The 72,089-nt window shown below is 44.1% G+C and overlaps 1 protein-coding gene across 1 annotated transcript; it reads left to right on the top strand.

The window, feature by feature from the left end:
* Positions 1-27,369: 27,369 nt before the first annotated feature.
* LOC137360155 (deleted in malignant brain tumors 1 protein-like) lies at positions 27,370-67,030 on the top strand. The gene is made up of 11 exons (XM_068025704.1): positions 27,370-27,503; positions 34,945-34,977; positions 35,829-36,143; positions 43,819-44,133; positions 48,522-48,836; positions 54,525-54,839; positions 55,979-56,296; positions 56,380-56,439; positions 57,019-57,060; positions 66,566-66,688; positions 66,993-67,030. The coding sequence occupies exons 1-11, from the start codon at positions 27,458-27,460 to the stop codon at positions 67,028-67,030; spliced, it is 1,920 nt and encodes a 639-aa protein (XP_067881805.1). The 5' UTR covers positions 27,370-27,457.
* The last annotated feature ends 5,059 nt before the right edge of the window (positions 67,031-72,089 follow it).

Raw genomic sequence — 72,089 nt, 5'->3', positions numbered from 1 at the left:
ATCCCCCTTCGCAACCCCTTCCCAGCTCCTCTCTCGCAACATCTTCCCACTGCACCCCGATCGGCTGTACCCACCCCAGCCCTCTACTGCCCCCTGTCCAGCTCCGCCTCACACACCATTCACATCACACCTCCCCCTCTCATCCCCTCCTCCTACCGGCATCCACCTATCCCTGAGCAGGGGCCCTCATAGCCCCACTGCCTTGTGGGCATCTCGGGAGAGTCCAAGGCTAAAGGAGTAAACCCAAACAGAAGATCCGGAGCGGAACCCCGCAGGCGGTCATGTGTCACCTTTGGCATGTTTCTGGCAGTCCCTGCAGCCATACTGGTGCCAAACGTCGTGGCCTGCACTCCTTTGTTCCCCACCAGAAAGGCTGAGAGGGGGTTTTCACGCTTGGGCAACTCACAACGTCCATCCATTCGCCCAGGCATGCGCTATGGAGAGGTCATTCCATAGTCGCCTCACAGCGACCGAAACAACACAGAAGGCAACAGTTACGGGTTGTAAATCCAGCTCAGCTGGCATAGAGATTGGGCGTCACGGGTTGCCTTTGTCGGTGCGAGAGGTCATCGCACCTCATACCGGGCAGCCCCCGGTCAATGAGTGGAATCAGTGAGTGGGCATCCGTGAGTGGAGTATGTGAGTGGGGTTTGTGAGTGGGGCCAGTGAGTTTATCCAGTGGGTGGGCGTCGGTCAGTGTAGTCTGTGAGTGGGGTCAGTGAGTGGGGTATTTAATTGGCGTCAGTGAGTGGGGTCAGTGGGTTGGTCCAGTGATGTTCGTCAATGAGTGGGGTCTGTGAGTGGCGTCAGTGGGTGGGGCCAGTGAGTTTAGGCTGTGAGTGGGATCAGTAAGTGGAGTCATTGACGTGGTCAGTGAATGTGGTCAGTGAGTTTCGTCAGTGAGTGGTGTCAGTGAGTCGAGTCAGTGAGTCTGGTCAGTAAGTTGTGTCAGTGAGTGGGGCCAGTGAGTTTAGTCAGTGAGTGAGCGTATGTGAGTGGGGTCAGTGAGTGGAGTCAATGAGTGGGGTCAGTGAGTTTTGTCAGTGCGTGTGAGGTCAGTGTGTTTAGTCAGTGAGTGGTGTCAGTCAGTGGGGCCAGTGAGTTTAGATTAGATTAGAGATACAGCACTGAAACAGGCCCTTCGGCCCACCGAGTCTGTGCCGAACATCAACCACCCATTTATACTAATCCGACACAAATCCCATATTCCTACCAAACATCCCCACCTGTCCCTATATTTCCCTACCACCAACCAACACTAGTGACAATTTATAATGGCCAATTTACCTATCAAAATGCAAGTCTTTTGGCTTGTGGGAGGAAACCGGAGCACCCGGAGAAAACCCACGCAGACACAGGGAGAACTTGCAAACTCCACACAGGCAGTACGTGGAATCGAACCCAGGGCCCTGGAGCTGTGAGGCTGCGGTGCTAACCACTGCGCCACTGTGCCGCCCTAGTTTAGTCATTGTTTGGGGTCAGTGAGTGGGCGTCGGTGAGTGGTGACGTTGAGAGGGGTCAGTGAGTTTTGTCAGTGAGTGGGGTCAGTGCGTGGGGTCAATGAGTGGGGTCAGTGAGTGGGCTCGGTGAGTGGGGGTTAGTGAGTGGTGTCGGCGAGCGGGGTCGGTGAGTGAACGTCTGTGAGTGGAGTCGGTGAGCTTGGACGGTGAGCGGAATCGGTGTGCAGAGTCACTGAGTGGGGTCAGTGAGTGGGATCAGTGAGTAAGATTATTGATTACGACTTTGAGTCCTTTCTCTCTCACCTTCCCCTCTCTGTTGCTCAATCGTCTTTCAATTTAACTGGACCCGGCCCTGCTCCCCTCATCACATATCATCAGAGGATAATAGACCGGGGCCGTTGTCGCAGCTCCAGACCTTCCCGTGTACCAGCTGTCATTCTCCACTTCAGTTGCAGCCTACCCGAGGCAAGGCGGGTGAGGCTGATCCCTGTGCCTGGGAGCAGTCACAAGCTCTCCCAGCTGCCTGAACAAGTCTGACATTAAATACACTTACTGTGAGACAATTGCAGCCAAGACATTTTCATTTAGTGCAGCAGCATTTGACTCGGGGATCCAGAACAGCACCAACATGAACAGGCAGAGAGTCTGCATTGTGGGATCTGCCAGCACACTCCAAATCCTGAAAGAGTGAGCAAAGGGATGACGTCAGCAAAGGGACAGGGTGTCCAATTGAAAACCCAGTCAGTGTGAGAGTGAGACAGAGAAAGAGAGAGGGTGACAAAGATACAGAGAGAAAGATAGAAGGCTGGCGGCTGCTGATCTCTGCTTGTTCCAGGTCCTGTTTACCGGGTGGTGGTGGCACCCCTCCACCGCGGTTGTTCAGCGGAGAGTTTCACGTGATGACTTTTGTTTATTAAACTAAAACCGCCAAATTTGCATATGAAGGCACGTGATGGAAACTGAGAGAGAGACAGAGAGAGATGGAGAGAGAGCGAGAGAGCGACAGAGAGAGAGGGCGATAGAGATAGAGAGAGAGAGGGAGAGAGAGAGGGAGAGTGAGAGGGAGATAGAGAAAGTGAGAGGTAGAGTGAGAGAGGGACAGACAAAAGTGACAGATGGGGAGACAGAGATAGACTCTTTCTAGAGCTGCCTTTTTAAGGTAAATGTTTGTTACCTCTCACCACTGCTGGGAAAGAGGGATTTCCTACCCTGTAGTGACTGGCAATGACTACTTCACCACTTCTTTATTTCTGAAGAACCCATTCTATTCTGGAATGTTTTAGGAGTGTGTAGGATGGGTGTAATTGACATGGCTCGGTTTGAAGTGATTCCTCATTCTAAACAGACAGTGTGGCCATGTTTGAATACACAAGCAGCGATGTTTTGCACACTGTCCATTTTTTTAAACAATAGCAACGTCCGGTTTTTATAACTCCTCAATTTTAGCCCATAATGTTTAATCAGTGCAATTCTTGTAAGTGTGACAGCGATAAGGAGGGTTGTATTGGGCTGGAGGAGGTTACAGCGACAGGAAGGGGAACAGCAACAGAGATAGGGAGGATTGTAGGCGTTGGAGCAGGTTACAGAGATAGGGAGCATTGTAGGGCCTGGAAGAGGTCACCAAGGTAGGGAGTGCTGTCGATGCTGGAGGAGTTTACAGACAGAGGGAATGTCATAAGGGCTGTAGGAGGTTACAGAGAGAGTGAAGGTTGTAGGGACTGGAAAAGGTTACAGAGATAGAAATGGTTGTAGGGGCTGGAGGAGGTTACAGAGACAGGAAGGGTTGTAGGGGCTGGAGGAGATTACAGAGGCAGGAAGAGTTGCAAGGGCTGGAGGAAGTTACAGAGAACGGGAGGATAGAAGGGGCAGGAGGAGTTTGCTACACAGTTGGTACAGCGGCAGTGATTCTCTGTCAAAGCGTCTGTACTGAGGGAGTGCTACACTGTCAGAAGGTCAGTACTGGGGGAGTGCTGCACTGTCGGAGGGTCAGTACTGAGGGAGTGCTGCATTGTCAGAGGGTCAGTACTGAAGGAGTGCTGTACCATCAGAGGGTCAGTACTGGGGGAGTTCCACACTGTCAGAGGGTCAGTACTGAGGGAACACTGTGCTGTCGGAGCGTCAGAACTGAGGGAACGCCACACTATCGGAGGGTCAATACTGAGGGAGCACCGCAGTGTCAGAGGGTTAGTATTGAGGGAGGGCCGCTCTATTGCGGTGGCAGTAATGAGAGACCACCGCACTGTCGGAAGTTTAGTATTGAGGGAGTGCTGCACTGTCGGAGGGTCAGTACTGCGGGAGTGCTGCACTGTTGGAGTGTCAGTACTGAGGGAGCGCTGCACTGTTGGAGGGTTAGTACTGAGGGAGTGCCGCACAGTCGGAGGGTTAGTACTGAGCGAGTGATGCCCCCATGCCAACGATGCCCACATCCCAAAAATACATTTTTACAATTCTCTACATGTCTTTAAACAACGTCATCTACGATCAGCTGGCACCATGAAATATTTCACCGATTCGCACTGTGATTATAATTTATACTTTACCTCCGATCAGTCTCTTCTGCTTAAACCACCAACAGTTGGCAGTCCAATGTTCTCACTGTCCGTCTGACAGGGTGACAAACACGCAACGATTTCAGTTCAACTCCTGTTGACTTAACCGCTGCCACAATAAACCTGTGCAGATCCACCCCCCCCCCCCCACTCTCTAAATCACAAGTGGGCTGTGATGTAAAGGGGTCAAGGATACAATACAATTCTGGGAAACTCTGACTGAACCCCATGTGGAGTAACTACATTCAGTTCTGTACACCAGAGCTCAGAAAGCATCGTCCTTGGAGGGGGTGCAGACCAGGTTCACTACAATGATACCTGAGCAGAAGGAGTTCAATGATCAGGACATTTTGGTGAAAGTAGACTGGCATTCCCTTCAATATAAAACAATAAAGTGTCATCTAATTGAGGTGTTTTGGATGAGTGGTGGATTTATTTGAGCAGATATGGAGAAACTCTTTGCTCTCATGGTTTCCAGACCAAACGTGATTAAGCTCAACATTTGAGCTCAGGAGTGGTTCCGTCACTGAACCCGCTCACTGTCCACACACAGAGCAGAGGGAGGAGTGAGAGAAGGAGGGGGAATGGAAAAGTGGAGGGCAGTAGAGAAATAGAGAGCATGATGGGCAGGGGAGCATATAACTCATTAAAGAGCTGCAGGAGCAGGCCATTCAGCCCCTCGAGCCTGCTTCACCATTCAATAGGATCACAGCTAATCCTCAACCTCGACTTCACCTTCTCACCCAATCCCCATATCCCTGGATTCTCTACGAATCTAAAAATCTATCAATCTAGCTCTTAACTGTACTCAACGACTGAACATCCACAGTTCTCAGGGGTAGAGAATTCCAAAGATTGACAACCTTCTGAGTGAGGAATTGTTTTCTTCTCATCTCATTCCCAAATGGCCGACGCCTTATCCTGAAATTGTGACTCCCTGGATCTGGAGTCTCTATCCCCAGGGGAAAGGTACTCTTCGCATCCACCATACCCTAACAATTGTCTTTGTTTCAATGAGAAATCCTCTCATTTTTTTTAAACTATGGGGAACATAAACCTAGACCTCTCAACCTCAGCTCATAAAATAATCCCGAATTCCCAGGAATCACCCTTGTGAACCTTCACTCAAATGCTAGCATAGCATTCCCAAATAAGGAGACCAATACTATACACAGTACTCCAGGACGCCGTACAACTGCTGTGTGGGAAGAGTGATGCTCCGATAGTAACGCTCTCCCTCAGAACTGCTTCCCAAGAGTACATCACCGTCTCCTTACTGCACCTCCGATGGTGCTGTAATCTCCCAGTAGGGCCCAGATCCACTTGAGTATAGCGCCCCTTCTTTCTTCTTTCGCTGAGGTTCGTTGCAGCAACCAGCAGTCAGCACATCCAATCAAGCAACAGCCAACCCCGCTTTCTCTTTCTTTTTTATCGGCACAGCGTAGAGTGAGCTTTATTCTGTATCTAACCCCGTTTGTTTTTAAAGGAAGCCTTCATACCCCAGGCCCCTTTTATATATTATTTGTCGAGGGGGCCTTAATTCCCCAGGCCCCCTTACAGCGCTCCTCTCAACATAACTCATTCAGTATTATCCCTCCGAGAGTGTTGTGCTCTCTAAGTATGGCCCCTGAACAGTTAACAAGGCCTGAGTTAATTGGTGACAGCAAACAAGAAGGGGTAAAAGGGCCAATTGTGTTTTGCTGATATCACTGAGGTTTTATTGATCTGGTGACTGATTGGTTCAATGAGAGGCGTTTACAAGTGGGCAAATAAACTTTGGAAAATCGTTGGAAAAGTGCCAACATATTAAAGTGCAGCGCTCCCTCAGTACAGACACACAAAAACACACAAACATGCACATATGCACACATAGACACACCAACAAACATGCAGACACGATCTCGGAGGGGTGTTTGGTTGGAGGTGGTTCACAGCTAGTGAATGCCGAAGCCAATGAGGCATTTGAGTCTGAGGATGAGAAATATATACGCGGGCCATCAGTGGACTGGGAGCTGCAGGGCGACCGTTTTTGTGACAATACAAGACGGTTAGGATAAAACTCAGAAACTAAATGCAGATACACTGGCGAAGATGCAAGGAATGCCCTCCTTCTGTATTGTAAGTTTTCTATCTTTCTATTAATGATTAACAAGGATGATGCTAGAACTGAGAGGTTTTAACTATCAGGGGAGGATATCAGTAAAAAGATTTGGATGCTATCCATTGGCACAGTTTCTTCTTTCCCTGGGATGAGGAAAGTGATTATCAGGAACACAGTAAACAGGAGGAGGCCATTCAGCCCCTCTGGATCCAGCACACCCACACATTTCTCCTATCCTCCATACAAATGTTCCCTGCATCCTCCCATCGAGGTAAAGCTGAAACGAGCTATCCGTTTTCTAATGTGGGGCGGGGAGGGGGGGGGGAGGGGGGGGTGCGGGGGAGGTCTGGTTTTCACATTTTGTGAGGGGGAACGGATGCAGGAGGTAACTACAGGACGTCATGCCTTAAAAAAAAGACAGGTTAGAGTGGCACTGAGAGATTAGAGATGCAGGCAGTGGAGAAAGGGGCAAAGACCGATTCATCAGGATGCCACTAGAACTGAGATTGTAACTATCATGAATCAATGACAATAAGATGGGTTTTTGTGCACTGACCCTGTGTTTTCCTTCCCCACACGGACAGCAGAGTGGGGCTTCAGGACCTGGGAACGAACAATGGCTTCGAGAAGGATTTAGTGAGAAAACTGAAAGAGCAGGAGTTCATGCAGATCCAGCTTGATACACATCAACAGGACAAGGACACCCACTTTGTCAGAGACAGAAAGAGAGTGTGTGTGTGAGAGAGAGAGAGATCTAGAGAGGGAGAGGACAGTAAAAGGAAAAATGACAGACAGAGTTAAAGAGACTGAGACAGAGAGGGAGACAGAGATACAGGGAACGAAAGCGAGACAGCAAGAGACACACAATGAGAGAGAGAGAGTAGGACACTGAGAGAGAGAAGGAGAGAAAGAGAGACTGAGATAAAGAGCCTGAGACAGATAGGGAGACAGAGCTAGAGAGAGGCAGGGACAGAGAAAGAACTGAAGAGTTAACAAGAGTAAGAGAGAGGGAGAGTCAGAGAGAAGGAAAGAGTGGGAGATATAACCCTAAATACACGAGAGAGGGAGAGTCAGAGAGAGAAAGAGAGGGAACATGGACCGAGATAGAGAGAGAGAAAGAGAGTCAGAGAGAGGGCGAGAGTGGGCGGCATAACTCCAGATACATGAGGAGAGCTAAAGTGACAGAGAGAGTGCAAGAGAGCAAGAGAGTGGAAGGTAAGCTGAGAGAGAGAGAAGGAGATTGGCAACCAATTCAATTCTGGTTTGTTGACCTCGAGGAATGGGAGTCTCCAACATTATATCACTTCCTAATAATCTTCATGTTCCTTCCAATGATTTGTAAAGAGTGAATTTGGACCCTCACAAGACTCTAAGCTCCTGCTCTCACTCCTGTGTCGATTAAGAGATCAAGTTGAAGTGAACGATGTATCTGTTACTGGGTCTGATCATCCTGTTTCATTGTAAGTGAGTGTGACGTACAATAATATTGTTAATAACTTTCCTTTCCTCTCCCAGTCTTCCTTTCACTCCCACAAGTTCGCGATCAGAAACAACGAGAAAGAAGGAGACAAAGAGAGGCATTGACAATCTTCTGCATTCTGATTTGTTGACGTGGAAAATGAACGTCACCATCTCTGCCTCACTTCCTAATGCTCTTCCTGTTCCTCCCAATTACTTGTACGAGTGGGTTGGTTATTGACAACACTCATCGTTCCTGCTCTCTCCCCTTTGCTGATTCAGAGGGCAGCTTAAAATAAAAGATATATTTGTTACTGGCTCTGATCACCCAGTTTCATCATAAGGGGTTTGTTTCAACAATAGCTCTACTTAATTCTTCACTTATTCCCACTTTCTCTCATTCTTTCACTAACTCTCTCCACTGGACTGATTGTCCCTGTTTACTGATCTCCTCCTCTCACTGTCTCTTTCCCAGATGTGAACTCATAGACTATCCACCAGACTCCCACCGCTGTCTCCAAATTTCCTGGAGAGCAGGTGAAGCTGAAATGCACCGTGGATGGGACCAGTATCCCTCAGATGTACTGGTACAGACAATACCCAGGGATAGATAGTTAGATAGATGGATGGATGGATAGATAGATACGGTGTGGTTTTATGTCACTGTGCAGTGAGACAGGGACACCAGCAGGTTGAGATAGAGAGAGGGGGACAGTAACTTCAGTGATACAGGACCACCAGCAGTTGGAAATGGTAAGAGGGGACAGTAACTGCAGTGAGACAGGGACACCAGAAATGGAAATGGTGAGAGGGGCCAGTAACTGCAGGGAGACAGGGACACCAGCAGATGGAGTAGGTGGGAGCGGAAAGTAACTGCAGTGAGATAGGGACACCAGCAGATGGAGATAGTGAGTGGGGAGACAGTAACTGCAGTGAGACAGGGACACCAGCAGATGGAGATGGTGAGAGGATACAGCAACTGCAGTGAGACAGGGACACCAGCAGATGGAGATGGTGAGAGGGGACAGTAACTGCAGTGAGACGGGGACACCAGAAATGGAAATTGTGAGAGGGGCCAGTAACTGCAGGGAGACAGGGACACCAGCAGATGGGCATGGTGGGAGCGGAAAGTAACTGCAGTGAGATAGGGACATCAGCAGATGGAGATAGTGAGCGGGGAGACAGTGACTGCAGTGAGACAGGGCCACCAGCAGATGGAGATGGTGAGAGGGGGACAGTAACTGCAGTGAGACAGGGACATCACATTGGGGGATGACAAAAGCACTTCTCCTCTTTGACAGATATTTTATATTTCCCTCCCACTGCCCTGTCTCAGCAGCCAGACCTGGAGCCCACACTGAGAGATGGCTCTGTCGTGCCAGTCACTGCACTGTCATCGTGCAGGCAGAATTGGAGACCACACCGAGAGCTGACCATGCGTTGCCTGGCATTGCATGGTGAAGCAGCGAGTAACATGAGAAGTCTGAGAACAAGTTATTAAACATTGATTGCATTGAAATGCTACCCATCCCCCTTCCTCCCACCCCTGCACCCCGTGATCCACGAACATCATTCTTCTCTTCCATTTAGCTCAGATCTCCACTGCACCTGGACAGAGAACATCCCTGCATGAGGCATTCACATGCCCACACACTGTGAAGGAACTAAAGTTATTAACAAAACAATCTGCACAAATTGACATGGATAAACGTTTGACTAATATTACGTTCACAAATTGCACTCAAATTAATATTCATTCATGGGCCACCTAATTGTGTTTTCCTGAAGGCTGCGTGTTTTCTAATTCTAGAGCTGCCCCTTTGACCTCAGCGTGGTGGACGCTGACTGCAGTAGTAAAAATGGCACTGCAGATATTTACAACCGGAATTTTCGGCAGTGCGACCGAGAGCAGTGAATGACTTCTGGTTGATGCATCTCGACTAACTTGATGGGCATCGAACGAGGGCCTGTCAAGGGTGCAGATGCACTTCCTTCTTGAAAGAGGACACCGCCTGCAGCTCCCATTGCGCCAGTCTGCTCCCATGGGGCTGTACATTATCTCTCAGTGATCTGCATGAGAGAAAACTCAAGGACATCAGTGATCCGACCAAATCTCCTCTCCATTCGAATCACTAAATCTGTCAATGCTGCCTCTATACTTTTCGAGGCTGGAAGGGATTGTGGAAACCAATGCCCCAACAGCAGCAGGTTGGGCGTTAATCAAAGCTGACCTGTGTGAGTTGGTGCATGTTTGTGTGTGGCGTGTGTCTGTGTTTGTATCTCTGTCTGGCTCAGTGCCTCGGGTCTGATCGGTGTGTGTGTGAGTTTGTGTTTGCGTCTGTGTGCACGTGTGTGTGTTTGTCTTTGTAGATCTGTCTGGCTTGCTGCCTGGGTTCAGATCGGTGTGTGTGTGTGTGTGTTTGTGTGTGAGCCTGTCTCGCTCTGTTTGTGTCTATGTGTTTGTATATCTGTCTGATTCAGTGCCTGGGGTCTGATCGGTGTGTGTCTGTGTGTGTTTGTGTGTGAATGTGTGTGTGCGTCTTTGTATCTCTGGCTGGCTCACAGCTGGGTTCTGATTTGTGTGATTGTGTGTGTGTGTGTGTGTGTGTCTCTCTCTCTGTCTGTCTGTGTGTATGTGGTTGATTATCTGTCTGGATTAGTGCCTGGGCTCTGATAAGTGTGTGTGCGCGATTGTGTATATGTGTGTCTGTGTTTATGTGTATGTGTTTCCATATCTGTCTGGCTCAGAGCCTGTGGTCTGATTGGTGTATCTTTGGTGAATATTTGTCTGTCTGTCTATGTTTGTGCCTGCGTCTGTGTGTCTGAATATCGGTCTGGCTCAGTACCTGAGGTCTGATCGGTGTGAATTAGAATTATGAATTAGAGATACAGCACTGAAACAGGCCCTTCGGCCCACCGATTCTGTGCCGACCATTAACCACCCATTTACACTAATCCTACACTAATCCCATATTCCTACCACATCCTCACATGTCCCTATATTCCCCTACCACCTACCTATACTAGGGGCAATTTATAATGGCCAATTTACCTATCAACCTGCAAGTCTTTGGCTGTGGGAGGAAACAGGAGCACCCGGAGGAAACCCACGCAGACACAGGGAGAACTTGCAAGCTCCACACAGGCAGTACCCAGAATTGAACCCAGGTCGCTGGAGCTGTGAGGCTGCGGTGCTAACCACTGCGCCACTGTGCCGCACACTGTTTGTGTGTGGGTGTGTGGGTGTGTGGGTGTGTGTATGTGTGTTTGTATATTGGACTGGCTCAGTGCCCGGTATCTGATCTGTGTGTGTGTGCGTGTGCCTGTTTCTGTGTGTTTGCATATCTGTCTGGTTCAGTGCCTGAGATCTGATCGGTGTGCATTTCTGGGTGTGTGGTGTGTGTCTGTGTTTGACTTTATGTGCTTGTATATCGGTCTGGCTCAGTGCCTGGGGTCTGATCAGTGTTTGTGTGTATGTGTTTGTGTGTATATGTATATCTGTCTGGCTCAGTGCTTGTCCTCTAATCTGTGTTTGTGTGCGTGTGTGTTTATATGCAAACCTGTCTGGCTCAGTGCCTGTGGTCTGATCGGTGTGTGCCTGTGCGTGTGTGTGTGTGTTAATGTATGTGTGTGTGCTGTGTATTTGTGTCTGTCTGTCTCTTTGTGAGTGTGTGTTTGCATATGGCTCCAGCTCAGTACCTGGAGTCTGATCAGTGCATGTGTGTGTGCGTCTAATTTGTCTGACTCAGTGCTTGTGGTGTGATCGGTGTGTGTATGTCTGTAGGAGCAGGAGTAGGCCCTTCGGCCATTCGGCCCTGCTCCGTCATTCATTATGATCATGGCTGATCACCTAACTCTGTAACCTGTTCCCGTTTTCGCCCCATATCCTTTGGTCCCCTTAAACCCAAGAGCTATATCGAACTCCTTCTTGAAAACATACAATGTTTTGGCCACAACTGCTTTCTGTGGGCGAGAATTCCACAAGCTCACCACTCTCTGGGTGAAGTAATTTCTCCTCATCTCAGTACTGAAAGGTTAACCCCGTATCCTTAGACTATGACCCCTGGTTCTGGGCTCCCCCACCATCGTTAACATCATTCCTACCTCTACCCTGTGATGCCCTGTTCGAATTTTATAGGTTTCTATGAGATCCCCCCTCACTCTACTGAACTCCAGCGAATATAATCTGAACCCACTCAATATCTCCTCATACGTCAGTCCCGCCATCCCAGGAATCAATCTGGTAAACCTCCGCTGCACTCCCTCGATAGCAAGAACATTCTTCCTCAGAGACCAAAACTGCACACAATATTCCAGGTGTGGCCTCACCAAGGCCCTGTATAATTGCAGCAAGACATCCCTGCTCCTGTACTCGAATCCTCTCACTATGAAGGCCAACATACCCTTTGCAGTTTTTACCACCTGTTGGACCTGCATGCTTGCCTTCAGCGACTGATGTATGAGAACACACAGCACTCATTTCATATTCCCCTCTCTCAGTTCGTAGCCATTCAGATAATAATCTGCCTTCCTGCGTTTGCTGACAAATTGGATAACCTCACATTTATCCACATTATACTGCATCCGCCAAGCATTTGCCCACTCAGTCAACTTGTCCAAATCACCCTGAAGCCTCTCTGCATCCTCCTCACAACTCATCCTCTCACCCAGTTTTGTGTCATCTGCAAATTTGGAGATATTACATTTAGTTCCCTCAACTAAATCATAAATATATATTGTGAATAGCTGGGGCCCAAGCACCGATCCCTGTGGTACCCGACTAGTCACTGCCTGCCATTCAGAATAAGGCCCATTTATCCCTACTCCTTTTTTCCTGTCTGCCAACCAATTTTCTATCCATCGCAGTACAGTACTCCCAGTCCCATGCCTTTTAATTTTACATGCTAATCTCTTATGTGGGACTTTTTCAAATGCCTTCTGAAAGTCCAAATAAACCACATCCACTGGCTCCCCCTCATCATCTCTCCTAATTACATCCTCGAAGGATTCCAGTTGATTTTCCAAGCATGATTTCCCTTTCTTAAATCCATGTTGACTCTGGCCGATTCTCCCACTGTTCTCCAAGTGCTCTGCTATAAAATCTTTGATAATGGATTCTCGAATTTTCCCCACTACCGACGTCAGGCTGACTGGTCTATAATACCCTGCTTTCTCTCTACCTCCCTTTTTAAATAGTGGGGCTCCATTAGATACCCTCCAATCTGTAGGAACTGTTCCAGAGTCGATATAATCTTGGAAGATGACCACCAATGCATCCACCATTTCTAGGGCACTTCCTTAAGTACTCTGGGATTCAGACCATCAGGCCCTGGGAATTTATCAGCCTTCAATCCCACGAATTTCCCAACACCATTTCTCTGCTAATACTGATTTCCTTCATTTCCCATCTCTCTCTGAGCCCTGTGTTCCCCAACATTTCTGGTGTGATATTTGTGTCCTCCTTTGTGAAGACAGAACCAAAGTATACAATTAGTTGGTCAGCCATTTCTTTGTTCCCCATAATAAATTCCCCGTTTCTGACTGTAAGGGACTTACATTTGTCTTCACTAAACTTTTTATCTTCACATATCTATATAAACCTTTACAGTCAGTTTTTATGTTCCCCACAAGCTTGCTCTCATTCTCCATGTTCCCCTTCTTAATCAATCCCTTGGTTCTCTATTGCTGAATTCGAAACTGCTCCCAATCCTAAGGTTTGTTGCTTTTTTCCTAGCGAATTTATATGTATCTCCCTTGGATCTAATGCTTTCTCTAATTTCCCTTGTAAGTCATGAATTGGCTACCTTTCCTGCTTTACTTTTGCGCCAGACAGAAATAAACAATTGTTTCAGTCCGTCCATGCAAACTTTGAATGTTTGACATTGCATTTCCACCGTCGTCCCTTTAAGTAACGTGTCCCAGTCTATCATAGACAATTCGCGCCTTATACCTTCATAGTTTCCTTTACTAAGATTCAGGGCCCTCGTCTCAGAATCAACTATGTCACTCCCCATCTTGATGAAGAATTCTATCATATTATGGTCGTTCTTCCCCATGGGGTCTCGCACAACCAGAGTGTCAATTATTCCTCTGTCATTACACAATACCCAGTCTAGGAAGGCCTCTTGCCTAGTTGGTTCCTCAACGTATTGGTCCAGAAAAACATCCCGTTTATACTCCAGAATTCCTCCTCTATGGTATTGTGACTAAGTTGATTTGCCCACTCTATAGTTTGATTAAAGATACCCGAAAATACAAATGTTCCCGTAATACATGCGTCTCCAATTTCCTGTTTTATGCCATTCCGAACATCACTACTACAGTTTGGGGATCAATATCGAACCCCCACTAACCATTTCTGCCCATTAGAGTTTCTCAGCGCTACCCATACATATTCCACATCGTCAGAGCTAATATCCTTCCTGATTATTGCATTAAAAAGCTCTTTAACCAGCAATGCAACTCCAACGCCTTTTGCCTTTTGTCTGTCCTTCCAAAATACTGAATAGCCCTGGATGTTCATTTCCCATCCCTGATCACCTTGCAGCCATGTCTCCATAATCCCGTCTGCATCATACTCGTTTATATCTATTTGCGCGATTAATTCATCCACTTTATTGTGAATGCTCCACGTGTTAAGGCACACAGCCTTAAGGCTTGTTTTAAAACATTAGTTGGCCCCTTCCCACTATTTTTCACTGTGGCCATGTTTGATTCTGGCCCTTGATTTCTCTGGCTTTCACTTTTCCTATTCCTCTTACTGTGTTTTGTCCTTGTCTTTGATCGTCCCTCCTCTGACTCTTTGCAAAGGTTCCCATCCCTCCGTGTGTTTGTGTGTGTGTGTGTTTGTGTGTGTCTCTGTTTGTGTATGCGTGTTTGTATATCTGTCTGGCTCAGAACGTGGGGTCTGGTCGGTGTGTGTGTGTGTGTGTGTGTGATTCTCTTTGTCAGTCTGTGTATGTGGTTATATAGCTGTCTCGCTCAGCGCCTGGGGTCTGATCGGTGTGTGTGTGCCTGTGTGTGTGTTTTATCAACCTCTTTGCTGGTAGATTTGCTAGTGCTGTTGGGGTTGGGGGGTGGAGTTGCTGTTGGGGGTGAAATAATTTGGCAGCGCAATGATATAAGACTGGAGGTACAGTCGGGATGATGCACTGTCAAATGAAGAAGAACATCTAAATCAGTTTGGAAGGCAGAGCAAATACAGACCTGTTAAGGCACGAGCGAATAATGCAAGGATGGATTGCATCTATTTTTTTAATGCGAGGAGTCTTACTAGCAAGGCAAATGATTTGATGGCATTAATTATTACATGGGATTTTGATATTAATGCTATCACAGAAACATATTTTTGGGAATGGCAGGACTGGCAGCTCAGTATTCAAGGGTATAGAATCTTCAGGTGAGACAGACGAGGGGGTAAAAGAGGAGGTGGCATTGCACTGTTGATCAAGGAGTCAATTACTGCAGTAAGGAGGGATGATATCTTAGAGGGATCCTCAAATGAGGGTATATGGGTAGAACTTCAAAACAAAAAAACTGGCAAACACTTGGCTGGGAGTGTACTACAGGCCTCCAAACAGTCAGGGAGAGATAGAGGAACAGATACGTAGGCAAATCTCAGGCAGGTGTAACACTGATAGGGCTATAGTAGGGGAGTTCATGTTCCAGCAATATTAACTGGGATATTCTTTGTGGAAATGGCTGAATGGGGGCGGAGTTCTTAAAATGCATATAGGAGAGTTTTTTGAGCCAGTACGTAGAACGTCCGACAAGACAAAGGGCAGTACTGGACCTAATCCGAGGGAATGAAGCTGGACAAGTAATAGAAGTATCAGTGGGGGAGCATTTCGGGCTTAGTGGTCATAAATCTGTAGGATTCAAGGCAGCTATGGAAAAGGACCAGGAGGGACCGGAAATAAAAGTACTGAATTGGGGGAAGGCCAATATCAATATGAAAAACAGGATCTGGCTAAAGTGGACTGGGAGCACCTAATAGAAGGAATGTCTACATCAGGCCATTGGGAGTCATTCAAGGAGGAAATAGTGAGAGTTCAGAGCCAGCACGTACCCGTAAAGATGAAAGGGAGGTCTAACAAACCCAGAGAACTCTGCACGTCAAAGGATCTCGAGGATTGGATCAGGAAAGAAGGGGGCTTGTGGCATATTTCGAGCGCTGAAAACAGTGGCGGCCATGGAGGAGAATAGAAACATAGAAAATAGGAGCAGGAGTAGGCTATTCTGCCCCTCAAGCCTGTAGAATGTGTAGGCAAAGGAAAGGCCCAAGGCGTTTTATAAGTATATTAAGGGCGAGAGGATAACGAGGGAAAGAGTCGGGCCCATTAGGGACCAAAGTGTCAATCTGTGTGTAGAGCCGGAGGATATAGGTACGGTTTTAAGTGATTAGTTTTCATCTGCTTTGACGATGGAGAAGGAGGATGTAGGCATAGATATCAGGCAGGGGGATTGCGATACACTTGTACAAATTAGCATTGAAACGGAGGAAGTATTAGCTGTTTTAGTGGGATTTAACGTGGATAAATCCCCAGGCCCAGACGAGATGCATCCCAGGCTGTTATATGAGGCAAGAGAGGAGATAGCAGGGGCCCTGACTCAAATTTTAAAATCCTCTCTGGAAACAGGAGAGTTACCAGAGGACTGGAGGCCACTGAATGTGGTACCATTATTCAAGAAGGGGAGCAGGGATCTAACAGATAATTACATCAGTGGTATGGAAACTATTGGGAAAAACATTCTGAGGGTCAGGATTAATCTTCACTTGGAGAGGCAGTGATTAATCAGCGGTAATCGGCATTGCTTTGTCAGGGGAAGATCCTGTCTAACAAACTTGATTGCAATTTTTCGAGGAGGTGACTAGATGTGTAGATGAGGGTAAAGTGGATTCTGTAGTCTACATGAACTTCAGTAAGGCTTTTGCTGAGGCCCCGCATGGGAGATTGGTTAAGAAGGTAAGAGCCCATGGGATCCAGGGTAATTTGGCAAATTGGATCCAAATTTGGCTTAGTGGCAGGAGGTAAAGGCTGATGGCCGAGGGTTGTTTTTGGGAGAGCAGACGTGTGACCAGTGTTGTACCACAGGGATCGGTGCTGGGACTCTTGCTGTTTGTAGTGTCCATTAATGATTCAGACGTGAATATAGGAAGTATGATTAGTAAGCTTGCAGATGGCATTAAAATTGATGATATTGTAAATAGTGAAGGAGGAAAGCCTTTGATTACAGGACGATATAGATGTGCTGGTGAGATGGGCGGAGCAGTGGCAAATGGAGTTTAACCCTGCAAAGGTGATGCATAGGAGGGATAACAAGGCAAGTAAATACAAAATGGATGGTAGGACCCTAGGAAATAAAGGGTCAGAGGGACCTTGGTGTACTTGTCCATAGATCATTGAAGGCAGCAGCAAAGTTAGATAAGGTGGTTAGGAAGGCGCATGGGATACTTGCCTTTTTTAGCCGAAGCATATAATATAAGAGCAGGGAGGTTATGATGGAGCTGTATAAAATATAAGTTAGGCCACAGTTAGGGTGCTGTGTAGAGTTCTAGCCTTCACCTTATATGAAGGATGTAATAGTACTTGAGCGATTGCAGAGGGGATTCACCAGGATGTTGCCTGTGCTGGAGTATTTCAGATTTGAAGAGAGACTGAAAAGGCTCGGGTTGTTTTCCATCGAGCAGAGAAGGCTGAGGGGGGACGTGATTGAGGGAAACAATATTCTGAGGGCATTTATAGGTCAGATAGGAAGAAACGTATTCCTTCAGCTGAGGGATCAATAACCAGGGGGCATAGATTTAAAGTAAGGGGCAGGGAGTTTAGAGGGGATTTGAGGAAAAGAATTTGAACCCAGAGGGTCGTTGGTGTCTGGAACGAACTGCCTGAAGATGTGGTAGAGGCAGGAACCCTCACGACATTTAGGAATTATGTAGATGAGTATTTGAAACGCCCGAGCATACAATGGTCCGAGCCAAGTACTGGAAAATGGAATTCGAATAGTTAGGTGCTTGATGGCCAGCACAGACACGTTGGGCCAAAGGGCCTGTTTCTGTGCTGTATTACTCTATGGCTCTCTGATTGACCACCGCACAGTCCCTCTGGAGCCAAGGTCCTGTCTTTATATTGAGGTATACTCACCATTGTAGTGTGTGGCACTGTCACGACGCTAAATGGCATAGATTGCAAACAGATCTAGCAACTCTAAACTGGGTAACCACGAGACGCTTTGTTCCATAGGCAACAGAAGCAACAGCAGAATTATATTCAGCCATAATGTTTAACTTCATGGCACGGCATATCCCCACTCGACCATTAACATCAAGCCGTGGGATCAACCCTGGTACAATAAGAGTGTTGGAAGGCTTCCCAGGAGCAGCAACAAGCATACCTAAAAATGAGGTGTCAGCCTGGTGAAGTTACAACACAGGACTACTTGCATACCCAACAGTGGAAGCAACATGTGATAGACAGAGTTAAACAATTCCACAACACACAGATCAGCTCCCAACTCGATGTCTTCCCCACCAGTATTGCCAGCCGTCCTGACTCCCAGACCATCTCCAAAATGCTTGAAAATTTCAGCCTGTTGAATCAGGCAAGGCTTCCAGCCACATGACACACCAGATAAAATAACTTGTAGAAAAAACAAGTAAGTCTTTTGGTCGATGAACTCAATTTTCCCACAATTCATATAAAACTCCTCCTCTCCCATCCCACAAGCTTTGTGTGCTCTCTTAAACCCAGAAGCTCACAGTTGAAAAATCTTTCTTCATACTGTCCCCACTCACTTTCCTGGATGAGTGCAGGTCTAATAACACTGAAACAGATCTGCAGTCCTGCCGCATCCAGTCACGAATGGTGGTGGACAAATGATCAACCAACAGGAGGAAGAAGTTCCACAAATATCCACATCCTGACTAATAGTGGAGCCCAGCACATCAGTGCAAAAGACAAGGCTGCAATATTTACATTCATCTTCAGCCAGAAGTGCAGAGTGGATGATCCATCTCGATCTCCTGCTGAGGTCCCCAGCATCACAGATGTCAGTCTTCAGCCAATCTTATTCATTCCACGAAATATTAAGAAATAGTGAAGGCACCGGACACTACAAATGCTCTGTGCCCTGACAGTATTCCGGCAATAGTACTGATAACTTGTGTTCCAGAGCTAACCATACGCTGAGCCAGGCTGCTCCAGTACGGCTACAACACTGACATCTACATGGAAATGTGGGAAATTGCACAGGTATGGCCTGTCCACAAAAAACAGGACAAATCTAACCTGGCCAATTATCGCCTTATCAGTCTACTGTCGATCATCTGCAACGTAATGGGAGGGGTGATCAACCATGCTTTCAAGCAGCTCTTGTTCAGCAATAACCTGCTCACTGGCACTCAGCTCTTGACCTCATTACAGCCTTGGTCCAAACATGGGCAAAAGAGCACAACGCTAGAGGTGAGGGGAGCGTGACTGCTCTTGACATCATGGCAACATTTGACTGAGCATGGCATTAAGAGGCCCGAGAAAAACTGGAATCAAAGGACATCAGAGGGAAAGCTCTCCACTTGTTGGAGTAGTACCTCGCACAAAGGAAGTTGGTTGTTGTTGTTGGATCTCAATTATCTCAGCCATAGAACATCAAGGCAGTGTGCTCGGCACAGCCATATTCAGCTGCTTCATCAATAACCTTCCCTCCATTATCTGGTCAGAAGTGGGGATGTTCGCTGCTGATTGCACAATGTTCAACATCATTTGTGAATCAGAATATACTAAAGCAGCCTGTGCTCATATGCAGAAAGACATGGAGAACATCAAGCCTTGTGCTAATAAGTTGCAAGTAACATTCACACCAGACAAGTGCTAGTCAGTGACCATCTCAAACAAGAGGTAATCTAAGCATCTCCCCTTGATGTTCACTGGTATTAGAATTGTTGAATCCCCCACTATCAATATCCAGTGGGTGACCGTTGACCAGAAACTGAACTGGACCAGCCAGGTAAACACTGTGGCTACAGGCGCAGGTCAGATGTTAGGAATTCTGCCTCGAGTAACTCATACCCTGTCTCCCCATTGCCTGTCCACCATCTACAAGGCACATGTCAGGAGTATGATGGAATACTCTAGACTTGCCTGGATGGGTGCTGTTCCAACAACACACAAGAAGCTCGACACCATCCAGGAAAGCAACTCGTTTGATTGGCACCCTATTCACAACCTCCAGCATTCACTCCCTCCACCACCGACACACAGTGGAAGCAATGTGTATCAAGAACAAGGTACACTGTGGCAACACACCAAGCACATACCAAAGCCGCTACCCCTACTACCTAGAAGAACAAGGGCAGCAGATGGATATGAACACCACCACCTTAATATTCCCCTCCAAGCCACTCACCATCCAGAAAAATAACAAGACAGTCGTTCCTTCACTGTCGCTGGATTAAAATTCTAGCACTCCCTTCCTATAGCACTGTAGGTGTACCTACACCCCAAGGAGTGCAGCAATTATGGATGGTCAATAAATGCTGGTCTAGACAGGGACGCTCACTCCCCATGAATGAATAATAATAAAAACAACAACAATCTCTCCTGCCCTCCGTCCTATCACACATCTTAATTTTATTTCTTCTTGCCACCTTCTTTTCAGTTTCTAATAAAAACTATTTCATTTCTAACCTTTTCCAGTTCTGATGAAAGGTCTCAGACCTGAAATGCTAACTCCGTCTCCACAGATGCTATCAGATCTGCTGTGTATTTCCAGCACTTTCTGATTTAAGGTCAGTGTTTATTAGGTTGCCTGAGTGTCACATTATTAACAGTGACCCCAGAAAATGACAGTGTTGGCAGAGAGATCCTCAGATCTTTACTTTCATACTGCGTTCTCTTAAGTATTTGAGAAAGTCTGAGGAGATCTTGCATGTATAACATAATTTATATAGGTTCTTTGCTGAGTATCAGTGCTTACTGCAAGTTCCTTGGTTAGCGCTACCATTTCTCAGTATGTTCATGTGTAAGTGCCACTGTTTACAGGATCGATCAGCTCCTCACAGATACAAGATATTGACCCAAATATCTTCAATCCCCACCATTCTGTGCATGTGTTTCAAGTTTCTCTGACAACCAGTTGCTGTCAACACCCATGGCTCATACTGAAATTGTCAGTCTGTGATATCTGCAAAACACACCTCAGGGGGACAAGTCTATCAGATTGGGAAAGTACCTGACACATCCTCAGAAACCAAAGAGTGTGTGGCAATGTTATGGGGGATTTACCTCGTTTCAAATCATTTTTGTCCAGATTGACAATGCAGTTTGTGGAATTATTTTATTAAATGTCCATTTCTGGGGAGTTTTTGTTTCATTCTATGTGAGATCCGGAGGAATTAATCATTTGAACATTTTCTACCTGTGATAACTTTACAGTGGCTGCTCAGCTGTGTTCATTTATTGATCTGTTTTAGTTCTTCAGACTCTTTTCATTACCCAGATTTACTTTCATTCCCAGAGAAATCAGGCTGACATTAAATGTTATTTATTGAGGTACAGTGGACAATTTATTGAAGCAACTGTCTACCTTCAGATCCCCTCTTTGAATTGAATCACAGCAAGTTAACTACTGACATTGACACAGGCTGCATTTCCAGTGATCGGATCGCAGCGAGTTAACACTTTACATTAACACAGGCTCAATCCTCCTGACTGTATTTGATTCTTAACAGTATTCCTGCTTCATGAACCTGGACAGGCAACATCACATGGGTTCTTCTATTTTAAATTAAAACCTCAGCGAGAATTGATGCTTTGGTGTATCTGACTTTGCTGATTGAATTGGACTCAGAGTGATTTATCATGGCCTGTTGATATTGTGTGTTATACATTTGGAAATTGTACACAGATTACAGATATTCTGTGCTGTGATTCAGTTTTTGTGATAAGAGGTACGTTTACTTGCAGACACTAAGCTGTCAAATATTTCCAATGAATTAATGATATTGCCCAGAAATTCTTCCCCCGATACTTTGTCCTTTTGGATTTTAAACAACGTAATTTCAGATTCCGAGTGTTAATATGCTGCTGCAGTATCTTGACATTACAGAGCAGCAGGCAAGAAAAACGGAAGCAGAGAAATCACCACAACGCCAGGTGCTTCCTCTCATTTCAACAGAACAGAAAAACACACAGTGGCTGTTCTGAGGTTCTGCAGACTGTGAGCTGCTTTTCACATATTTCGGCAATGGAAAGCCGTTCCTGACTCCAAGTGATCACCTTCCAGAAAACAGATTCCTTTGTTTTAGAGGAAACACATCACATCCCTCCCTGTATAGTTCAACGATGGTGAACATTCACAACTTATGATGACCACTCAGTGTCTCAGTGTGTTCTGCGTCTCTCGACAGTCTCAATTAGAGATCACATTTCCTCAAATATTTGGCAGTTTTCCCAATAAAGCTGCACAGTCCTTATATGGAGTGCAGCAGTTTTGAGAGGAATGTCTCAGATACACTCTGCTGTTCTACAGTGGGCAAATACAGCAAAACTGAGCAGAAAAGCAGTGATTGCTGTTTTGCTGGTAATGGTGGTAATGGTAATCGAGGTGGCTGCCCTGGGCAACAAGTCAACATTTGACCAAGTGTCTGCCGAAGAAGATTACTTTCCTGATCCCATCATATTCCCATTTGCCACTCTCTCCGAAGTTATTTATCTATTGTGTGTATGTATTTATATTCAATTGCAACCTAACCACATTTCTCTATGACATCAACTTCTTTAAAAAGTCAAAATATTGCAGATGCTGGAAATCTAAATCATGAACTGAAAATGTTAGAACTACTTAGTAGGCGAGGTAGCATTTTGAGAAAGAGAATTTTCTTCAGAACAGGAAAGGTTTGTGCTGTAACAGTGTTTCAGTAAGGACAGAGGCTGGGAAAATGGGAACAGAGGAAGGAGATAAAGAGAGAAACTGTGATGGGGTGGAAGGCAGTCGTGATTAAATGAAGAACAGAATCATTACCAGAACCTGCTGTCAAAAACAAATGGGGGCAGTAGTTCCCACGTGTTTATTTTTGAAGTTGATGCTGAGTCAGAAAAATTGAAACAATGTGGGCGGCTGAACACAGAGGGGTCAGCTCTGAGTGGGACAGGGAATTGTAATGGCAAGTGCATGGAAGCTACTGGGCATAATGGAAGAACTCAGCAAAGCAATTGCAGAATGTATGCTTCATCTCCATGGTGTTGAGGACAATTGTTAAGAAGTAATGCATTGATTAAACAAAAACAAAAATACAAATAAATCACTGTTTGTGGTCCTGACAGTTGAAGAAGAGAAGGTGAAAGGGCAGGTCATGCATCACCAACACTTGCCTGGGGAGGTGACATTGGAAGAGTAGTGGGTGTTTTGAGTGAAGGAAGAGTGGGTCAAGCTGTACCTTCAGAATGCTGAAAATAGAGCAGAGGATGTCTGGTGGGAGCATTGTGGTGAAGTTGGCAGAAGTGATGGAGGATATTTCATTGAATGTAGAGTCTGGTGGAGTGAAAGTTGAGGGTAAGCGCAACTTCATTATGGTTAAGGAAGGATGGAAGGAATGATAGTGGAACTGGAATGGAGAGGTTCAAAGGCCCTTTCAGCCACGGTGGCATAGAGCTAAATACACTTCATTCTAAAGCACACTTCTAACTGGAGAAGAGTAAAGGAGAAGGTGGAAAACAAGATCAACAACTTCTTATTTATGAGGTGTCCTTACATAGTTAAAATTTCCAAGTCATATTATCAAACACAATTTGATAGCGAGCAGCGTTAACAGATATTAAGTCAGATGACCAAATGCTTCGTCAAGGTGGTAAGTTTTAAGCAGCATCTTAAAGGAGGAAAAATATGTAGAGAGGCAGAGGTTTATGGTGGGAATTCCAGAATTTCGGATCTTGGCAGCGGTGGAGCGATTAAATTTGGGAATGCTCAGGTATCCGGAATTGAAGGAGGACAAATATCTTATAGGGCTAAAAGAGATTACAGAGATAGGGAGAGAAGAGCTCATGGGGAGATTATAAAATAAACGTGGGAATTTCAATATTGTTTAGGTGTGTGACCAGAAGCTAATGTGAGTGTAGAGGTGATGGATGAACGTCTCCTTGCGAGAGTTGTATGTAGGCAGCAGAGGTTTGGATGTCCTCAGGATGACTGAGGATGCAAACAGGGAGTTTGGCCACGAATGCATTGGAGTACTCAAATCTGGAGGTGAAGATGGGGAATTAAATGCTGCACTCTCTGGATGAAAAATGAATTGTCAGTTAAAGGAAAAGAGAAAGAAGAGATTCATTACAAATTCCAAATCAAGAATATAATCTCAAAACAAATAGAAAGCAGAGTGCACAGGGAGAATTGGAAAAGAATACAAGAAGGACAAAGGGAAAGCATGGAAAAGATTAGCAGCTAAGAGTAAAGGGGTTCAGAAATCTTGTCAAACATATACAAGTAAAAATAAAGGAACGGTGCAGCCGATTATGGAGAAGCAAATAAATATTCCTGTCGAGGCAGAGGGCGTGACTGAGGTACAGAATGAGTAATTTGCAACTGCCTTCAAAAAAGAAGAGGCTGAAATTAATGTCCCAATCGAGGAGAGGGATGCAGATATCCTGCATAGGATAAAATAGATGGGAACGCGTTGCTAAACAGTTTGTCACTAAATGTCGACAACATCCCTGGTCCAGATGGGAAGCATTCTGGGAGATAAAGGAATCTGGGTTGGAGATAAGATCAGGTCTGACCACAATGTTTCAATACTCCTTGTACATCGCACTGGGGCCAAAGAACTGGAATTTGGCAAACGTTAGACTCCTTTTCAAAACGAGAGGAGAGGGTAAACCATGTGACTACACGCTAATCTGTCTAACCACAGTGAAAGTTGAGAGATCTACTAGAGGCCTTCATCAAGGACAAAATTAATTCTCACTTGCAGAAGCATGAGGTAAGATGAGAAAAACATCTCGGATTTATAAAAGGCCAATCGCGTGTAACTTAACTGATTGAGTTCTTTAATCAAGTCAGAGACTGAAGTAGGCCTTGTGTATTTGGGCATCCAATGCTGACGAAGTACCTCATAACAGACTTATTCAGAAAATGGGAATGCATATTATTAAAGGGAAGATGTCAGCTCGAGTAGTCGATTGGGTAAGAGATAGGAGGGAGGGAACAATGGTGAATGGATGCTCTTCTGACAGGCGAGAGTGACTGTTGCCCGGGGGTTCGTCTTAAGATTATTGTTCTTACTTTCTTCATGCAAGTTACATAGACTTGGGTTTAGAATGTATAATTTTTACATTTGTGGATGGTGAAAAACATGGCTCTGCATTAAATCGTGAATATTATAATCGCAGACTTCAGGGTAGACAGTCTGCTGAAATGGGCAGATCAACGGTAGATGCAATTTATTGTGGTCAAGTCAGAAGTGATGTTCATTGTGACAGCATCATGTCAATATAACATAAATAGTACCATTTGCAGGAGGTGCAAGAACAGAGGGACAGGGGAATGCATGTTCATAAATCTTTAAGGATTGCAGGGCAAGTAGAGAAGCTGATTGAGAAAGTGTACGAGATATTTGATTTGAAAATGGGGTTATTGAATTCAAACATAAAGGGCATCAAGCTGCTACTTAATAGATCAATTGTTATGACTCAGCTGTCGTCCTGTGTGCAATTCCGGGCACGAATACCTTGGAAGAATTTCAAGGCCCTGCAAAACGTACAAAGGAGGATTATCAAGAAGGCACCACGGGTGAGGGAATTCATTTACAGGGAGAGAACAGTGGCGCAGTGGTTAGCACCGCAGCCTCACAGCTCCAGCGACCCGGGTTCAATTCCGGGTACTGCCTGTGTGGAGTTTGCAAGTTCTCCCTGTGTCTGCGTGGGTTTTCGCCGGGTGCTCCGGTTTCCTCCCACATGCCAAAGACTTGCAGGTTGATAGGTAAATTGGCCATTAGAAATTGCCCCTAGTATAGGTAGGTGGTAGGGAAATATATAGGGATAGGTGGGGATGTGATGGGATTAGTGTAGGATTAGTGTAAACGGGTGGTTGATGGTCGGCACAGACTCGGTGGGCCGAAGGGCCTGTTTCAGTGCTGTATCTCTAAACTAAAAAAAACTAAACAGAATTCAGGAGCTTGGATTTTTCGAATTGGAGCAGGGAAAGTTCAGTGGGATAGAAACATAGAAAATAGGAGCAGGAGTAGGCCATTCGGCCCTTCGAACCTGCTCCGCCATTCATTATGATCATGGATGATCATCCAACTCAGTAACCTGTTCCCGCTTTCGCCCCATACCCTTTGAACCCTTTGGACCCAAGAGCTGTATCTCACTCCTTCCTGAAAACATATAATGTTTTGGCCTCAACTGCTTTCAGTGGTAGCGAATTCCACAGGCTCACCACTCTGGGTGAAGCAATTTCTCCTTCACTCTGTCCTGAAAGGTTTACCTGCATCCTTAGACTGTGACCCCTGGTTCTGGACTCCCCCAACATCGGGAACATCCTTGCTGCATCTACCCTGTCAAGTCCTGTTAGAATTTTGTAGGCTTCAATGAGATTCCCCCTCACTCTTCTGAACTCCAACAAATATAATTCTAACCGACTCAATCTCTCCTCATACGCCAGTCCCGCCATCCCAGATCTAACAGAGTTCAAAATAATGAGGGGTTATGGTAGAGTAAGAATGCGAACTTATTTCCTCTCATGAATACGTTTGTCATCAGAGATCATGGCCAGGATTTTACTGGCCCCCAGAGGCGTGATTGGAAGCCGGGAGGGGTGGGGAGGGGGCACGGAGAAAAGCGGTGTGTGACAAGGGACTTGGCAGGATGGGGATCCCAGCGCCTCCCCATCGTCCAGTGATCCTGGAGGCAGCATAGACCGACAAGAGCCTTCTCGCCCAATGGCAGATTGAGGATCTTCAGTGGCCAATTAAGGGACAATTATGGGATCATTCCACCGCCGCTGGGATCTTACCAGCAGCGATGTCCTCCACCATATAGAGAGGACACCTTGTAAAACGAAGCATTCTCCCTGTGGCCTTGTGGGTGCGGTGGGGCGTTGCCTCCTTCATGGCCAATTTGTGACGCACAGAGCACCCCCACCAGGAACCAGTTCATTCCCTGGGACCTCCCTCCACCTGCAGCACAAGAAAACCGCCCAGGCCCTCTCGCCGGGGCCTTGCGTACTGGCTCTGGTGACACCGCCTCACCTACCTCTTCTCTGCGGTTCCAGAGATGGGCCTGGGTCCGAGACCTTCTGTCGAACCGGAAGAATAACTAGAAAGGTAGTGAAGAGACATTTCTTCACACTAAGGCTTGTTTAGATCTGGAAAGCACGACCCGAAAGAGTGATGAAATCAGATTCCAGAGGAATTTATAAAGACAATTAAACAAGTGCTTGCAATGGAATAATTTCCAGGTTACGTGAAAAAGCTACATATGTGACAATAAATTAGACAGCTCTTTCAAAGGGACGACTCTGACTAAAGTAGCCGAATGGCCTTTCCTGTGCATCTATGAATCTATGATCTGGACGCCAGATCAGTGATTCATTTACTTTTCAAACTGTCACACGTCATTATCCTCGCAGGATAGGCTGGTAGTTGGAACCTGGGTTCATTTTATCCATTTATGGTCACATTTCGTCTCATTGGTGTATTTTACCAGCTTGTAATTCACGGTTCACACAAGTCAAAATCTATTGGTTATTTGGAAGAAAACATTTTTTCTGCAGAAACTTCTGTCAAAGAATTAATTTCCACAACAGCCAGAGTTTCAGAAGCTGCTGCAAGGAGCTCTTAGTGTCTGAGAACTGCGTTCGGGTAATGTTCTGTTCTCATCGCTGTACCCAGCGCCAGAACCATGATGCAAACCTTCCTGACCCTGTCTCTACTGCAGCTTTTGAACTGTAAGTTACAGATTTTTGAATGCATTATGTTATTTACTGATACACTGATTATTATTACAAGATGTATATTATTAATCTAATTATCATCTTTAATACAGAACCCATTCAGGAGATGTAGAAAGTAAATAATGCTTTATACATTTTAATTTTCTTGTGTAGAGTTTAATGAAATATTGGCACTTGTTTATTGCCTTCTACCAGCCGCTCGTACAGAGCAGACTGGCGTTGAAAATCTCATGGGTCGATTTAAGCAGGGTCTGTTAGAAAAAGAGACACTTCGCTGTTAGAATAGAATATGTCAGTGTCTGAGATCAATTTACGTAAAACGGATCTATTTTATTTTCAGTTGTCATTCATTGGGATGGTATGAAATGGATACTGTGTAATATAATTTGTAGTAGTTTCATTTACTACAAATTTTGGATTGAATGTTTCAATTTTAAGTTCTTTCAACTACAAATAGGAATAAACCCCCATTTATATAAAAATGCCTTGCGCTTACATAGCGCATTTTACGCCGTCAGGACGTCCCAAAGGGCTTTGCTGTCAATTCGATATTGTTTTGTAGTGTTGTCCATACTGTAATATAGGAAACGTGGCTGCTAATTTACACACAGCAAGCGCCGACAAACAGCAATGTGATAATGACCAGAATACTTTTTTTGTGTGTGACATGTTGATTGAGGGATCAACATTCGCCAGAGCACTGGGGATAATACCCCTACCCTTCCTCCAAATAGTGTACCTGAAAGGGCCGACGGAGCTTCGCTTTAACGTCTCCTCCGATGGAAAGAATTTGGGCAGTGCAGCACACCCTCAGCACTGCATTGGAGTGGCAGCCTAGATTCTGTGCTCAAGTCTCTGGAATTAGACTTGAACCCACCATCTCCTGACTCAGAGGCGAGAGTGCTAGCAATTGAGCTATTGCTGACAGTAATATTGTTTTGGTTACAGTAAACGAGTTTGGAATATTCTACATCTAATTAACAGGTATTTTAAATTCCCAGTTGAATTTGTATCGAACACAAAGACTGCGGGAGTTTGTTTTATATTTCCCCCTGTGTTTCTTATACTGACACAGCCAGCTGGAATTGAAATTCTAATCTGAGTATTTAAAGCGAGTCTGATAGAAGTAGAGCGCCGTCTTTGTTTGAATAGAGTGTATCAGAGTCAGGTGTAAGTTATCTCACTGAGTGCAGATCACCAGTCAAAACTACATCTACTGCCACCATGAACCGCCACACACATTTCTGAAACAGATGTTTCTCAACACAAGTGTTGTCTGCTCTCCTAGTGATACAGTTCATGAAACTAAATATTTTAAAATAATTTGTTCAATGTTGAAGTGTTACCTTCAATCTATAATAACCACTCAACTGGAGGTGGAACCAATATTTTTCAATTCGTTTTCATGATTAGTATAATTATCAAGAGCACTCTGCAAAAAATGATGTCACTGTAAGTTCCTAAATCATTGGGGAATTTGCTCTGTATTATTGATCAGTTAGTGATGATCTTCAAAATTAGTATCTTTTATATTAAATTAATTATTCTATTGCCTCCATTTTTTTGTACAGTGCCTGAAGATAGTTAAGTTTTCCCAATCACATATTTTCACACAGTGACATGTTGTGTGTAAAGAGTTAGCGATATTGTTCTTTATGATTGTTCCAACGGCTCGATATTTGTTGTTTTATTCCATTGATGATTCCATTCTGTTTCTCACTATTTCCCGTGTGTGTTTGGTTACATTTATCAATCTCTGTCTGTTACAAACTTTATTGGTTTACTGACAGGCCAGCTTAGTCCCAGTGTTATCAGATACTTGATGTGTTTAACGAATTGTATTTCCGTGAATATTAACTAATTGGATTGTAAAAGCCTGTTCTGTGGATTATTTAAAGAAAATTGTATTCAAGCCACAGAAAAGATAAACAATGAATTGCACATGACTCCCTGTATCCGTTTCTCCAATCGCTAGTTGCTCAGAATCATTTTTAAAAAGCAGGCATGCTTTATGACAAAAAACACTGTGATTCATTGCGATCATATGAAGCGAATATTGAAATAGTTTATCTCATTTGTAGAATTCACGTTGAATACGAATCTTGGGCTGTTGGTTTGATTTTACATTCCATCAATATTAAATAGGGAACAATTATCCATTCTTTTGCGATCAAAAAACATTGTTTTTATAATATCTTGCATCTTATTAACACGTCTTCTAAATTCCCAAGTGGGACATGTGCAGAATTTTGATTTAAATGCAAAATTGAAAACAAATATCGTGGCAATTTGTGTTATTTGGTCCTCTGCGGCACTCGTACCGACACAACTGACTGAAGTTGAAATTCTAAGCAGATTATTTAACAACAGCAATCTAGCAGTAGAAAGTGATCACAGTGAGAATAGAAGGTCTCGGGGTGTGGGGTCGATGGTAATGCAGGGATTATAGAACAGCAGTCAAAGCTAAATCTACTGCTGACCGAAGCCACGCGGGCATTTCTGTCCCAGTTATTTCACAGTAGAAGTGCTGTCTGACCCTGTGTGATATACTGAGTGGAACTGAAATGATTTAAATAGTTTGTTCCACGTTCGAGTGTTGTACATGATCTATAAATATTGTATAATGTATTAACTGTAGCAGAACCAATATTATTTCAATTAGCATTAGTTATTACTGTCATTGTGAAGTGCCGTTCCCAAAGATAATGTTAATGAATATTCCAAAATCTCCGGACGATTTTCCATTTGTTATTGTTTACTTAATGATGACCTTGAACTTTAGAACTTTGTATTATAAATTCTCAACTTATTTCACATATTCATATGAACAGCGTCAAGTAATAATTAATATGACAGTTTCTCACTGTTTCCAGTGCGGGTTTGGTGACATTTGTTAATGCCTATCGACAGCAAATGCAGGTTCACGACAGGGAAACGCTCCCTTAATGTTATTACAGACTTCCATGATTAATTTTCTTTTGGTTTTGTGAAAGGGATTGCATTCTAAAATTCTGATTTTTAAGGTAATTTAAGAATATTTTCTGCAAGCCATAGGACAGAGAGAAAGTATGAAATCTATCTGACTCCCTGAAACTTTTTTTTAGCTATTAGCCCCAGATCAAAATCAATTTATGGGGCATGTGCATATTTATTTTGATTTGTCATTTATTGAAATCGTACAAGTGAATATTGAAACAGTTTCCTTAATTTATAAATTTGTCATTGAACACATTCTGTCCTGTTTGATTTTAAGTTCATCAAATTCAAATAAGGAACTGTTATTCATTTTTGTCGCAAAAAGCAAAAACGGATCTAATATTTGTCATCTGATGAATATTTAATTGCATTTCCAGAGATAATTTGAGTTAAATTTTGTTTTATTACCAAAATCAAACAGAAGTGCGGCAAGAGTTGGTTTTATATTGTTTCCTATGGCTCTCGTACGGACGCAGCAGACTGAAGTTAAAATTCTAATCAGACGTTTAAAACGGAGACTCCTGGAAGTAGAAAGTAGTCAGTGTTACAATCGAGTGTATGGGAGTCAGAACTGTAGAATACCGGGATCTGCATCCAGTTGACTCATCGCACATTGAGATTTCTGTCCCCGGAATGTCTCAGTGAAGTGCCATGTGCTGGAGAGAATTAGATTAAATAGTTTGTACAGCATTTGGAATATTCAGAAAGGACAATAAATATTGTACAATATATTAGCTGGAGGTGGAATACATATTGCTTCATTTTTACTGATTATCGATTATACCCTCCAGAAAGTATGCTGCTGTTTTCAGGCGATTTGGCGGATGAACAATTTTATTTCGTCACTGACAATCTTCAAAACTATGTCTTTTGACATTAAATCATGATTTCTATTTCATACATTTATATGCACGGTGTTGTGTAATAATTAGTGTTTCTCAGTCTCTTTCTACATGATTCATACATTTGATGTAGTATTTAATATCCAGACGTATTTTGGAATCTCTTTCCACATATCCCAAACTTTATATATGGTGCGATGCAGTGTTTAATGAAAGATCCAGAGTTGTTTCCCAATCTCTGGGAAAAGGTGGAAAGTTGATCTGGGGCAATAGATCAGCCATGATCTTACTGAATGGCGGAGTAGTCTGGGTAGGCAGTATGGCCTAATCCTACTCCTATTAAATTCTTTTATCTCCTTCTACATGTGCCATACTCTGGTCACCTTGTGGAACAAATCCTGAATTTGTTTGCATATAGAAATTCAACAGACAGTGCACAGAACATTTTTTCTCGGTACTGTAAAGGTTCGATGCGTGTTTGGTTATTTCGAACCGTGGTAACGTTTCTTCAGACACTCGTTGATGTGTTATGGAGATAGATGCTAAACGTTACTGATAATAGTATTGACACACAGAATCCGGATTGTTTGATATGACTTCCTTCTGTCCAGTGCTTTGCTTGTGAGTGTAAGCTACAATAACTGTAATTCTATCAATTAATTTGCTTCTGAAATCCAAAATACCTCATTTATTTGTGGAAGTAGCTCAAATTTCAAGTAAAATAGTTTGATATAATATAATTATTTTGATTATTGACCCATCTAATAATCTGCCATTCGAAGCATGTACTCATAAACTCTCTGCATTGACTGTATTTTGTATCCCCTAAACCACCGCTGTCCCTGGTTTTGTAACACATTCAAGAGTTTAAATTTTGGGATTTGAATATCCAACGTTTGTCCCATTTCTGTTCACCTCCTTTGAGTTTATTGTTATTAATAATTAATATTTCTATATTACTGTTTGCAGTAATACGGTACCATAGTAATTTAACATATGTATAAAATGTTAAAATAACCTAACAGTTTTGCACTAAACCCATTAGTCTAAACATCAGGAAGGTAACGGTGTGAACACTGAAATCTAAGGCGTTGGGATCCGGGAGTCAGTGACAGCGGGACTGTCCATGCCAGGAGAACAGCAGCAGAGTTTTAGATCAGCTGAAGTTTACCTAGGGTAGGAGGCCGACCAGAAGAGTGTTGGAATAGTGAGTATATCCTCTGCATATATCGGAGATTTGAAAAACGGTACACAGAAATGCATTCAAACTTTTTCAAGAACAATAATGAGAGCAGTTAGAAACTGCGAGGAAGGATCTGAGAGCAAAATGGAGGAATCAGCAGAAATGAGGAGTAGTGCAGATAAATGGAAAAATAGTATTGATTGAGAAAGGGGATTGACTGAACATTTCTCTGAGACAGCAAGAGATAAACAGGCCGAATAGACAAGTATGGGTATCTCGGTTATAATTGTTTAAAATCATTTTCGGGATATGAGTTCGCTGGCCAGGCAGAATTTACTGAACAACCCTAGTTATCCAGACAGGATGACGGGGTGTTTTCTTGAACCACTGTCGTCATGTTGGCGACGTTGTCCTCCACCCATGTATTGTCTATCCCTAGTTTCCCTAAGAGGGTGTTCGTGGGCTTTCTCCTTGAACCACTGGATTATTTGGAGAAAAAATCCCACGTGACATGGATGGTTACAGGCTGAAATGATAAATGCATGAAGAGTAGGGGAAATGAATGAGTGGATTGAAGACGATTCACGGACTCTACAGAAACACTGAGACTGGAACCGTTTTTCAGTAAATACTGAAAGATTATTCCCCCCCTCCCCCACGTCTGTCATTGGGTGACTGGAAAAGGGGAATTTGTGGGAACTGACTATTATCAGGGAAAGTTAGTAGGAATGCTCAGGCTCCAGGACTGGGAGGAAATCACACACTCTTTACATTCCAGAATTAGGATCATTAAGAGACCAGTGAGATATAGTTGGGAAACAGTAACACATTCAAAATTACTCGGGAAGCACAGCTGAGGACAGGAATCGGTGTCCCGTTGTCTATAATATATCACCAGAGTATACAAAGAGACAATAATACATGGGAGATATAATTTCACCAGGGAGTTGGGGAACAGGTCAACACACCGCCAGTAGTATATAATTTTAGTTTAGTTTAGAGATACAGCACTGAAACAGGCCCTTCGGCCCACCGAGTCTGTGCCGACCATCAACCACCCATTTATACGAATCCGACTCTAATCCCATATTCCTACCACATCCTCACCTATCCCTACATTCCCCTACCACCTACCTATACTAGGGGCAATTTATAATGCTCAATTTACCTACCAACCTGCAAGTCTTCTGGCAGGAAACCGGAGCACCCGGAGAAAACTCACACAGACACAGGGAGAAATTGCAAACGCCACACAGGCAGTACCCAGAATTGAACCCGGGTTGCTGGAGCTGTGAGGCTGCGGTGCAAACCACTGCATCACTGTGCCACCCCATGTTGCGAATAGAAAAACACCTGGAGATCTGTGAGACACATTGTGATCAGTGGGATTGGGATCAGGTCAACACACCGTCTGTAGTATATAATGTTGAGAATAGAAAAACACCTGGAGATCTGTGAGACACATTGTGATCAGGGGGATTGGGTTCAGGTCAACCGAGTAACTGAATTTTTGAAAAGCAGAAACGCTTAACCAGTAAACGGGGGGACCATTGATCGAACATTATTAATGGGTAAAAGAACAGGGCACGTCGGTGATGGCAGGTTACAAGAGAATCAGAACTGCAGGAGCTTACTGAGAAACAGTCAGCACGGAGTTAGGAGGCTGACAGACCGTTAATCTTGTTTTGTTTCGTTTGAGGAAGCTATGTAATTTATTGAACGACAGAATAGCCCAATTACACGTTTACAGATACTTTGAAAGTTACAGGTGGAAGAATTTGCAGTAAATTGAAAGGCATTGAAATCTACCGCAGGATCGGAAAATCTTTAACTTGTGTTGCCATCCCTTCTCGAACTTTAGATCGGAAAGCTGAATTCACTGACAGTGCCATCAGTGTGGGTTTAAAAGGGTATCCATCACTACCCTCTTCTCAGGGTATCTACATACGGGTCATCAATGATCAGAGCACCATCAGCACAAATTTACAGGGCGATTGGGAATGGGAGTGGCACTAATTAGACTGCTCTGACGAAGAGACAGCATAGGCACCATGGGCCGAATGGCGTCCCTCTGTGCTGTTTCATTGTAAGATTCTATAAGGGAGAGGACCATCACCATCGCCTTCTCAGGCACCTTCACACTGGTAATACATGAAGCCCACCCACCGTCAGCACAAGGAGAGAGTGTATCCGGATGTCAGTGTGTGTATATGTGAAAACAATTCTGGATATATTTTATCCCATTACCAATATTAATGTTGTGCAGAAACTGTATTTTCTGTTTTAAGGAATGAAATCACAGATCCCGATATAATTTCTTCTGCAAGGCACGGGAATAATGACCCTGCAGTTAGTTGTATTTGTGTTTTTTCTTTCTGACAGTTTCATTCATTTCTTGCCCCAGTGAACTCTAATTGTTAACTTCTCATTTCAGGCAGACCTGGGAACAGTAAGGCTGACCCGTCAGGTAATCGCCCTTTATTTTCACACTATCTGCTATCTCTCTGCTCTAATCCATCCCATTAAATATGAAGCTTGGGCGAAAATCTCAGCATTTTCTTTGATCACGGATTAACCCGCTGCCCAGTTGAGAGTCAGAAAGGGAGGGTGTCCCTCATACTGTGACTGAAGATCTTTAATTTTAGCTGAGAGATGAGTGCTGCCTTCATGCAGAAGGACAATAACTGAGGGTCTCTGAAAAGCAAAGTGTGAAGGATCAGCTCCACTCACACTGTTACCTAGCTGAGAGATGACTGCTGTCTTCATGCAGAGGGACAATAACTGAGGGTCTCTGAAGAGCAGAGTGTGAAGGATCAGCTCCACTGACACCGCTGCCGGCCCAACGGTCCAGCTAACCAATCTGCGCTGACATCAAGATCACATCACCATCCAGCCCTGTCTTCATTGGCTGTACTGGGTGTGGGTGCAATTTCCTCTGCTCTTTCCTGGTGCTGGGGTCTCACTGTGTTCGTCCAATGAGTTCTGAGTACGTAAACATGTGATCATTACAGCCACGCCCATCTCCCCACTTCTGCAGGTTAAAACTATTCTGAGCCTGTCCCCATCCAGTTCTCCTTCGAGCCGCTGTGCTGGTGGGAATATTCGGCTGTCTCCGGGTTCCCTGCTCGTTTGCACCGTGTATTAATATTTCCCTTTCCTTTTTTCATGTGTAATATATACTCCGGGTTTTATTAGGGTTCTGAGTGCAGACTGATATTCCTGTCAATTCATACCTGGTGAATGGGGAGGGTCTGTGCACTGGGAACCTGTGGGTTTAACACACAAGAACCGCTTGATGATATTTCTGATATTTTACAGAGACGGTGAAGCTGAGACTGGTGAATGGGGGCAGTCGGTGCACTGGGAGAGTGGAGATTCACTACCGGGGGCAGTGGGGGACTGTGTATGGCAATGATTGGGACCTGCAGGACGCCGCTGTTGTGTGTCGGGAGCTGGACTGCGGGACCGCAGTCTCTGCACCGGGCCGGGCTCACTTTGGGGAAGGGTCCGGACCCGTTGTGACGGTGAATGTAAAGTGCGGCGGGACCGAAGCCTCTCTGCGGGACTGTAAGTCAGCTCAATGGGGTCACTATACCTGGTCACACTTCTATGATGCCGGCGTCATCTGCTCAGGTAAAAATCTTTCTCAGTCTCTCATCTCCCACCGCGGCTGTTAGATTCTGTGAAGAAGTGAAAGTAAAACAATCCGCGATGGTCCATACCCAGAAAGTCAGATGATAATAATTCCAGTTATCTCTGGTTAGAATTATTGTTAATATTAGGATCACTGTTTAAAATTATATTATTAGTATTATATTTAAGAAACATTTTCCACCGGGAGCAGCCAATACCTGATACTCAGCACATTTACAATGCAGACAGAGCAGTTTCTATTGAGATTTTCCCCAGATCCGCAGTGAATGATCTGAACCGCTGGAAATGTCACAATCTCAATCCAAATCTCCATTCATCAACCCAACAGCCGCTGCCGGGCATGTACTGTCTGCCCGGCTGCCAACCTGCAATGATCGCTTGGCTTCAGATCTGATATATCACACAGATTGTGAAGCTGAGACTGGGGAGCAGGGAAGGGAGGGAGGGAGGGAGGGAGTTTCCTCAGCCTCGGGGAGCTGAAGTAATGGGTCCACAGTTATTGTGGGAATCACAAAGATAACTGCTCTGTAAGATCCCGCAGTTGCCTGCGCATGGCCTTTTTAAGTAGCGGTATAGTGTAAAAAAGTAAGGAAGTTATTATGAACTTTTGTGGAATACTGGCTTCACCTCAACTGGCGTATTGTGTACAATTCTGGGCACGGCACATTAGAAGAATGTGAATGCTATAGAATGGGTGCAGAAAGGATTGACAAGGAAGGTTCAAGGGATGAAAGACTTCAGTTACAATGATCGTTTGGAGAAACTGTGGTCGCTCTCCTGAGAACAGAGAAGGCTGCGAGGAAATTTGATGGAGGTGTTCAAAATCATGAGGGGAATAGACAGAGTAGAGAGAGAGAAAGTGTTCCTCTTGGCAGAAAGGTCAATAACCAGAGAACACTGTTATAAGGTGGATGGGAAAAGAACCAACCGTGACATGAGGAATAAGTTATTTACACAGCGAGTGGTTAGGATCTGGAATGTTCTACCTACGAGTCTGATGGAGACAGGTTCAATTGTGGCTTTCAATGTGGAATTGGACAAGCACCTGAAGAGAAAATCTTTGCATGGCTATGGGGAAAGGGCAGAAGCATAGGACCAGCTGAGGATCTCTTGCCGATAACCAGCATGGACACAACGGGCTGAATGTCCTCCTTCTGTGTTGTAAACATTCTATGATTATATGCTGACTGTTGCATCTTGCTGGTCAGAAGCTGTCTGTCCAGTTTTTAAACCTAAAACTGTGAATGTGGTTTCAAGGTAATTAATTGCATAATGTGAAGGGTGATCATGACAGACTGTAGAAAACTGGCTGCAAAACAGTCAACAAAGTGTGGGTTAAAGGTAGTTATTCAGACTGGCAAAAGTTGAGAAGTAGTGCGTGACAATCCATGCCAATGAGCTACTGCTGTGCAAATGCTTTCTATTTTTCGGTCCATTCTAAAATTGACAGTGCACAACATTAAGAAGCGGCTGAGCACACTGCACATAACAAAGACTAGGGGCCCGATAACACTCCAGCTGCAGTGCTGAAGATCAGTGCTCTAAAACTAGCAACAACTGGAGCCTAGCTGATCCAGTACAGTTACAGCACTAGGATCCAACTGATCCGGTGGAAAATTGCCCAGTTGCATACTGCCTAGAAAAGCAGGGAAACACTGACCAGTTCGCACCCAATCAACCGACTCCAATCAACAGCAAATCTTTCCTTGTGCTGGGTATGACTCCCCTTTCAACGTATCTCTCTGAAAATAATCCTCAATGTTTTTGTATTTTCTGCAGCTTTGTTAACCCGTATTGCTGTTGTATTCATTTTTCTATCTGCACCCCTGAATCCCATTGCTCCTCGACACAATTTAGATTATCATTGTCCAAGGAAAATGTGTTCTCATTCTTCCTACCCTAATCTGTAAGTGTACATTTATCTGCATTAGAATTAATTTACAATTTCGTTAACGTCATGTATTTTATCACAATCTGCCTTAGTATTAACCATTGTCCCAAGTACATGTCATTAATGAATATTGTAATTGTATGTCCCTCCCTGAGTCGAAATCATTTATGCAAAATATGATCAATAGTACTCCTAGCATCAGTTCTTGTCGCACAATACTTCTTGCACAGTTCTAACTGCCCAAAATACTTTTTGTTTGCACACAGCCGAACACTACTGTAGATGTGACCTGACCAGGATTTTTTTTTAGCTGTAGCATCATTTCCAGCCCCTTGTATTCCGTTCCTCTAGATATAAAGCCCAGCATTCCATTTGCTGTTTTTTTTCCTGTCCTTGCCCATGACCCTGAAGTCTATTTTCCGTTTTTTCACCATTTCGAAAATACTGGAACATTTTAAATTCCAAATTGGACACCTCACACTTGCCAATATTGTAATAGTTTTACACAGTCACTTAATCTATTTTTTTTGTTGTTGCAAATTTATGCTTAAAATATGCATGATTACAATATCGTTGATATTTTTCAATGGCAATATTGAGTATGTCAATTATATACGGCTTTCTGTCCAGCCATCTAAATCATTAATAAATAGTAGAGGTTCCTGTGGGACGGCGCTATCACATCCTGCCAGTTATATGATCTGCCCATTATCCCTGCTGTCTGTCTCCTGCCACTTAGCTCACGTCCTAAGTAGTCAATAATTTGCCCTAAATCCGATGAGCTGCAACTTTAGCCAACAATCAGTTATGAGGGATTTTGTTGTTTGCTTTCTGGAAGTCCATCTGATTAACATCCATTGAGCTTCCCCTGCCCTCTACTTTAGTTACCTCCACAAAACAATTGATCAGGTTAATCAGGCATGATCTACCTTTTACAAATCCATGCTGGCTCTCTCTCTGATTGGTTGTAACTTTTCAAGGTGATCAGACACTCCATCTTTAAATGTACACTCTAGTAATTTCCTGACAACAGCTGTTAGGCGAACCAATCTATAATTCCCTCGATTCCCTCGATAACATTCTTTAAATAGCCGTGTAACAATTGCAATTTTCTAATTACTGACCCAGCAGTTTGCTCTCAATCATTAACAAAGTGATGGAAGGTGTTGTTTGCAGCGCTATCAAGCAGTACTTACCAATAAACTACTCACTGATGCTCAGTTTGGGTTTGTCGGACAACTCAGCTTCAGGCCTCATTAAACCGTTTGTCCAAAAATGGAAAAAAGAGCTGAATTCCAGATGTGGGATGAAAGTGACTGTCCTCGACGTCAAGGCGGCTTTTGGTCAACTGTGGCAACAAGGAACCTTAAGAAAAGTGACGTCCATGTCCATACTAATGCAAAGTAATTATGTATAATTCCCGCCATTTCCTTATTTTCATTTATAATATCACCATTGTCATTTTAATGAGGCTACATTGCTCTTACTTACAACCTATTTTAGAAGTGATTGTAAAAGTTGTGTAGCTTTTGCGATCTATTTTGTCACCCTTTGCTATTCTTTCTACATCTGCCATTCACGAGAATCTGGGCTCTTTTCCCCATTTTTCCATGTTTTTGTTTTCTTTTATGCTGATCATGTTACTGTGTCTTGCACGGCAGTCCATAATAGATGAGGTGAGTTTGGAATTGGACCATTTAATGCTGTGGTCATTGAGTTGAGCTTACTTGACGGTGGCAGACATGTCTCATTCATTGCATCAGGGAAGCTATGGAGATCTAAAAACACCATACTGTCCCCCTAACAGTGGCCTGTTCCTCAGTGGATATCTGGTTGTCTATCCTCAAGAGACACACCATCACCTGATCTGCAGCCAACATAACACGACCAGAACAATAGTATGGAATGACTTGCCACGATACAGAGTAGCTGACAAAAAGCAGCAAGGACAATTGCATATACCGACCTATCATAGAAAATAATTAACAGACCAATAGCAGCCAGAACAAGAACATGTAATAACCTATCACTAGTAAGATCCTGTCCATATTCCCTTTCTCCACTACATATAAACCGATAACTTCCACTAGTTCCAGTTGTTTCTCCAGACAATGGGCACAGTACACTGCTCAAAATGTCGAGGTCTGCCAATATTTCTAACAACTCCTTTTTCAAGAAAGAACTGCTGTTTTAAGAGCAAATTCACGTGGTGAAAACCCGTAAAATTGCCTTACGCAAATGTAGCATCTTTCTGTTTTTCCTCTCCCGGTGGTGCCTATTTATTTTACATTTCCAACTGTGCTCTACCCCCTCACCCCGCCCCCCCACCAGCCTCCCTTCACCCACTAACTAGTTTATCATTCCTGTAACAACCTTATTTATCCTTCATTCTAGGACCCTGATCCCAACCCGGTTCTGGTGAAGCGCATTCCAACAGAACAATTATTTAATATCCCAGTACAAGTGGTGGGTGCCATGAAAAGTAACACCTCTTTCCAACATCAACACCTTCAACCACGTGTTGACCACCCTAATCCACCCCCACCCACACCCCATACAAATGTGCAAGCGGCTTGTATAATAATCCAGAGATTATAATCCTTGAGATCTTCTTTTTTAGTTCAGCTCCTGGTGCTCTCTGAAAAGAACCTCTTTCCTCATCTTTCCTATGCTGTTGGTCCTTACATGGTTCACAACGACAGGATATTTCCCCTGCATTCTCCCAATCTGATTTGGGATATCCCTCACTTCGCACAAGTTGGGGAAATACTGTTTGGGACTCCTAAAACCCTAACTATTGAACTACTTAAAAGTATCACATTATGATCCACTCCTCCACCTTTTCCACAGCTTCCTGTTCCAACGTATCACGGTCAACATTCTGGCTGTCCTTCTGACAGTCTTCATCCTTATCCTCACAAATAGCCAGTACATTGTTCCTGTTGGATAGATTCACTTTCTGCATATCCTCGTTCACCAACAAATCTGGATTTCCATTACTGTGCACTATAAGCTGCAACAACCTCATTCTGATCCCGCACCTTCAACAAGTGGTGGTACCCACCACTTGTACTAGGATATTAAATAATTGTTCTGTTGTGACTGAAATCTGCAGCAAACTGTCCAATATTCCTCTTGCTGCTGTATGTGTTGGGGTATCTCCAATTCCCCCTCCAGCTTTATGACCCAGAGCCAGAGAGTTTGCAGGTGGATACATCTACTATGGACATGTTCCCTCGGGATAATTGCGTCATCCACAAAATCCTATATCCTGAAAAAAATAACTGATCTGCCATAACTTAGTCTGTCTTTATTTTAGAGTTAAAATTATTTGTCGATGCATTTTAGCTTTAAAGCTATTTTACTGGTTAGCTAATGCCGAAACACTGAGCACTCACCAATTAACGTAATACTTATTTGAAACTTATCCACATCCCCTCATACTCTGACTTGACAATTGCTTCCCCTCTATTTGTCTGGTGCCTGCCTCTCCCAATAGGCTCTGCTGCTGCTGGATGTGGTGCTGTCTTAAATCGGTGACTCCACACGCTTACTCAAGCTGAACAGACAAAACAAAGCACCTCCTTGTAAACCCAAGCCCTCGGCCACTTGGAAGGACAAGCACAGCAGATGGATGGTAACAGCGCCATATGCAAGTTCCCATCAAAGACGCACACCATCCTGATTTGGAACAATATCAATGTTTCTTCACCGTCGCTGGGTCAAATCCTGGAACTCCCTTCCTAACAGCACTGTGGGTGTACTGAGAGTGCATGCACTGCAGCAGTACAAGAAGGCGGCTCACCACCATCGTTGCAAGGGCAATTCGGGTTGGGTAATAAATGCTGGCCTTGCCAAAAACCTCCACTCCCTGTGAAAGAATTAAAAAAAAACATCCTTTTCCCCCTCTGCACCGAATTCTTACTCTGAGCAAACTCTAACTTCCCATTGTGTTCATTATTTATTCAGTTAACATTGCAATCTGTGGTTACACTCTGCCTTACTAGAAGTCTAAAAATAGAAACATGGAAAATAGGAGTAGGAGTAGGCCAGTCGGCCCTTCGGGCCTGCCAAGCAATAAAAAATAATCATGTCTGATCATCTAATTCAGTACCTTGATCCGTTTCGTCCCCATACCCCTTGATCCCTTTGGCATTAAGAAAGATATCCATCTCCTTCTTGAAAATATGTAATGGTTTGGCCTCCCCTGCCTTCTGCAGTAGAGAATTCCGCAGGTTCACCACCCAATGAGTGAAGACATTTCTCCTCATCTCGGTTCTAAATAGCATACCCCATATCCTGAGACTGTGACTCCCCAGCCATCGGGAACATCCTCCCTGCATCGAGCCGGCCTCGTCCTGTTCGAATTTTATAGGGTTCTATGAGATCCTATCTCGTTCTTCTAAACTCTGGTGAAGGTAGGCCTAGTAGACCCAATCTCTCCTCATACGTAAATCCTGCCAGCCTGGAAACCAGCCCAGTAAATCTTCTTTGCACTCTGTCCATGGCAAGGTCATCCTTTCTCAGATAAGGAGACCAAAACTGCACACATTACTCCAGATGTGGTCTCACCAAGGCCCTGAAGTAAGACATCCCTGTTCCTGCACTCAAACCCACTTGCAATTAAGTCTAATGTTCTTTGCCTTTGCAGGCACATTCAAGTTGCAACAGTTTAGACCGTTTCCAGCAGACAGTAATTACCCCAGATCGGACTATCACAGCTGATTGACTGCTTACTGCTAACTTGACTTGCACGATTAACTGCTAACATGAACTGCCTTGCAGCTTTTTTATATTGCAAGTTAAATTCTAAATGTTAAGGCTAGATTTCAGTCTTTCACACTAATTACCAAATTCTACACTTCCCACTCTGTTTGTAACATATGCAGCTAAAGGTACACACTATGCTTAAAACCTTTGACTGAACTCTACCTAGCTCAGAACTTGCAGAAGAACATTGCCCAGGCAATCAAATTAAGTTCAAGAAGAAGGTCCTGACAACGGTTTCAATGGCAAATAAATTTGAGCAATAACTTCCAGAGATGTCCACATCCCTCATGAAGAAAAGCAGCTCCTAAATGGCCTTGTTTTGTATTTATTCTTTTGATCTTCTCTAGCGCATCTATCAAACCCCTTAAACATTTTAAACACGTCAACTCGATAATGTCTAATCCTTCTAAACGCAATCTACTGCAAACAAGGTTTATGCAACTTGTCTTCATAATGTAACGCTTTAAGCATAGTTGTCATTCTAGTGACTCTGTCCAGCACCTACTCCAAAGCCGATGGTTTTGTGAAGTGCCGTGCCCAAAAGCGACAACAGATACAATAGAAACATCACATCCTTCTGAGTTTTATATTCCAAGTACCAAGAGATAAAGTCCAACTATCGATTAACGTTTGAAAGAAGAACTGTTAACTTTTGAGTATTCAGCCAACTTCTTAAAGAGGTCCTGTAATAATTATTGTGAGGAAAGTACACAGACCTGAAACATAACTCTCTTGTTCTCTCCACAGATGCTGCTCGCCCTGCTCAGTATTTCCAGCATTTTCTGTTTCATTTCAGATCACCAACAGCCGCAGTATTTTACTTTTGTGTTGCTGTAGTAATTCTAATTGTTTTTTGATAGATAATTTGTGTAAAGTATGGTTGGATAATCGTGTTGATAAAATTCTCCTTTTTTTTACCCATTTTCTATTTTGCTGTTTCTATGCAGAGGATGATTTAGAAATCATTTGGATTTGTATTTGTTTTCAATACAGGAAAACCTGAACTTCGATTGGTTGGTGGGATGGACAGATGCTCCGGTCGGGTGGAGGTGCTGCATGGCCACCAGTGGGGGACGCTGTGTGACCTTTACTTTGATATGGAAGACGCCAAAGTGGTCTGTGAGCACTTACAGTGTGGGGCAGTAAACTCAATCCCGGGAGGAGCCCGCTTTGGAAAGGGTACTGGTGCAGTGTGGAAGGAAAATTACAGGTGTATGGGGAACGAGACGCGATTGTGGGATTGTCCTGTTTCATCCTGGGAACAGTTTAGCTTCTCCCATGAAAACGATGCAGGTGTCATCTGTACGGGTGAGTCATCTCAGTCAATTGAACTGAAATACAGCAACCGCTCTGCTGTCAAGCATCATTGACTATTTCCACAGGTCTCTGATTCACTCGTTTTGCTGATCCCATGCTTCCTTTGTCACTAAGATTCTGAGATGTGTTTGTGGGCTTATTGGTCTGAATTAAATTACAAATGAATCAAAGCTTCACTCCAGTAAACATTTATACATACAATGACTCGTTGGTCGTACTTCTCGTCATATAATATCTATTTCCGGGTAAATCTGGAGCATTTTTCAAGGGCTATAGAATCAGCAAGATGCTCCCAGGACCACTGCCATGGAATGGATATGTTGCTCGAGCATTGAAACTGTTATCAATGTAGGCAGTTCAAATATGAATGATCATGGAATTCTCTGCAAAGATCAGCTGTTTAATAGAAAACACTGTGAACTTGTTGTAAGATACATAGTGTGAGATATATTTTAAGTTCCACCACACCGGTTGCAATAAAATGATAGTGAATGGCATAATTCGTTATTTCACCAATGTGCTATGTCTTTGAAAATTTCACAAACATGATGTAAATTTAAATTCTCCCAATTTGCAGGATTATACTTATCTCTCAGCCAGCACCCTCATATAACAGATTATCTGCTCAGTTATCTGATCACTGTATGTGGGACATTGCTCAATGCAAAAGTGCTCCCACGTTTCACAATTTACAATATAGGTAATAAAAACAGGAAGTGCTGGAAATACTCAGCAGTTCTGGCAGCATCTGTGGTGACAGAAAGAGTATCAACCTTTCAGATTGTGGATCTTTCATCAGAACTTAGAGATTTAACAGTTTTTTTTAAAGAAAGGGGGAAACAAGGAAAGAATGAAAGGAACGCTCCGTGATGTGGTGAAAGACAGGAGAGATGAAATGGTAAAACGAACAATGCAGAGCAAAAGTATGTTAGAAAGAGCCAAGTAAAAAGCACATTTCTGGAGGAGGTGCAAATTGGAAGTCAAATATCGTCCAAAAAAGAAAAAAAGGGGGAGGGAATCTGATCTGAAATTGCTGAACTCAGTGTTCATTCTAAAATGCTGTAAAGAGTCTAGTGGAAAGAGGAAGTGATGTTTCTCAAACTTATGTTATCCTGCATTGGAACTGTCCAGGAGAAAGAGGAGGGAGAGGTCAGAGTGGTAGTGCAGTAGACAATGAAAATGACAGGCAACTGGAAGCGAAAGGTAAAGCTTGCAGACTTGAAAAAGGTGTTCTGCAAAGTAATCCCTCCACTGTGTTTGGTCTGCCAATGTAAAGGAGACGCATCATGATCAGTCAATGCAGTAAATACATTATACTAAAGATTAAGCAGTACAAGTAATTCGTTGTTTCACTTGGAAGCAGTGTTTTGGGGCTTGGATGGTGAGAAAGGTGGAGGTAACAGGGCACTGGTTGGAACTCCTGCGCTTTCATGGGAAGTTCCTGTGGGAAGGGGTGTTGAGAATGATTGAAGAGAGTATCAGGGTACATTTTCTATATTTAATAAAGAAATAGGAGGCTTATTGAAGCAGGAATATTCTGAAGAGATCATCCATTTGGAGTATTTGTTTGATGGTTAGCATTGCTGTAACCCTCTCAAGTCGTTTTTGTTGCGAATGCAGTACATTACATTGAAAGAAGTACAATTAAATCGCAGTGGGGGTGGGGGGGGGAATCCTCGGTTGAGGAAAAAGGAAGACATATCAGAAACGCTGTCATGGAAGGTAGCATCATCAGAGCAGATGCGTCGGAGACGGAGAAACTGGGAGAATGGAATGGAGTCCTTATAGGAGGTCCTTACAACCACAGTGGCTTACAGGGCCCTCAACCGTGCCTGGCACATTTCCTGCACCTCTACCCTCTCCCCTTCCCCTCCCTCCCAAAACCGTGACAGGGTTCCCCTTGTCCTCACTTTCCACCCCATCAGCCACCATATCCAAAGGATCATCCTCCGCCATTTCCGCCACCTCCAGCGTGATGCCACTACCAAATGCATCTTCCCCTCCCTACCCCTGTCAGCATTCTGAAGGGATCGTTCCCTCCGTGACACCCTGGTCCACTCCTCCGCTACCCCACCACCTCATCCCCTTCCCACAGAACCTTCACCTGCAATCGCAGGAGGTGTAATACCTGCCCATTTATCTCCTCTCCCCTCACTATTCCAGACCCCAAACACCCCTTGCAGATGAAACAGCGATTTACTTGTATTTCTTTTAATGTCGTACATTGTATTCGCTGCTCACAATGTGGTTTCCTCAACATTGGGGAGACCAAACGCAGACTGCATGACTGATTTGTGAACACCTCCAACAGTCCTCAAGCAGGACCCTGAGCTTCTGGTTGCTTGCCATTTTATCACTCCCCCTGCTCTCATGCTCACATCTCTGTCCTGGGATTGCTGCAATGTTCCAGTGAACATCAACGCAAGCTCGAGGAACAGCATCTCATTTTCCGATCAGGAACCCCACAGCCTGCCGGACTGAACTTTGAGTTCAATAATTTCAGAGCATGATGGGCCCTCCATTTTACTTTTATTTTGAGTTATTTTTTCTTTTCCAATTTTAATTTTTTTTTGTTTTTATATTGTTTCATCTGAGTTTGGTCAGTTGGGTTACCCACTGTTTTATTATGTTTGTACTTGTGGCTGTTCAATTTTCAGTCTGTTAACACCCTTTCTGTACTAACGTTTTGTCTTTCAACACACCACTAACACATCTTTGCTCCATGTCATTCTGGTCAGCTATTCTGTAACCTCATCCGATGTACACGTTCTCCTTTGTTATCTCTTGCCCCACACCCACTTAACTTGCTTATAACCTGTTAGGTTTCTAATATTTGTCAGTTGTGAAGGCGGGTCACTGATCTGAAACGTTAACTCTGCTTCTCTCTCCACAGATGCTGCCAGACCTGCTGAGTATTTCCAGCATTTCTTGTTTTTATTTCAGATTTCCAGCACGCGCTGAATTTTGCTTTTAATTTGCTATTTCTCAAACTTATGTTAACCTTCATTGGAACTGTGTAGGAGAAAGAGGAGGGAGAGGTCAGAGTGGGAGTGGAGTATACAATGAATACAAGGAACATAAAGGTGAAGTTTGCAGACTAAACAAAGGTGTTCTGCAAATTAATCACTCGACTGTGTTTGCTGTGCCAATGTAAAGGAGACGCATCATAATCAGTCAATACACCAAATTCAGTATACTGAAGAGAAAGCAGTACGAGCAAATCGTTGTTTTACTTGGAAGCAGTATTTGCCGGCTTGGACGGTGAGAAAGGTGGAGGTAAAAGGGCAGTGGCTGCATCTTCTGCGCTTGCCTGGGAAGTTCCTGTGGGAAGGGGTGCTGAGAATGATTGAAGAGTGCATCAGGGTGTCACAGAGGGAATGGTCCCTTTAGAATGTTAAAAGTGGAGGGAAGGGGAAGATGTGCTTGGTAGTGGTATCACATTAAAGGTGGTGGAAATAGTGGAAGATCATCTGTTGAATATGGAAGCTGATGGAGCGGAAGATGAGGAGAAGCAGAATCCTATCATGGTTCTGCGAGGGGGGAAAGGGTGAAAGCAGAGGTATGGGAAATGGAATGGGCGTGATGGGGCCCTGTCAACTATGGTGGGTGGATGAGGAGGTGAGGAGAGTCCTCGGTTGTGGAAAAAGGAAGACATATCTGGAAGCACTGGTATGATCGGTTGCATCACCAGATACAATGCAGATGGAGAAAGTGGAAGAATGTGATAGAGTCATTCTAGTATTCGTGGTGTGAGGAATCATAGACAAGATAACTGTGAGAGTCCCCAGAATCAGAGACACAGATGTTGTGGAAGGGAATGGAAGAGTTGAAGATGGACTATGTGAAAATGAGGGGGAGAAATTGGAAGAAACGTTGATGCTGCTTCAAGTACAGGGCGAGAGCAGGAAATATCAGTACATGTGGACAGGAGGACAACCTTCAGTCCCTCGGGTCTGTCACCTATTGCATTAGTGACCACGAATCAAAAGTGCTTCATTGCCTGTGAGGCGACTTGAGATGTCATCGGAAGCATTGTGGCAACGTAAACTGGTCTGTTTCTCTCCATATGGGATGAAAGGAACTGTCATCTGTCAGGAGCCATTTAAAGCCCCTGCCCCACCCTTCGGTCTCATCACTTATCAATTGCCGGTATGTGCCGCGCTCACCTCCAGTTCATTTTACCCTTGGCCCCCAGTTTAAACAGCGGAAGCGACTCGGTATGTCTCCAAAATGTATTTACTGAGAAAAGATGATGGTGAGCAACATCTGCCGACACGCCTTCTGAACAATGATGACAGAAATAGTAACCATCAAAATTAATAACTTTTCTGGTGGCAGTGAATTATGCTTCAATTTCACCATTGTGTTTCATATTGTAGATGAAAATTGGTCACTAAGGCTGACTAACGGGGGAAGCTGGTGTGATGGGCGAGTGGAGATTTACTACACCGGCAGCTGGAGGAGATTGCAGGACAGACTCTGGACCCTGAATGATGCCAACGTGGTCTGTACACAGCTGGGCTGCGGTGAAGCGACAGCCGCTTATAACTATTCAAAGGACGGAAAGAGTGAAGGACCCATCTGGGTGAATGATGTCCAATGTGGAGGAAATGAATTGCAGCTCCAGAACTGCAGTTTGTTCACATTGAATTCGTCTCTCACTGACAGTATGGATGTTGGGGTCCTGTGTTCAGGTAAACAAATTCTTCACTGCTTTTACAATAACAAAGAAGTGAAATGTCTAATCTGCTGAGAAAAGTGATAATACAGGTTACTTGTTCCTGGGTGTCTCAAATCAGTAATTTCATTTGGGGGTAGGGGATGAGCAGGGTGGGCGGTGGGGGAGCTGGGGATGGATGGGGTGGTGTTCAGGGAGAGAGAACACAGACACAATTAAACAACAAGAACTTTTTTCTCACAGAACTTTCAATAAACACATACATCACAAAGAGTTTATCAGGAATGTAATCGGACAGAAAACTGACACAGAGCCAGTCAAAGAGATGTTAGAGTGGGTGACTAAACTTTTAGTCAGATGGTTGGATTTGAAGAGGCGGAGACACAGAGATGTTTGGGGTGGAAATTCTCATCTGGGTGGTTAGATGGTTAAAGGCTAGACTGAAAGTTGTGGGGGATGGAAGTGGGAGATGTACAAGAAGCTGGATTCAGATAAATGCAGAGCTCTCGAAATGATTCAGGCTGGAGGAGGTTATACTGATGGCAGGGGGAGAGCATGAAGGTGTCTGAACATGAAGATCATAATTGAAAACTCGATGCATTGGCAGCAGGGATACCAGTGAGTGCAGTGGCGTTCCTGAGAGGGGCTTAATGGAGGGCAGGCGACAAAGCTTTGGATGAGCTGATGTTTCTGGAGGATGCAGGATGGGTTATCACCCGGGAGAACATTGAAATATGCTGTTCCACAGACAGCAAAGCATGGGTGAGCATTTCAGCAGCAGATGGGCTGCGGCAGGAAGGGAGGTGAATGATGATAGACGTGAAAGATCTCTATTTTGTGATAAATAGAATACAGAATTGGACTCTCAGCTGTGGTATCAAATCCGGCGTCGAGCTTGCAATCAGTTCCATTGTACAGTATATAAGAGCAGGTAGCTGTGTGGGAGTTGTTCTGGTGTAAGTTTCATTAGGCTGTGTATAAAAGTAGACAGATGTTTTGGACCAGATGCTTGAAAGTTCCATTGTGCAGCATGTCAATGCAGGCATATGTTCTGGGGAAGTTGTATTGTGCAGAATGAAAGCCTCGACCGATGTTTGTTTTTTAGAATTAGAATCAGAATATTTCAGCGCAGTACAGGCCCTTCGGCCCTCGATGTTGCGCCGACCTGTGAAACCATCTGACCTACACTATTCCATTTTCATCCATATGTCTATCCAATGACCACTTAAATGCCCTTAAAGTTGGCGAGTCTACCACTGCTGCAGGCAGAGCGTTCCACGCCCATACTACTCTCTGAGTAAAGAAACTACCTCTGGCATCTGTCCTATATCTATCACCCCTCAACTTAAAGCTATGTCCCCTCGTGTTTGCCATCACCATCTGAGGAAAAAGACTCTCACTATCCACCCTATCTAACCCTCTGATTATCTTATATGTCTCTATTAAGTCACCTCTCCTCCTCCTTCTCTCCAACCAAAACAACCTCAAGTCCCTCAGCCTTTCCTCGGAAGACCTTCCCTCCATACCAGGCAACATCCTAGTAAATCTCCTCTGCACACTTTCCAAAGCTTCGACATCCTTCCCATAATGCGGTGACCAGAACTGCACGCAATACTCCAGGTGCGGTCTCACCAGAGTTTTGTACAGCTGCAGCATGACCTCGTGGCTCCGAAACTCGATCCCCCTACTAATAAAAGCTAACACACCATATGCCTTCTTAACAGCCCTATTAACCTGGGTAGCAACCTTCAGGGATTTATGTACCTGGACACCAAGATCTCTCTGTTCATCTACACTACCAAGAATCTTCCCATTAGCCCAGTACTCTGCATTCCTGTTACTCCTTCCAAAGTGAATCACCTCACACTTTTCCGCATTAAACTCCATTTGCCATCTCTCAGCCCAGCTCTGCAGCCTATCTATGTCCCTCTGTACCCGACAACATCCTTCGGCACTATCCACAACTCCACCGACCTTCGTGTCATCCGGAAATTTACTAACCCACCCTTCTGCACCCTCTTCCAGGTCATTTATAAAAATGACAAACAACAGTGGCACCAAAACAGATCCTTGCGGTACACCACTAGTAACTAAACTCCAGGATGAACATTTGCCATCAACCACCGCACTCTGTCTTCTTTCAGCTAGCCAATTTCTGATCGAAAGCTCTAAATCACCTTCAACCCCATACTTCCGTATTTTCCGTGGGGAACCTTATCAAACGCCTTACTGAAATCCATATACACCACATCCACTGCTTTACCCTCATCCACCTGTTTGGTCACCTTCTAGAAAAACTCAATAAGGTTTGTGAGGTACGACCTACCCTTCACAAAACCGTGCTGATATTTCGCTAATGATAGTTTGGGGTTGTTCCAACGAACATTTATTTAAATATGACAGAGTGGAACTTACAACATATGAGATAGTTAATGATTCAGATTTAATACCGATTGGTTACAGTAAGTATTTTTTTCGGACACAGCGGCATTCAATACATTCCATCGTTTCACGTCAGAAATTTACAGTGCCGAATGGTTATTACACACTCAGTCACTGGACAGAGTAGAGTATGTCATCTTGTTCTTTCGTTAGGTAGATGTTCAGCTCCACCCAACATTTATGTCCGCCTACAGAAGCCATGTGTCTTCTCCTTGTCTTCTACTTCTCTATCTGATGGGTCACATCCTGATTCTTATTCCCCAAAGTGCCTGACGCAATTAGTCCAATCATTTTTGTCTCGTCCAGATTAAATACTGGTTTCCTGCTCAGCCAGGAGGTCTACACATCTGGAGTTCAATTGTCCAATGACACTTCCTGATCCTGTCCAACATTTTGCAGAGAGATCCTGTTTTCTGCCCTCTTTGTTCACTCCAACAGTCATATATTGATATAATTGGTAGTTTAGATCATTGATATTTTACAGACAATAGCAATTGATAATATGCCTCACAAGTTTCGTCTGCTCATTGAACATAATAGCAGCAGCCTGTCTGGACAGAGAGGTCTGCATATTCTCTGTTCAGACGTATGGTTTATCTCTAAAATTACTCAAATGTCTTCATTGTCAAATACAGAGTCCCATCCTTACAAAAGTAAGTGATTCTGTTATGCAATTAATATTACATCTATTTATGATAATGTTATAATCAACACGACCCTGGAACATAGTTCTACACGAAGATACTGTATATTGCAAGACTGATGTTCAAGGGTAGAACTTGTGGACGTTACATTCTCCAGTATGAATTGGAAGTAATATATAGGGTGGATAAAAGAAATTCTGGCCTTGCCAGTAACACCCACACCCCATGAAAGAATTTAAAAAAAACAGAAAGGCTGGGTGACATCTGGCCAACAATCTGGTAATATAATCCTGAATGGATCAATCACATAAAGCATCATCGGTTCCTGCTCTTCTTTGCTAAAACCACCCGTTAGACAATGATCATCCAGGAAGGCAAAGGAAACGCGCAGCATATCTTCTCCATCATAAATCTTCCCCCTGAACCACTCCCCTGCCTCGTCCACCCTGAACTCCAAAAATAAATGAGAGGACTCCTAGACTTTTTGTCACAAAGTTCAAAAATATCTGTTCAGTCGCCTCCACAACTTACCTTTCTTCCCCAATCCACCGGGCCTAACTTCCTATCAGTTGTTCAACCCCACCCCGCACCATCACCCTGAATTCGCTTTTCTTGTTTCTCTCCTAGAGTCCTTCACGCTCTCTCTGAACCTATGCTGTTGATGAAATCCACGTCTTGCTGTGTGCGCCTTATTTCTACTAAGATACTGAACAGAGACATTCCCTTCCTGGGTCCCATGACAGCTGACAATATTAACGATTCTCTCTTTCTCTCTTCATGTTCAGCCCCCTCTCCTTCAAATCGGCAGTCATCATGCCTCTCCTCAGAAAGAAACCATTGACCACCTGTCCATGCAAATTATTGCCCCAGCTCCAACTGTTCGTTGCTCGCCAACGTCCTTGAATGTGTTGTCGCCTCCCAAATCCATGCTCATCTTTTATGGACTGCATGTTCCAATTCCTCAAATCCGATTTCTATCCACACCACAAGACCAGAATAACTCTTATCAAAGTCACAAATGTCATCCTAAGTGATTGTAACAAATCTAAACGTTTCCTCCTCCTATTTCTTGACTTGTCTACAAATGTTGATATGATTGATCATGAAATTCCTCTCCAACCCCTCTCCATTATCCCCTGGCTGGGTGGGACTGCACTCAGCTGGTTCTAGTCTTATCTGTGCAGTCATAGTCAGAAAGTTACCGGCAATGTCTTCTCTTCCCGCTCCTGCAAAGTCACCTACAGTGTCACCAAAGGATCTATCCATTGATACCTCATTTCTCATTTACATGCTGCCTTTCAGTGATATCCACAAACTGAGCCTCAGTTTCCACATGTATCTCACTGTATCCAACTCTACCTCACATTCAGCTCTCTTGAGCCCTCCACAGCCTGTACACTGTCAGAATTCCAGTCTGACATTCAGTACTGCATCAGCAGAAAATTCCTCCAACTCAGTATTGAAAAGATAGAAACCATCAGTCCCCATCGCATGTTTCCTTGCTGCCAACTCCATTTCTCGCCACACCAACTGTCTGTGACTCAGGCAGACTGCTTGTAATCTTGGTGTTACATTTGATCCCGGGGTGAGCCTCCTACCAAATCTCCATATCTTCATTAACACTGTCTATTTTCACCTCCATGACATCACCCGAATTTGCCGTGATCTATTCTTGTCGATTGCCCTTTTCCCTCCAGACTCGATAATTCTAATGTACTCCTGGCTGGCTTCCTTAGTTCCAACCTCTGCAAATTCTGCTGTCTCGACCAATTGCCACTCAGGCATCTGCCCTCTGCTCACTGACCTACTTTTCCCAGCAATGCGCGGTTTTAAATTTCTCATCCTTGTTTTCAAATCCCTTCCTGGCCTCGCAGCTCCTCTCTTTGCAATCGGCTCCAGTTTGACAGCTCCCAGTTCTGGCTTCTTGAGCATTCCTGATTTCAATTGCGCACCATGGCGGCCGTGCCTTTAGCTGCAAAGGTCACACGCTCCAGAATTGCTTCCTTAAATCTCTCTGCCTGTCAACCTCTCTTCCCTGCTTCAAGATACTCCATAACAAGCAAACTCTTTGACTTCGCTTTTGGTCATGTGACCTAATATATTCTTTGGTGCTCTGTGTTAAATTTTCTTTGATATCACTCCTGCACTGCGCCTTGGGATGTTGCATTACGTTAATGGCGCTAGATAAATGCAAGTCACTTGCAATTCAAGATAAAGGCAATAGGAGATGACAGTAAATGTCTGACCAAGATAACAGATAAGGGTAACATACATGGACAACGAACATATACAGTAATAAAACATGGGTATAAATTAATTGTTATTCGTGTGAGTGATCGCCTGTACAACAACGTACACAGCGTTCAAAACATAAAATGGGAACTGGAGAACATAACATGTCAAAGCCAGATGTAGTAGGATATCTGAAACATTTCTGTTCATTACATTCTGTGTAAGAAGCATGTGTAAACAGATATTCTGTTTTATAGCTTTATTTACCTGTCGCAGGCGCATTTAACATGTCTTGTTTTAAAGCTGGTGATGGTGCAATGAGTTGCATTGAGTGATGAGGTGAATGTCTATTGAAAGTATAATCCTCCTGTACTGTTGTCCAACAGACCACGTGCAGGTAAGGCTGTCTGACGGTGGAAGCCCATGTACTGGCCGAGTGGAGATTTATTACAATGGGATATGGGGTTCAGTCTGTGATGATTCCTGGGATCTGGCGGACGCTGACGTGGTTTGCAAACAGCTGGGTTGTGGAAAGGCCTTGGACCTGGCACTTCCGGCATCTTGTGAACGAGGCTCAGGGCCAGTTTGGTTGGATGAACTGAAGTGTTTCGGTAACGAATCATTTCTCTGGGAATGTCCCTCAGCATCGTGGGGTAACCACGACTGTTCTCATAAAGAAGATGTGTGGATCTTGTGTTCAGGTAAGGGTGCTTCCATGTGCCCATTTTCCGTAGTGTTGTGCACATGGCTTCACAGGGAAGATATGACATCGAATTACATACAATGGACAGCACAGAATCTGGCCATTCGGCCTTACTGGTCAATGTGGTGTTTATGCTGCCCACGAGTATCGCCCCATATCACTGCATCTAACCCTCTTTGCATATCCGCCTACTTCTTTCTTCTTCATGTACCTATACAGCTTTACCTTGAAGGCATCGACGCTCATCACTTCAACAATTGCATGTGTTCGGAATTCAAAATTCAAACCACTCCGAGCTAAAAAAAATAATTCTCCTGAATATCTTATTAGATTTGTTCATGATCATCCTATATTTATGATCACTAGCTTCGGTTTCTGTCACTTTATAAGTGATTAGTGCCCCTGTATCCCGAGGTCTCTTTGCTGTTATACATCATTTTAATCCTTATTTTACAAGAAGTACGTTGCCTCTTTATTCTTCCTATCAACACTGACCACCTTAGACTTATCTGTATTCAACTCATTTGGCAATTGTTTGCCCATTCGGCTCTTTTACTAACGTCTTCCGTATTTCGTATTTGTTGTTCTTAGTGTTAACTATATCCCCAAATTGCTGTCATCTGAAATTTTGAAATCATGTCTCCCTTGTCTAAGTCAAAATCGTTTTTGTAAATATTGAGCAGCAGTGACCCCAGACCTGTGGAACACGACTTCCCACCTTCCGCCATTCTGGGTTACCACATTTAAACCCGACAGTGTGCTTTGTAGCTCGTCTTATACTATTCTTCCACTGATCTCTTGACTTCACATGCTCTGACCCCAGTCATGATCTCACGATGTGGTTCCTTGTCGGAGGCCTTCTGAAAAAAACATGCATGTTGCGTCGACTGCATTATCCCCGTTATCTTTCTGTAACGTCTGAAAACAATTCAGTAACGTTGTTTGTCTTTCTGTTGTTCAATCCGTGTTGATTATTCTTTAATACATTATGGGCTGCCGGTGTTTTTCTATCGCTTTTCTTGAATACTTACCGGAAATCAGTGAACACAACTGGTGCAGCATTTGTTGAGCTGTGCAGTATGAACATACAACGAGTTATCAATCTAACTATCTGGATATTTCTTGTGTCATTGACAGAGCACAAAGAGCTGCGGCTGGTGAATGGGAAGCATCGCTGTGAGGGGAGAGTGGAAGTGTTCTACAATGGCACCTGGGGAACAGTGTGCTCGGATACACTTGATGGACCTGATGCAGAAGTGATCTGTAAACAGTTACAGTGCGGTCCCCTCAGTTCTATCGATTATTACACTCTGTCATTCGGAGAAGGATCTGGACCCATTTGGCTCGATGGGATGGAGTGTATTTCACACGAATCGTTCCTTTGGCAGTGTCAAACAGAACCGTGGGGGAAACACAACTGTGAACACAGGGAGGATGCTGGTGTTATTTGTTCAGGTAACACAACAAACGTCTCAATCTGTGAGTGTCATTTCAAACATTGGTGGCTGATACAGTCAGCATGTTTCTCTTCTCAACAGAAGCAAAAGTAACTGAGGAGCAGCTCCATCGATCAGAGGACTGCATGCGAGAATATGATTGTAAACATGTACTTTCACCAGGTGCTACTTCCTCTTTATTATACCAACTATCTGACTTGTACTCCTGTCTTATACTACATCAATAATAATAATTGATTCTCTTTGCCAGATTCTGGACATTGGTTGCGCCTGTTTGGAGGTAACACCAACTGCTCTGGGAGAGTGGAGATATTGTGCAATAACAGCTGGGGCACGGTTTGTGATGACTCCTGGGATTTGTCCGATGCCAATGTTGTCTGCAGACAGCTGGGTTGTGGTCACGCTCTATTGGCCCCTGGAGGAGCTACTTTTTCTCAGGGTGACGGTGTTATCTGGCTGGATGAGGTGAAGTGCACTGGAAGCGAATCTTCTCTGGCCGACTGTCCTTCCTCATCGCCGGCTCAATCTGACTGTGATCACAAGGAAGATGCCAGTGTGATTTGTTCCGGTGAGGGTGGCAGGGTTTGGAGAGTGGGGTTAGGGTACCTTGTTTTGTTAAATTGACTCATTAGTTCGGGAAATTAAGAACAGTATTTATCGTTTAAATGGAAAGTGCTGAAATTTCATCCTCCTGAACTTTTTGTACAATATATTCCATAGGGTTCGATGTGCCTCCAATTGCTTTCCCATCCACATCTGCAGGTACTTACCATTATTAATAGTCCAGCTAGCATTAGAGTTTGTATTAGTTGAATTGGTATTGTTGTCATTTTCTGAAGATGCTATGTGCACGTTCTCATTGACTGGAACATTTTGTTGCCTCACCGCATATTTCAAATGGTCCAGTTTAAATTCCGCTAATCCCAGTTTCTGGCTGTACCTGAACTGTCCTGCACTGATCAGAAACATGGGGGCACTGTCTCTGTAATTTAGATTGTTTCACACTTTCCTCTGGTGCAATGTGCACCACATAATGGGGAATGTTCAGCCCAACTCATTGCCTGGAAGCAGTGGATATAATTATTAAATACTTCTTGCAAATATTTTATCACACAAGATGGACTGTGTCTGTGCTAAACCTTTCTTTATTTTTGTCATTAAGAACAGGGATATAAAACTACTTCCATCCTAGTTGCAGTCTGCTTCGGAGTCCTGCTAATCTGTGTGTTGGTCTCACTGATGGTGGTTATACAGAAAAAGTCAATCAGAAGAGGTGAGGCTCATATCTTACCGTGGAACAAACAGAAAATCGCAGATTTCATGTCATATACTTGCAAGATTTTCGGTCAATGCAGCTTTCTATGGACTGTCAGGTGACCTTGTTAGAAATACATTGCAGTCGTTTTTGCTGGTTTTCTCCATTCAAGGTGCTCCAGAATGAATAAAATGTGACATTCAAAACGGAGAGTGATTTGAAGTGTTCACATTCACTGTGAGAGTTCATCACATAATACATGAAACTCTGGAAGAATTTACTTATTGTAACAATGGATCAGGAAGATAATTTGATTTTTTGGGCTGTGCATTCAGCTATTTATTTGACTGTTCATCTTCCTTCATCCATTGGGTATCAATTCCTGCCCTTCAGATTCGGGCTCTGGGCATCCAATCGCGAGTTGTCTAACCGGGCCTGTCAGTTATTTTGACAAGTGATACTTGTATAGGACCTCCTGTATTCACCAGCGGTGATTCGACATTCCAAAACAACGCTTGCACTCATATTTCACCCATCTAACCCACTCCTGATTTATTATAAGAAATGGACCTCTTAATAAAAAGCACTTTTCATAATAATATAGAGTTCTTATAGAAAAATCTCACTTTCTCTCTCTGAATAAGAAAAAGTCCATAGCTAGGACAGCATAGACCTGTTATCTCTGCCAAGGACCCGGCCAGAACAGCCTCTGTAACAAGACAATCATAAAGCTGAAAAGATCGAGCCTTGTAACTTGACTAGACTGGAAGTAGTTTGCAAACGATCACAAGCACGAGATCAGGTCATGGAGTCATAGAGTTATGCAGCAGAGAAACACTCCCTTCGGCCCAACGTGTCTGTGCCAGCCATCAAGCACCTATCTATTCTAATCCCGTTACCCAGCACTTGGCCCTTAGCTTTGCATGCTATCCCATTTCAAATGCTCATCAAAATACCTTAAATTTTGTGAGGGGTACTGCCTCTACCACCCCTTCTGGCAGTGTGTTCCAGTCTCCAATCATCCTCTTTGTGAATAGTTTCTTCCTCAATACCCCTCTCAAACACCTGCCCCTTACATGAAATCTATCCCCCCTGGTTACTGACCCCGCCGCTAAGGGAGCATGTTTCTTCCTATCTATCATATCAATGCCCTTCACAATTTTGTATACCTCAATCAGGTCCCACCTCAGCCTTCTCTGCTCTAAAGAAAACAACTCTAGCCAATCCAGTCACTCTTCATTGCTGAAATGCTCCAGCCCAGGCAACATCCTGGTGAATCGCCTCTGCACTCTCTCCAGTGCAATCACATCCTTCCTTTGGAGTGGTGACCAGAACTGTACACAGTACTCCAGCTGTGGCTTAACTATAATTTTATACAGCTCCATCATAACCTCCCCGCTCTTATATTATATGACTCGGCTAATACATACATGTATCCCATATGCCTTCCTAACCAACTTATCTCCCTGTGCTGCTGCCTTAAGTGATCTATGGACAAGTACGCCAAGGTCCCTCTGACCCTTTGTACTTCCTAGGGTCCTACCATCCATTGTATACTCCCTTGCCTTGTTAGTCCTCCCAAAGTGTATCACCTCACACTTCTTTGGATTAAAGTCCATTTGCTACTCCCTCGCCCATCTTACCAGCCCATCTATATCGTCCTGCAATCTAAGGCTTTCCTCCTCACTGTTTATGACACCAGTAGTGTTCGTGTCATCTGCGGTCTTCCTGACATACCTCCTATATCCACGTCTAAATCATTAATGTACATTACAAACAGTAATGGCCCCAGCACCGATCCCTGCAGTACACCACTGGTCCCTGGCTTCCAATCGCAAAAATAACCCTTGACCGTCACCCTCTGCCTCCGGCACGAAGCCAACTTTGGATCCAATTTTCCAAATTGCCCTGGATCCCATGGGCTCTTACCTTCGAAAAGGAAATAGGAGAGATCAGGGCCAACATATTCCCGTAAAGTTGAGGGGTAGGAGCAACAAGTCCAAGGGAACCCTGGATGTCAAGGGTTATGGAGGATTAGATAAGGAATAAAAAGGAGGTTTATGACAGATTCAGAGCGCTGAAAATAGCGCAAGCCCTAAAAAAGTATAGAAAGCACAGGCCGTACTTAAAAAATGACTTTGGAGAGCGAAGAGGGGGCATGCAAAAACACTTGTGAGCAAGATAAAGGACAATACCAAGGAGTTTTTAAAGTATATTCATGGAAAGAGGATAACCAGGGAAAGAGTAGGGCCGATTAGGGACCAAAGTAGCCATCTGTGTGGAGCCGGATGACATAGATTAGGTTTTAAATTATTACTTTTCATCTGTGTTCACCATGGAGATGGATGATGTTGGTGTAGAGATCAGGGAAGGGAATTGTGATATACTTGAATAAATTAACATTGAAAGGTAGGAAGTATTAGATGTTTCAGTGGGCTTAAAATGGATAAATCCTCAGGCCCAGATGAGATAGCTTAGTTTAGAAATACAGCACTGAAACAGGCCCTTCGGCCCACCAAGTCTGTGCCGACCATCAACCACCCATTTATACTAATCCTACACTAATTTCATATTCCTACCACATACACACCTGTCCCTATATTTCCCAGCCACCTACCTAAACTAGGAGCAATTTACAATGGCCAATTTACCTGTCAACCTGAAATTCTTTGGCATGTGGGAGGAAACCGGAGCACCCAGAGGAATCACACGCTGACACAGGGAGCACTTGCAAACTCCACGCAGGCAGTACGCAGAATTGAACCCGGGTTGCTGCGGTGCTAACCACTGCGCCACAGTACTGCCCTGGGAGGATGTGCCACATACTGTTACGTGAGACAAGGGAAGAGATAGCAGGGGCTTTGACACAGATTTTCAAATCCTGTCTGATCACAGGAGATGTACCAGAGGACTGAGGACAGTGAATGTGGTACCATTATTCAAGAGGGGTAGCAGGGATAAACCAGATAATTACTGGTTGGTGAATCTAACATCAGTGGTACGGAAACTATTGGAAAAAATCCTGAGGAACAAGATTAATCTCCACTTGGACAGGCAGGCATTAATCGGGGAACTCAGCATGGCTTTGTCAGGGGGAGATCGTTTCTAACAAACTTGATTGAATTTGTCCCCAGTCTGCTGCAGGTAAATATATGAGAATGCAAAAAAAATAGATACATAGACTTATCCGAAAATATGCACAACAAAACTACTCTGCATTCACAATACCTGGCTTTGTCTCTTTACTATCGGCATCTCTGTGATTTGGATGTGTTCGCAGATAATTTACTGTTAAACGCTCGTGGTTTGCAACTAAACTTTAATCTCCCTACTCTTCATCTGACAGGTTCTGTCACTGGTGGCAAGGGTTCACCGGCTGGTTTATACCAAGCAATTTATGAAGAGATTGAGAATATTCCACCTGGCAAGGATTCCTATCAGATCCGGCGTTCAGGTCTGTGTTTTATATTTCAGACCGAATTTTGTCCAGACAAATGTCACTTCCACTTAAATACCCCATTTTAATGGTCAGTTTACTGACTGAACACTGTCAGAAATCCGTTCACTATCACCCTGTGAAGGTGGCCTATCACAGTGCGAGTGTGTCTATATCAGTGTGTATAGTAAGATGAGCAATGGGTTTGGGAAGATTCCCACCCATCGCGAATGGTTAAAGAACGTTATTTCAGTTTGTTTGTAACTTTCATGTAATTGTATTCCATTTAAACTAGACCATAAATAATCACTGCTCTCAGGAGGAGACAGTCACATTGACTCAGATTTTATTTCTCGAGGTGACTGGATTTCTGGATCAGAAACACGTTCCCATCAGGAACTCCTTACCTGAAATCAGTGGTTTCTACAAAAAAACTTATTCTGACACTTTGTATTCTGAAGCTTAACATGATATCTACAAATTCCACTTCATGATACTGGGGCAACAACACTAGAAAATCGATGAAAGCTTTGTCCTGTGATATATTTAGGGAGCGATTTAACCATTGAGATAAATTTCTGAGGTTACAACAAAACACACAAAGACGATTTCCCTGGTAGATAAATGAGAATCCTAAACGATTCAATAAGTATATTAAGAGTAAATGGGTAGCTAGGGAGAGAGTAGGCTCCCCTTAAGGATCAGTGTGGTAATCGATGTGTGGAGCCACGGGAAATGGGGTAGGTCGTAAATGAATACTTTTCGTCTGTATTTACCGTGCAGAACGTCACGGAAGCTAATGCGTTCAAGGGAGGGACCAGCGATATCCTGGAGCATATCAACATTACAAGGGAGGAGGTGTTGGAGGTTTTGAAGCACATTAAGTTGGATAAATCTCCGGGGCCTGACCAGGTGTATCCTAGGAGGCTATGGGAAGAGATTGCTGGGACCTGGCAGAGAGTTTTGTATCATCATTAGCAACGGGTGAGGTACAGGAAGACTGGAGGAGAGCTAATGTTGTGCCTTTATTTAAGAAGGGTAGCAGGAATAAGCCAGGGAACTACAGGCCGGTGAGCATTACATCAGTGGTGAGAAATGTATTGGAAGGGATTCTGAGAGACAGAATTTATATGCATTTGGAAAGGCAAGGTCTGATTAGGGATAGTCAGCATGGCTTTCTGCGTGGGAAAACATATCTTACGAATTTGATTGAGTTTTTTGAGGAGGTGACCAAGAGGATTGACGAGGGCAGGGCGGTGGACGTTGTCTACATGGACTTTAGCAAGGCTTTTGACAAGGTCCTGCATGGTAGGTTGTTCCGGAAGGTTCGAACACATGGGATCCAGGGTGTGGTAGCACATTGGATACAAAATTGGCTTAGTGATAGGAGGCAGAGGGTGGTAGTGGATTGTTGTTCTTCAGATTGGAGGCCTGTGACCAGTGGTGCGCCGCAGGGATCGGTGCTGGGCCTTCTGTTGTCTGTCATACATATTGGTGACTTGGATGAGAATGCAGGGGGCATGATTAGTAAGTTTGCAGATGATACCAAAATTGGTGGTATAGTGGACAGTGAAGAAGGTTATCTAAAGCTACAACAGGATATAGATCAACTGGAAAAGTGAGCAAGGGATTGGCAAATGGTATATTTAACGCAGGCAAGTGCGAAATGATGCATTTTGGAAAGTTGAACCAGGGAAGGAGATAAACAGTGAATGGCAGGGCCCTGGGAGTGTTGTTGAGCAGAGAGACCTTGGGGTGCATGTACATAGTTCTCTGAAAGTAGCAATACAGTTAGACAGGGTGGTGAAGAAGGCGAATGGCATGCTTGCCTTCATCGGCCGAGGCATTGAGTACAAAAGTTGGGACGTCATGTTACAGTTGTACATAACGTTGGTTAGGCTGCACTAGGAGTACTGTGTGCAGTTCTGGTCGCTGCACTACAGGGAAGATGTGATTAAGCTAGAGAGGGTTCAGAAAAGATTCACAAAGCTGTTGCCTGGCTTGGAGCGCTTGATTAATAAAGAGAGATTGGATAGGCTGGGTCTGTTTTCCCTGGACCGAAGGAGACTGAGAGGGGACATGATAGAGGTATATAAAATGATGAGAGGCATAGATAGGTTAACTGGCCAGAGTCTGTTTCCCATGTTAAGGGTGACTAAAACTATAGGGCATTGATTTAAGGTGAGAGGGAGGAGGTTTAAAGGGGATAAAATTTTTCACACAAGGAATAGTGTTTATCTGGAATGAGCTGCCAGAGGAGGTGGTGGAGAGTGTAACAGTAGTAACATTTAAGAGGCATCTGGACAGGTACTTGAATGAGCAAGGCATAGAGGGATGTGGAATTAATACAGGCAGGGGGAATAGTATAGATAGGCATTATGGTGGGTATGGACGCTGTGGGCCGAAGGGCCTGTTTCTATGCTGTGCGACTCTATGACTCGAATTTCAAATCCGTTATTGCCCTCCTTGCACACTTTTCTACCCCATTATCCGGGGTGGGGCTCGGTTTTGGAGCCCCACCACCTGCCGTTTGAGACTCTGAAAGGGAAAGAGACAGGGTGGAGGGATTTTGGATTAAGAAACTGTGCTCACTGACTATGTTTTACACTATTGTCTCTGCTCTGATGTCTGAAATCTGACCGACCGGCTGTACTGCGTATTGTTTTAACGGCTCGCTGTATGAGCCAACATTTAAGGTCCAACCCTAGTTGCTCTTGAACCACTGCAGTCCCTGTGATGAATTTTCCACAATCACGTCAGATACAAAGTCCCAGGACATTGTCACCAGATGATGACGGTATTATGTTATTTATTCGAACGTGCCAATCAATCTCTCCAATAACCATCCATGTTTGTGTTTAACAGTTACTGATTCCATTGAGTCCCTCAATCAGATTGAATATTACACCAGTTACAGTTTGGGTGACACGGATCCTGGATCAGAATATCCTGAAGGGAACATCTCTAGAATTCGGGGTGGGTACATTTTTACTTGTTACCATCACGTTTTTTAACCCATCACTCTGTCTGATATCTAAAATCAACAATTAAATCAATCAGAACTCACTCGCCCGAAAATGATGCTGCTGAAGACATGGAGATTTGCTGAGTGAGTTTAGTTTAAAAAAATGGAGAAATAATTTGGATTTCTACAAAATCATCCCGATTGTATCCAGTAGTATAATGGAATTAAACTTTCAGTTCATGATGTTTTTCTGACACTGTTGTCTTGGCGGTGCAATGTGAAATTTGCGTGTATGTTGGATGGGTGATTCGATGGGATACACGTGACTTTTAAATGGAGGGCAGCATTTTGTTCCACAGTGACCACAGTCTGGGAGTGAAAATGCCGCTGGATAGCGGTGCAAAGGAAACCTGACGTCCTTACACAGTTAGGTGATATTCCCCGAGTCGACCGAGCTCGTGGGTGGAGGCTCCACTTTAAGATGCTGGGCAGATAACGGAGCAAAGAAAACAGGAAATTCATGGCAATTTTCCAAACTATTCACAATTTAGTGAAAGGCGGGCGAGACTAAAAGTTTCAGAGACTCGCCATCGATAACCAAGGTGAAGTTCAGAGGAAGGTAAGTTTTGGTTGTGAAAAGCATTGTGGCACTGGAGGGAAGGGGAGAGATATTGAATCACGGTACTGGCAATCTGGAGGCTGACCGATCTTGGCGATCACAACAGAGGTATTCAGAATGAGCATCCTCTCTGACTTATAAGATAGGTATATAAAATGAAAACAATGAAGGGCTTGAGAAGTGAGAGCAGCAATTTGCAATAGGTGTCATCCACTCCTGTTTTGAGATCTCCCATTGTGGAGGAGCATCAGAGATGGAGAGAACAGCAGTCCCCAAGGGTTGGTCTGCTGCACCCAGAGAGGGACAGGAATCGTGAGGCTGGAACAGAGTGTGGATTAGCAGGGCAGCACAGTAGCACGCAAGCAGCTTCTTGAGTGCAGATGATGCTACCCACGAGTGGGTTTACCATCACAGGCTCTGCTTCCTGCAAATGTCAGAGCAGCAGTGTCACTGAAGATTATGCCTTACCAGGGAGGTGGTCACTGAGCTGGAGGAGGATCTGATGGAGGAGGATCTGAACCAATGAGTGGGGGCACCCCTCCTCCAATTTCATTTTCATATTGTGTGACATTTAAGGCTGTCAGCTTAATGTTAGGCACTGCACTCACCTTGCCATACTACATCAGGGCATTGATCCTGTTCCTGCACTGAAGCCTCTTACATGGGACTACCTCACGTCTGCTCAACTCCTCCTCAATCTCCTGCCAGGCCCTGCCTGCCAGCCTAGCCGGCCTCCTCCACCCGTTCCGATGGGAAAAGCGCTTCCCTCCTGCCATTGCCGCTTGGAGGAACACGTACAGGGAGACATGAGAAAACATGGGCTCCACCCTTGCTCTGACTGCTGCCATCTTACAAACAGACCAGTTGTCAGTCCTCCCACCCAATGTCCCACAGTGCTCCTGTCTTTCAATCGATTGCTGGCTGCCGTTTAAAATATATGACGGGCCTATGATGACTCAACTGCCGCGGCACGACATGGTCCTACCATTCTTCAGCGTCAAATCTCATTCCAGCTGAAGATCACAGTCAAACCTGGCAAGCCTGAGTAGATTGGCGTCTAACAATATCATTCTAAATATTCAGTGTTACCATGTGATTTTTGTGAAAATCATTATTTCCTCTCAGGTCTGGTCCCCGGTGATTATGATGATGTTCAGACTGGAGCCATTGACACTCAGGATGGTCACTTGTTGCTGGACAGTGTTCCTGATGATCTCTTCACACTGACAAGTGCCGGCGGTGATCTCTCCACTCTCAGTGAGTTAAACTCCCACAGTCACCATCTCTCTGTTTCTACTTTGAATTTCATTCCAATCGGCGATCTCACAGACTGCTGATTGATTTAAATTCATGTTGTGATTAAAGCAAATTAGTCTCCTCAATGGGGCGGCACAATGGTGCAGTGGTTAGCACCGCAGCCACAGCTCCAACAACCCGGGTTCAATTCTGGGTACTGTCTGTGTGGCGTTTGCAAGTTTTCCTTGTGTCTGCGTGGGTTTTCTCCGGGTGCTCCGGTTTCCTCCCACAGCCAAAAGACTTGCAGGCTGGTCGGTAAATTGGCCATTATAAATTGCTCCTAGTATGGGTAGGTGGTAGGGAAATATAGGGACAAGTGGGGATGTGGTAGAAATATGGGATTAGTGTAGGATTAGTCGAAAATGGGTGGTTGATGGTGGGCCAAAGGGCTTGTTTCAGTGCTGTATCTCTGAACAAAAGTAAATGCTGGACTTATTTTAGAAAATACATCCTGACGTTATCTCTGTTATGAACACATTCACTGGAAATCCTTCAGGTGCTCAATCTAAACACCCTGATTCGGGCTCAGCAGATCCACTTCATCTGCTATCACCCAGCGGGAAAATAACAACACTGTGAATGGAGCTGGAAACCATTCAAATTCCAGTCCCCATCACCTCATTGACACTTATACAGATGACCCGCACTGAACTCACTTTTAGTTCAATAATTAATCCATCATCTTTCTCTCCATAGTATACAACTCCCAGACCCGCACTGAAACAGCTTTGCTGGTTCCCTCCAATCCTGAAAACAATGTGGATGTTCACTGTGACACGTTCACAGCAGCAGACATTCCACCAATGACGGGCAGTGACTGTGCGGTTCAACATCTTACATCTGCATAAACCCGGTAAGACCAATGCTGTATTATTTGTTCCATTTATTTGTGCTGACAGTGTACAGTCCCGGCTGGTTCTTATATTAATATGATAATGAATGGCGTCTTCAGCAGTCAGTGATTCTAAAGTATCGCAGAGAACATTCTGTGTACTTACTATTGAAATAGGAGGATTATTGAAACATCAATATTCTGAGTAGAGAACATCGACTGTATTTGATGTGTTTATTTGATGGTTGGCATTGCTGTAACCCTCTCAAGTCGTTTCTGTTATCCTTTCAGCTGAAAAGTCAGCCTCAAATCCAGCAAATGATGTCTAAAGGTGTATCACAGACCGGTGGAAAATATTCTGTGTTAAATCTGAAACAATGGCATGAACATTTCCAACAGTGTGAACATGCTGAATGTGCTTTACTTCACGATATAAGCATCACTTTGCGTTCATCAGTCACCAGATTACTTGGTGTTGGAATAACAAGATTTGGCTTTTCTCCATATTTTCTCTGAAAGTGTGCGTAATCTGTTTACTTAAAATACCAAACAGAATTGATTTCGGATCATTTCTCTGTCTGTACAAATACTGAGATACATTCCTCCACATGTAATTACCAACACTGACACAGAGATTAAATCCATTGCTTATCAATAAAGAGTTGGTATGAAATTCGTTCTGTAACCGTTTCACATGTTCATATCCTATTAAAGAATGTTTAGAATACGTCTGTCGAAGAATAAATGGTCTGTCTCTTTTATCTGCATTTATTGTATCGGCTTCCTCCACCGCCATCTACTCGATGTGGACAAATTACTGCAGTTTATAATGTAAGTGTTGATGTACAATGGAAATAATGCAAAATTAATAAAAACATTGATTCCATGTTTTAGCTGTAATGTGTGTCTTTGTCAATATTAATTCCAATATTATGATTCAAGTTCTAAATATACACCAATTCCTAGATACAATACAATGTCGTTTTACTGTGCTGCACTATCCCGGAGTATGGCGGTAGAGCAGGAGAATCTGATCAGAAATTAATGTGTTTTTGCAATTTAATTCTAAGTATTTTAGTTCGTCATCAGTGGTGTGCAATTGTTACTCAGTCGGGAGAACGACTACATCGTGCTGACTCTCCAGCTGATGGTGATTTTTGTTTTTGGTCGGCTGACTGAAACACCTGTAACCACCAGCAGAGGGCGAGCATTATTAGACTTGAAATCAGATAATGCTGGAAACACTGAGCAGGTCTGGTATCATCTGTGGAGAGAGAAACAGCACCAGCTTTGCACGTTAATGCGATTTCTTCAGAACCATGTAATGATTGAGATTATTACTTTTAGCAAAGACAGAACCAGGGAAAAGCGGCATCGTGGCGCAGTGGTGAGCACCGCAGCCTCACTGCTCCAGGGACCCGGGTTCGATTCCGGGTACTGCCTGTGTGGAGTTTGCAAGTTCTCCCTGTGTCTGCGTGGGTTTCCTCCGGGTGCTCCGGTTTCCTCCCACAAGCCAAAAGACTTGCAGGTTGATAGGTAAATTGGCCATTATAAATTGTCACTAGTATAGGTAGGTGGTAGAGAAATATAGGGACAGGTGGGGATGTTTGGTAGGTATATGCGATTAGTGTAGGATTAGTATAAATGGGTCGTTGATGTTCAGCACAGACTCGGTGGGCCGAAGGGCCTGTTTCAGTGCTGTATCTCTAATCTAAATCTAATCTAAGGAGGCATGGAGGGAATAAAATAATTAAGGTTTATGTTAATATGGAGGCAGGTATGATTAAATGAATCCTGTCGCCTTTACTCTCTCTGATCCATGTCCCTGTGATCTGCAACACTTCATTCTCTCAACCATGACATTGTCATTAAACCTGCTGACAATGGGATCTCTGTTGTTGTTTTCTGAAAAGAACCTTGGGGAGCCTAAGCTCTAACTCTCTGGCGTATCTTCCCAATTTCCCTGGACCATGATCACACCAGCGAACATCAAGTCATCCTTTCGCATGCTATCACTGCACATGGAGAGTGGACCTGCGTGAGAAGGGCAGCGGCGGCATGAGATAAAAAGCTGTGGCAGAGAATCCCTTCTACCTCTCTCCACCTGTCAGAGCTGAGGTGTGTCATCTCAGAAAAACAGGTAGGTGATTGGTGGGTATCTCATCCGTGCCTGTTTTGATTAGCCAAGTGGTTTAAATGATGAGACGTGATTACAGATGATGAGTACAGTTAAGAAATTCACATTTAAAGTATTTAACATCCAAATTAATTAATTAGAATAGAGATAGCTGGGGAGGCGATGTGTTGTAGCTGTATTATGTGGGAGCTGGTGGACACTAGTGCGATCCACGGTGACCACATCTGTAACAAGTGTTGGCTGCTCGAGGACATTCGGCTCAGAGTTGATGAGCTGGAGTCCGAGTTGCGGACAATGTGACACAGCAGGGAGGGTTAGAGTTACCTGGACACTGTGCTTCCGGAGACAGTCGCGCCCCTTATATTAATTACATCAACTTTGGACTGCAGTTAGGGACAGGAGGGTGTGACTGCGAGTGAGGCAAGTATGGGGATCTAGAATTTAGCTTTGGAGGAGACATATCCAATAGTTATGAGGCTCCTGCTCCCAGTGTGGACGAAGGCACAGGCTGAAGGGAGGATGAGCGAACTGACCACAGCACCATGGTTCAGAGCGCCATTCAAGTGGGTAAGAAAAGAGAAATGTACAAATAGGGGTTAGGATAGTTAGGGGAATAGGTACTGTTCTCTGCAGCAAAGATAGAGAGTCCCGAAGGCTGTGTTGCCTACCTGGTGCCAAGGTTGAGGAGACCTCTTCTTGGCTTCAGACGAACTTGGAATGGAAGGGGAAGGATCCAGTTATTGTAGCCCATGTAGGTACCAACGACAGAGGAAGGATTCGGAAAGAGGTTCCGCTGAGGGACTATGAGCAGCTCGTGCTAAATTAAAAAGCAGAACCACAAAGTCAATAATCTCCGCAATACTACCTGAGCCACGTGGAAAATAGCGCAGGATAAATAAGATTACAGAGGTAAATGCATGGCTCAAAGATTGGTGTGGAAGAAATGGGTTCCGATTCATGGTGCTCTGGTACCAGTTCTAGGGAAGGAGAGAGTTGTTCCGTTGGGACGGGGTTCATTTGAACAATGCTGGGACCAGTGTCCTGCCCATATGCCCATACGTATAACTAGGGTTGTAGATTCGATTTCAAACTAATTAGTGCGGGGGACGGGGGTGGGGGGTTTCAATTCAAGGGAAGTTTTAAAAACAATCAAAAGGAAATGAGAGATCAGAGATGCAGGGTAGTGAAGAGGTGAACAGTAATCAAAGTGTGACAGGAAGGAGCAGAAAATATAAGCAAAATATTGCAGCAGAAATTAGAACCAAAATGAGTAGTAATGGGAAAAAAGTCTAAGCTTAAGGCTCTTTATCTGAATGGACGCAGCATCTACAACAAGATAGATGATTTGCCAGCACAAATAGAAATAAATGAATGTGATTTGAGAGAAATCACAGAGAGATGGTTGCAGACTGACCAAGACTTGGAATTCAAAATTCAAGGATATCTGACATTCGGGGAAAAAAGGCAAAATTGGAACTTTGTTAATAAAGGAAGGTATCAGTGCGATATCCTGGGCTTGTTGATGCTTATTCACACTGAACCAGCTCGGCATGGTGATCAGTATTCTGGGCTGGTTGACCCATTTCCACACTGTACCAGCTCAGCATGGTGATCAGTATTCTGGGATGGTTGACCAATATTCACACTGTACCAGCTCGGCATAGTGATCAGAATGCTGGGCTGTTTGACCCATATCCACACTGCACTAGCTCGACATGGTGCTCAATATCATGGGATGGCTGACCCATATTCACATTGTACCAGTTCGGCATGTGATCAGTATCCTGGGCTGGTTGACCCATATTCACACTGTACCAGCTCGGCATAGTGATCAGTATCCTGGGCTGGTTGACCCATATTCACACTGTACCAGCTCGGCATAGTGATCAGTATCCTGGGTATGGTTGACCCATATTCACATTGTACCAGCTCTGCATGTGATCAGTATCCTGGGCTGGTTGACCCATGTTAACACTGTACCAGCTCGGCATGGTGATCAGTATCCAATACTGGTTGACCCATGTACACACTGTACTAGCGCAGCATGGTGATCAGTATCCTGGGCTGGTTGACCCATATACACACTGTACCAGCTCAGCATGGTGATCAGTATGCTGGGATGGTTGAGCCATATTCACACTGCACCAGCTTGACATGGTGATCAGTATCCTGGGCTGGGTGACCCATATAAACACTGTACCAGCTCAGCATGGCGTTCAGTATGCTGGGATGGTTCACCAATATTCACACTGTACCAGGTCGACATGGTGATCAGTATCCTGGGCTGGTTGACCCATATGCACACTGTACCAGCTCAGCATGGTGATCAGTATGCTGGGATGGTTGACCAATATTCACACTGTACCACCTCGGCATAGTGATCAATATCCTGGGCTGGTTGACCCATATTCACACTGCACCAGCTCGACATGGTGAACAGTATCCTGGGTTGGTTGACCCATATTCACACTGCCCCAGCTTGACTGGGCGATCAGCATCCTGAGCTCGTTCAAGCATATTCACATTGTACCAGCTCGGCATGGTGATCATCTTCAGTCAGTCCATAAGAATGACCCCGAGCTTCCGGTTGCTGGTCATTTCAGTACACCACCCCTGCCCTCATGCTCACATCTCAGTCCTGGGATTGCTGCAGTGTTCCAGCGAACATCAACACAAGAACATCGTGGAACAACATCTCATTTACCTATTCGGCACACTGCAGCCTGACGGCTTGAACACGGAGTTAAATCATTTCAGAGCATGACGCCCCCCTTTGTATTTTTGGTTATATTTTCTTTTGTTTTCTTTTTCCTTTTTTATTTGTTTACTTTATTTTAGGTTTTTCAGTTTGTTTCTACTATGCTTACCTACTGTTTTTTAATGTGAGTGACTGGAGTGCGTTCTGCTCAACAGTCAATTCTCACCCTCTTTGTCCTCACGCTTTGTATGTCAGCACACCATTAGCACATTATTTGCCTTTGTTCCATGACAATATGGTCAATTAGTCTCTGACCCTGTCCTATCAACACCTTCTCCTTTGTTATCTCTTGCCCACCCCGTTTTAGTTGCTTAAAACCTTTTACATTTCTAATATCTGTCAGTTCTGAAAATCGGTCACTGACCTGAAACAATAACGCTGCTTCTCACTGCTGTCAGGCCCACTGAGTATTTCCAGAATTTCTTGTTTTTATTTCAGATTTCCAGCATCTGATGCATTTTGCTTTTATCTTAGTGTTTAATTCACTGCCACT

This window comes from Heterodontus francisci, unplaced genomic scaffold (genome assembly GCF_036365525.1).
Source record: "Heterodontus francisci isolate sHetFra1 unplaced genomic scaffold, sHetFra1.hap1 HAP1_SCAFFOLD_216, whole genome shotgun sequence".
Classification (NCBI taxonomy): Eukaryota; Metazoa; Chordata; class Chondrichthyes; order Heterodontiformes; family Heterodontidae; genus Heterodontus; species Heterodontus francisci.
Note: the sequence above shows the minus strand (reverse complement) of the source record. Positions and strands in the feature narration are given on the sequence as shown.

Excerpts from the sequence above, each read along its gene's own strand:
- LOC137360155 (XM_068025704.1), top strand. The coding sequence starts at position 27,458 with ATGATGCAAACCTTCCTGACCCTGTCTCTACTGCAGCTTTTGAACT. Across the intron at positions 27,504-34,944 it reads TCTACTGCAGCTTTTGAACT|GCAGACCTGGGAACAGTAAG; the intron begins GTAAGTTACAGA and ends TTCTCATTTCAG. Across the intron at positions 48,837-54,524 it reads TGTTGGGGTCCTGTGTTCAG|ACCACGTGCAGGTAAGGCTG; the intron begins GTAAACAAATTC and ends GTTGTCCAACAG.